At 41.2% G+C, this 71104-nt stretch overlaps 5 protein-coding genes and 1 long non-coding RNA gene across 11 annotated transcripts in view; 4 read left to right on the top strand and 2 right to left on the bottom strand.

Moving 5' to 3' along the window:
* Positions 1-1295: 1295 nt before the first annotated feature.
* Positions 1296-6325, top strand: hpdb (4-hydroxyphenylpyruvate dioxygenase b). Its single transcript, XM_022219931.2, has 14 exons — positions 1296-1363; positions 1469-1495; positions 1689-1751; positions 1971-2075; positions 2192-2234; positions 2766-2848; positions 2933-3022; positions 3138-3241; positions 3355-3432; positions 4396-4558; positions 4666-4737; positions 4822-4944; positions 5808-5924; positions 6056-6325. Exons 1-14 carry the CDS (start codon positions 1361-1363, stop codon positions 6164-6166), a joined length of 1182 nt encoding a protein of 393 aa, XP_022075623.1. The 5' UTR covers positions 1296-1360; the 3' UTR covers positions 6167-6325.
* A 638-nt stretch (positions 6326-6963) lies between these two features.
* On the bottom strand, positions 6964-10025 carry LOC110969772 (histone-lysine N-methyltransferase SETD1B-A-like). Its single transcript, XM_051950995.1, has 6 exons — positions 9619-10025; positions 9120-9286; positions 8210-8335; positions 7713-7832; positions 7372-7509; positions 6964-7236 (listed from the first exon to the last, which is right to left on the bottom strand). The coding sequence occupies exons 1-6, from the start codon at positions 9920-9922 to the stop codon at positions 7063-7065; spliced, it is 1029 nt and encodes a 342-aa protein (XP_051806955.1). The 5' UTR covers positions 9923-10025; the 3' UTR covers positions 6964-7062.
* A 16326-nt stretch (positions 10026-26351) lies between these two features.
* LOC110947302 (rho-related GTP-binding protein RhoF-like) lies at positions 26352-45901 on the top strand. 5 transcript variants are annotated; one of them, XR_007943242.1, is made up of 10 exons: positions 26362-26831; positions 26949-27086; positions 27263-27350; positions 27653-27762; positions 28694-28828; positions 30692-30831; positions 31069-31156; positions 31441-31550; positions 31685-31819; positions 31931-32265. XR_007943242.1 is itself a non-coding variant. In XM_051950936.1 (6 exons), exons 2-6 carry the CDS (start codon positions 44360-44362, stop codon positions 45719-45721), a joined length of 615 nt encoding a protein of 204 aa, XP_051806896.1. In that variant the 5' UTR covers positions 44010-44230; positions 44355-44359; the 3' UTR covers positions 45722-45901. The 5 variants fall into 5 exon arrangements, 1 of the variants encoding a protein (XP_051806896.1); XR_007943243.1 differs by lacking the exon at positions 31931-32265 and adding an exon at positions 45575-45692 and having other exon boundaries at positions 26352-26831; positions 27263-27762; XR_007943244.1 differs by lacking the exon at positions 27263-27350 and having other exon boundaries at positions 26366-26831.
* Positions 45902-54830: 8929 nt separating this feature from the next.
* On the top strand, positions 54831-56281 carry LOC110970533 (uncharacterized). Its single transcript, XR_007943246.1, has 5 exons — positions 54831-55012; positions 55203-55290; positions 55457-55566; positions 55701-55835; positions 55948-56281. It is a non-coding gene; the product is annotated as an uncharacterized LOC110970533 (long non-coding RNA).
* A 9-nt stretch (positions 56282-56290) lies between these two features.
* Positions 56291-63873, bottom strand: LOC110970537 (calcium release-activated calcium channel protein 1-like). Its single transcript, XM_022220825.2, has 2 exons — positions 63431-63873; positions 56291-59864 (listed from the first exon to the last, which is right to left on the bottom strand). Exons 1-2 carry the CDS (start codon positions 63542-63544, stop codon positions 59322-59324), a joined length of 657 nt encoding a protein of 218 aa, XP_022076517.1. The 5' UTR covers positions 63545-63873; the 3' UTR covers positions 56291-59321.
* Positions 63874-66643: 2770 nt separating this feature from the next.
* The window catches only part of kdm2ba (lysine (K)-specific demethylase 2Ba), a 12714-nt gene continuing 8253 nt past the window's right edge, over positions 66644-71104 (top strand). For both annotated transcript variants that reach the window (XM_022220820.2, XM_051950835.1), the window contains exons 1-3: positions 66644-66810; positions 69969-70193; positions 70407-70550. In XM_022220820.2, coding sequence (XP_022076512.1) covers positions 66757-66810; positions 69969-70193; positions 70407-70550 — 423 coding nt within the window. In that variant the 5' untranslated portion in view covers positions 66644-66756. The remainder of the gene's footprint in view (positions 66811-69968; positions 70194-70406; positions 70551-71104) is intronic.

Here is a 71104-nt window from a genome sequence, read left to right as displayed (position 1 = left end):
TGACCCTAATGAGGATTAAGCGGTGTATAAATAATGGATGTATGGATATAATTTGCATTAACTTGTAGACATGTGTTTTTATTTTGACACGAAAGAGTCCTTTTTGTAAATTCTTGTCAACAAAATCCAAATTAAACTGACCCATATTCAAGGCAATTAAAGGAGAAAACATCCAAGAGAAGTGGATGTTTTTTTTAATTCACTGTATGTTCCTGTAGCTTTATATTAGACAGCTTTGTTTTGTTTTGTTGTTTTTAGTGCTTCCTTGGATCACTAAATAAATGTTTAATGCATAACTGGTGACTGATTTCTAGCATGCCTTGTGCTCTGGGACCTTCTGGAAGGTTCTGCCATACCTGCAATGACTTTGCAATTTTTTTCACCGGCGAGGATTTTTCCGGGATATGATCAAATTCTTTGGAATCGTTTCAGAATACTTAGAAAGCAAAGAAGACATAAGGTTTAGCTGTCTGATGTGGAGACTGAAAACACATGTTGTGGTTGGTGCTGCACGGACTCTATGCAAGTAGTTTAATGCCTGCTGAGATCTGCTGAATGTAACACTCAGATTCAGAACCTTTATATTTAACATCTAGTTATGGCTGTGGATTTGTAAAATGCTCTGCATTTTTTCATGAACTTTTGCTTTCTTTTGTTATAAACTGTATAATATATAATGTCCATAGTGCAGTCTGGTTCAGTACAGTCTCATACACAGACACTGATATCTTTAAGACCACTTGCACTTTGCGTGTAACCACTAAATTATGATCATTTTCATTTTTGAGGATTATGGAAAGGCTTCACATTTACTGAATACGGGATGTGGAATGGGGTTGGTGGGATGGCCCCAGAGAGCCAATGAGAGTCCTGCATGAGTGAGCCTCCTCTTGCCACTAAACACTAACACATGGGTTTCCTCTTCTTTGAGGAAAACGCCGCTGTAACTCAAAACCTGTGTGGACAAATATTTTTTCTCTTTCTTTGCAGAATAAAGTTTGGGTTTATTAAAAAATAATTATACATCTTTAATAATTTTCTAATATATATACCGCAAGTATCCAGCTGGATATATTTCTTAAAATGATATTTAGTCTAAACATCATAGAGTTCTGCATCAAACTCACTGACAGTGAATGAAGGAAAGATGAGGTTTAATCAGACCTGTTGTGTGTTGACATGTTTACTAGTAATCCTTGCATAACAGCAAATGTGTAACTAGCATCTATGCTCTCTCTCCTCCTCCAATACCTCCTCCTTATTGGTGGGGGTGGATTCAGAAACTTCCTGCTCTGCTTTAAAATTCAGGCATTCACTGAAAATGTCATTCTGACAGTCGAGTCAGGTCATTAGGAGCAAGATGGTAAGTTTCCATTCAGGTTTTTTTCTCTTATTATATATTGTTACACTGAGACTTTGAGTTTTCATAGAAATAATATTCTACTGATGTGTTTTTTTTTCATGGTAGACAACATACACGGACAAAGGTGAAAAGGTAAATAATTAAATCATGTGTTGTAGTGAAGAGAGGCTTCTGAGCAATGCGGTGGAATCAGTAAAGTTTAAACAATAGTTTTAATAATCCAGGGTTTTTAAGTGTTAAAAAGCTATAGACTGTTTTCATTTTGTGCATTTTAAGCTGATAAAAACAGCTTCCAGCACTGATTCATATTTGTTTTTGTCTTCAGCACGAGCAGGGCAGGTTCCTCTGCTTTGATCACTTAACGTTCTGGGTTGGAAATGCAAAGCAGGTACGATAACAGTTTTCTGGTCATATAGACTTTTGTTTTTGTAACTGGAGAAAGCCATTATACCTGGGAATACTATTGGTCCTGCTGAGGGGTGGAGGAGACACAGCATGTAAAATACCAGACAACTGCAGCCACACTCATCACCAGGAGATGGCACTACCACACAGCTTAAAGCTTAATTTCATTTCAGCAAAAGCTAAAAATCATTGTCTTTAACAGGCTGCGTCTTATTACTGCAACAAGCTGGGATTTGAGCCGCTGGCTTACCGAGGTTTGGAGACAGGCAGTCGTGAAGTGGTGTCCCATGCAGTCAAACAAGGAAAGGTAAAGAAGCCTCAGAGCCTCCATCCTGGTAGTGAAGCACATCTTCATCCTGGTAGCTAGAACAAGAAAACCGAAATGTTTTCATCCTGCTAATGTTTTCACTTTGTGTTTAACAGATCATTTATGTGTTCTCATCTGCCCTCAATCCTGGAAACAAAGGTACAGCACTGATCCACAGCTGGGTGTAGTCACAGAAAATGTAGTTGTAGTCCCATTCAAATGGTGAAACAAGGGATTATGATAGAAAAACAGAATAATTCACTGGGCATTTATTAAAAAATGCATTTCAGATGCCACATCTCATCGTAGCAATAGATTGGTAAAAAAAAAAAAAAACAGCAAATTTTTCATCAACTTCACTCATATGTAATACAGTCACATCAGTATTTTGCTGAACCTTCCTGTTATTCTAAAAATGACTTACCTCTCGTGAGATGTGAATTATCAAACCTAGTTGTGCCCTTACAGTCCTTAAAACAAGTGAGGACAGACGGCATGATTGAAAATATACTTTAGTCAAAACACCAACCCCAAACAAGCCCTTTCACAGTATCCACATGTCCTCCAAAGTACATCACAGAAAGATTAGGAAAAAAATTAAGGAATAAAACATTTCAATTATGTATTTTTTACATGATTAAAATGAGTCTGGGTTCCTAAAGAAAATGTCTTCTCTCATCATTTCTCCAGAGATGGGAGAACATCTGGTGAAACACGGGGACGGAGTGAAGGATATAGCATTTACAGTGGAGGACTGTGACTTTCTGGTTGAGGTAATGCAGCAGATCTTACTTTACAGCTATGTAGTTTTCTTGTGAAGTTACATTTCATAACGCGTGAACATTTTCCACTAACAGACAGCCCGTGAACGAGGTGCAGTTATTGTGAAGGAGCCCCACACTCTGGAGGACAAGTATGGGAAAGTCAGGCTGGCTGTGCTTCAAACGGTAAGAGAAGAGTCTGAGTAAGAATCCTGTGAATTTACACTGAACATTTTCGACATTATTTTGATTTAGAGATTTAGAAAAGCCAGGATTGTGGGTTTGCTTCTGTTTGCTGCAGTATGGTGACACCACACACACGTTTGTGGAGAGGTCAGGATACAGCGGATCGTTCCTCCCTGGTTTCCATCCCCCTCTGTTCAAGGACCCTTTACTAGCCAAACTGTAAGTTATTCTAGTGTTGGTGTAATCAGAAAATCATAATGTGCATGTTTCTGCCTGAATCACAACTGATGAATAATATGTTTTTATGTTTTTGTTTCCTTCTTACATTGCAGGCCAAGTGGAAAACTGAACTTCATCGACCATGTTGTGGGAAACCAACCAGATGATGAGATGGTTCCAGTGGTGGACTGGTAATGGGCTCATAATTAGCTTTTGTAGAGGTTTATAAACTTGCATGTCAGAGAGCAAACCTGCTGTTTGTGCCTCTGTGTCGGGATGTGATCTGCAGAAGGCAGGGGGTGGATGAGAGGAGGAGTTAAAGGGTGTCGGGTTCTTACACAACTCTGCTCTTATGGCACGAGTCTGGGCTCAGCATGACTTTGCATTTTCTTATGTGGGTCTCCACATCTGGATCTTGTTTTTCCCCTATGAAAGGGTGATGAAAGGCAGTTCTCTGAATGAGCGAGCTCATTGGTTAGTCCCTGACAGAGGGGTGTAACACAGGCTGAAGTTTTTAGATGTGAAGAATCACTTTGGACTAGGTCATAAAAACTGATTGTGAACTCATTCATGTTTTTCAGGCCCCATTTCCTGAATTTACAAATTCAGATAATGGGATTCTCCAGTAGGGCTGCACAGTGAAGTAGTGGTTAGCACTTTCGCCGTGCAGCAAGAAGATCCCCGATTCAAATCCCAGGGTGGGCCTGGGATCTTTCTGCATGGAGTTTGCATGTTCTCCCTGTGCATGCGTGGGTTTTCTCCGGGCACTCCGGCTTCCTCCCACAGTCCAAAAATATGCTGAGGTTAATAGAATATTCTAAATTGCCCGTAGGTGTGAATATGAGTGTGATTGTGTGTCTGTATATGTAGCCCTGCGACAGACTGGCGACCTGTCCAGGGTGTCCCCTGCCTTCGCCCGAGTCAGCTGGGATAGGCTCCAGCACCCCCATGACCCTAGTGAGGATAAAGCGGTGTATGGAGAATGGATGGATTCTCTAATATAAAACCCAAACATCAATATCCCACATATATGTTAAATAGAAAAAACTTATTTTCTGCTAGCACTTCATAAAGCACTTTAGGAGTGTTTGATGGACAACACGATGTTTGAAATTTCCCAAGTCTTTCTTAATCTCTGGTTCTTGATTGAACAGGTATCAGAAGAACCTTCTCTTTCACCGCTTCTGGTCAGTGGATGACAAGCAGCTCCAGACAGAATTTAGTGCCCTGCGCTCCATCGTCGTGGCAAACTATGAAGAGACGGTGAAGATGCCCATCAACGAGCCTGCCATGGGCAACAGAAAGTCTCAGATCCAGGCATGGTCTTCAGAGTCTGCTCCTTTAAAACACACAGATGCAATCAAATTGAAGCCAGAGTGACAGTATGTGATACAGGAACTAAAAGCAATTTTGTTGACTTACAGGAGTATGTGGAGTACTATGGAGGTCCAGGAGTGCAGCATATCGCCATGAATACATCTGATATCATCACTGCAGTAAGGCTAATAACACACTGTAGTTATCTTTGTGTTTGTGATTAATTAGAAATGCAACAAAACCGTTCTCATGAATGCCTGCAGATCCGTAACCTAAAAGAGCGTGGGATGGAGTTTATGTCAGTGCCTGACACCTACTACAACCAGCTGAGGGAGAACCTGAAAAACTCAAAGGTTAAAGTCTTAGAGGACGTGGACGTCCTGCAGGTCAGAACTAGACAACATTTTAACAAAGCTGGTAAACTGATGCTGTGTGATGTTTATGTTTTAGAAAGCTAGAATAACCTAAATGTCCAGGTAGTAACCATTTCTTGTAGCCCAAGTCTTTGAAAGATAATTACTTTTATTGGTACTTTTGAAATGCATGTGGTGATTCATTCTCCAGTCACAGTGAGTTTTCACACACAAGTTAATTTTAAAATTTTGGGCTATTTTGTTTCTATGACATACCTTCTTTCAGACTAACACGAAGTCCAAAATAAACATTATAGTGTTTATTTAACAGCACTTTATCTATTTCCATATTTAGAGTTCAACTACAAAACATATTTTTGAAGGCTGATTTCTCAAAATGAGTTTTATTTCTCCAGTACACTGAGCTAAAGGTCTCTACTTGAGTAGCCCAAACATACAGATCTTTCATTGTTGGTCCTATCCAGATTTTGACAGAAGAGTTTATTCATTTATTATTCATAATTCGATTTATAGAACATTTGGCTCCTAAAAGCATTTTTTCTGGTGTAAACAGTGCTATATGATTTATTATATGGAGTGATCGAATGAAACACCCAAATCCCACTGATTTGTCCACAAAGCAGAATAAAAAATTTGAACCAGGCTTCAGTCAATGTTCAGCTTTCTGTTCTGTAAATATATGCAAGTTAGTGATTTTTAATTAGACAATGCCTCTTTTGAACAGTTAAAGATAAATTTCTAGTTACTTGTAATGGAACAAGTAATTTTTGTAATATTAAGAAATCACTCAGCAACAATTCACAGCAATACATCTGTTAAAATGTTATTTACTTGTCATGTCTCACCTTGCATATGAACATCTTACTCATATCCAGGAACTGAAGATCTTGGTGGACTACGATGACAACGGTTATTTGCTTCAAATCTTCACCAAGCCAGTTCAGGATCGTCCCACCGTGTTCTTGGAAGTCATTCAGAGACACAACCACCAGGTGAGGGCGCTACTGGACAGACAAACGCTGAAGACACTATTCAGAACAATCAGTTTAATAATGTAAGGACATCTATTCTAGAATCACGCTGTCATTTACTGCAAATTCATGTTTTTTTCCCCCCACTATAGGGCTTTGGTGCAGGGAACTTCAAGTCTCTTTTTGAAGCTATTGAAGCCGACCAGAATGCCAGAGGAAATCTGACTGTCCTGACACCAAATGGCATTTCAAAAAACATGTGAAGCCAGTGTTAATTCACTTTACAGCTCTGATAGCTCTCAGTAACCATCAATTAATTACGACAAGTACACTGTCTTTTCAGGGTCCTGTTTATTTTGTTTTTATACTCATAATATTCTACAACAATGCTCTGATATTGTGAAATACATAATGAAAATATACCAAGTCTGTGTCATGAAGTTATTTTATATTTGTGTGTTTTGCACATTTTAGTACAATTAATCATAAATATTATGTCTCAGTTTATCCGTCCTGGTGTTTATGAAAGATCTTCTGAGTCTGAAATAATCATCAAGAGTGCATAACAACTTAAAATTCATGATACAGTGTTTTATAAAACATTAACATGAAAACCGTCATGATTGAAACGAGCTTGACTCAGGCAGAACATCATTGAAGCTCTCATTAATTAAAACATTTAACTATACAATTCTGTTATTTGGACAGTCAAGTCAACAGACTGTTTATACTACTATAACTGAGATCTTTAAAATGGCATCTGGAATAAACATTTTCACCTCCTGTTGAAAGAAAACGTTTTCAATGTGTGAACTGATTGTTGGTTGTGAAGAAAATGTAGTTTTGTAATGTTCTACCAAAACAAAAGAATCATTCTGTAGCAGACCTGCACTGCTAAAGGACAAAATTCTTGGTCCTATTTCTGAATGAAGTGCTGTTTATTGTGCCAGTTTATTAAGTCATGATTCACTGAGCAGCAGCACCACATATCTGCAGTCCTTTCATGAGTTCCTCTGTAACCTCCAGACAGTTACAGACTCTACAATTCTGCATAGTATTTTAAGAAGTCACAGTTCTGACACATCTTCAGAGTTTGTGTTTAGACTGTACAGTACCTCAGGCCACTGTGGCTCTTGACATAATTGGGCCACTTAAGAGATCAGTTCAAGGAGCCTCGGCAGCTATCTGCTCCACACAGACAAGGAATCTTTGTGTCCTCAATGGGAAACTTGTAGTCATATGTAATCTCTTCATGGATGTTTATTGGCTGCCGGGAGTAAATCACTATCTTCTTGTGAGACTCCACAGTGATGATCTTTGCATAGCAGTTAGGCTTTAAGACAAAATCAAACCAAACCTTTAATGAAACTGGAAATATATTAAGCACCAAGAATAATAAAAAAAAACCAACATAATTTATTCAGAATTATTTTAGTCTCAAACCACAGCAATACCAGTTCTTACTCACATTGCAGCTGTGGTTGATAAACCTGGCTAAGTTCCCACATTTGGTGGCATCAATGATGGTGTCCTGATCAATCCGGAACAAATAGCTGCTCCCGATGCCCTCCTCCTCATATCTCTGCTCCCTCATGTCAGCGATGACCTGATCAGAATCAAAACACATTCATGAATGTTGTTTATCTCAACCACTGCGCTCCTGGAAACTACCCAGAACAGCAAAAGGCCCCAGTGGAGCAGAGGGGCAGGTTAGAGACACAATCACGGGGAAAGTGGTTCATGGTGACACCGGGGGAGCTGCTTGTATTAGGAATTTGTGTCTGCTCCTTCTCATAAGCTTGAGTTTACCTGTCTGATGATTTGGCCCACGTACTCAATCACCATCTCATCTGCTGCTATGGGCTCCATCGCAAACAGGCCCCACTCATGGATGTGACTCCGGCTGAAGCAAATCCTTTTCTTTCGGAACTGATACAAGATGATACGAAAAGATTTACGACAAAATGTTTTCCATTTGTTAACAAGTAGTTCAACTCTCACTATGACATAACTGTGGTCTTAAGGTAATTATTCAAAGTGATCAGAGCAAAACAGATTCTGTAGATCACTGCTCTGTCTACAAATATTTTGATATTTATGCATGTATTGTTTCAGTTATTATAACCAGGTTACAGACAAATATAGAAGCAAATGATACATTAACCAAGCCAAACACTGGTAAAAGATTGCATTGTTCAACTGATTTTTGTTATCCTGGGATCTAGGCGTTTACTACTTGCTACTTTCAAGTTAAATTCTAAGTTTTTGCAGTTTAGCTTACTTATTTCTACTGAGAGCTCGCTCACCTTCAACTGGTTGAACTTGACCAAGTCGCTGTCACAGCTGAAAGAGGACAGCAGGCGTCGCTGTTCAGACCTGAAGTCAGATCCGGCACGCAGTGATGCAGGCTGCTGGGTCGGGATGCAAACACCCTGCTAAAAAATATGCTGGCACTGAATGGAAGACACTGCACGCTGACATAAGTTCTTATTTAATGGTGAGTTTGTAACATCTGTCCAGAGATGACAAATGAAAAATAGTGTCTTGGTTAACTGTGGCATATTTACAGCAACGTTTATTAACCCTCCTGTTGTCTTCATTTACGCACACCAAAAAATACTGTTTACTTGTCTGAAAAAAATCCAAAAGTTCAGCAAAAGAATTCCCCAAATTTCTGAAAATTTGCAAAAGCTTCAGGAAGAAAATTCCCATAATTCCTTTGAAGTTTCCCTTACAAGTTTTATAAAAAAAATAATAAATCCCCCAAATTTGGCAAGAAAATCTTCGTAAATATTTTCCAAAAATATGAGTAAAAATCTTCAAAAACAATCCTAAAAATATCTAAAGTGATTACATCTATGCCAGTAAAAATTTCTAATATTTTCTTTAAGAATATTCAGAAAAAAATCTACAAAAATCCAGTGAATTTCGCTGGATTTTGGTAGATTTTTTTCTGAATGTTCTTAAAGAAACATTTTGTTTATATTTCTATTTTTTCACCAAAAAATGTTAAAAGATTTCCCAAAAATGTTGAAAATGTGGACATCAGAAGTTTCACTGTGAAATTTTTTTCCCCCCCCACATTTTCAAACTTAAAAACGGGTCAATTTGACCCGCAGGATGACACGAGGGTTAAAGTACAATGTCCCTGTCAAATCAATTAATAAATAAAAAATAATATCTAAATAAATCATAACAGCTTCTCCTCTTCAATACCTGAGCACTTGTAGAGGGAAGCTCAGCAGCCAGCTTTGAGTTGTTGAGGTATTTCATTTTATCCTTCCTGCTGATTTTGTAGAAACCTTCACTGCGAGCAGAGCCGGTCCTGTGGCTTGGCTGCCAGAGTTTGAGTTCCTCAGGCTTCTCTGTGAGGACCTTCGTCAGTGAGCAGCAGTTAAGGATGAAAAAGAAAGAATATGACACATAGTACAGTTCTGCATCAATAAGCTAAGGTTCCTTGTATATCTATATTCATTATTAATGTGAAAATGGATGTTTACATTGTTGAGGCAATTCCCACAATTGACAGCATTTCTTAGGATTTTCACTTTTTAAAAAAATATTAGGCTTTAATGTATTTAGGGCACATATGGAATTATAGAATTAATCTCAGAAATGTTAAAGCATTATAAGATAACCGCACCCGTTCACACTTAATTTACTGTACACTCACTATGTAATTTCAACTTAACACGACACTCTGTTAGAAGGATATGAGGGTGAGGTATCCAGAGGGTGTCACTGAGCCACCCAAAGCCATTGTCCTGCTCCTGCAGCCTTTCATAAGTGCTCTGCAGCAGCCTTGCATCTTCTTCATCCAGGCCCTCCTTCCAAACATTGTGAAGGATCCTCCTCTCCTCACAGAGTGAACGCCACCTGAGAGGACGACGAGCAGAGGAGAGCGAACCAGTGATTCTTTTCCGTGATCTTCTTCGATGACGGGCTCTTCTTCTCCTCTTCAGCCTCCGCCACAGTTTCTGCCTCATTAAGGATTTCTCTTCATCCAAAAGGCCGGGCATGTTCTCTAACCCCTGCAAAGGCTTCGCTCTCACACCTGAGCTGGTCTGCCCATCGCTCCCATCAGAAGAGTTGGATGCAGATTCAGAGAGGCTGGATGGAGAGGACACTGTGACGGGAGAACCTCTGACAAAGCCGTTAGACAACAGAGGCAGTGAGGTGGTCGCCCTCTGTGTTTTCCTCTTGTGGACTATGGCTCTTCGGGGCAGGATAATGTCTCTTCCAGGCGTTTTTGGGGCTGTGATATATGGATTGCTGGACGAGTGCAGAACTGCTGGTGGACTATTTAGAGATGAGCACACTGTGGTACCTTCAGCCATCTCTCTGCCAGGTGTTGCTGGAACTCTTGCAGAGCTGTATTGAGTCCATACACTTCTTCCTTCTCTACCAGGAGTTTTAGGCATCTCCTGGTACAATGGACATGAGGCTGAAAAGACATCAGAAGAAGCTCGGATGAGCTCACTGTTTGCTGGAGAGAGAGAGAAGACCTCCTCTGCTTCATTTGAATGTTCACTTTCCAGTTCAGTCACTATCCCTTTGCCTGGAGTTTGTGGTCGTTCCACCTCCTCCACAGTTGGAGATTTTGGTTTGTTTTTTATCAGAACGTCAGGGTCGCTGTCCACCAGGCAGCCAGTAGGAGTGAGAGGCCTCAGGTTTTCTATGTTGTCTGCAGGCTCTACTATCCACTCAGGGATCTCCATCTCCACATCAAGGCCTGGCTCCTCTGCTACAGAGATCAACAAGGAAATATTAAAGAATCATATTTACAGGGTGGGCCATACATTTACATACATAGGAAAATGTATAATGTATATTTTTTTATGTTACAGATACCGTAGAAAATTGGTTTGACGCTATATTTGGGGACACTTGAAGGCCATGGTTTATCAGGTGGAAGTACGAGACATAAACTATCTCAAGGAACGCAACACCAGCGCCATTACAAGCATAACTTCAGCTGTGATAATGCAAGTTCATCCACAGTGTAAAACATGTTTTGTTGTGTTTTTGAAACAATGGTAATGATATGGAGCACATTATACAAATATAAACGTTGGTCCAAACATAAAATTTTCCTATGTACGTAAACTTATGGCCCACCCTGTATGTTATTTCAAAACTTTTTATGTCAACTATATAATGGACAGCTCTCTGAAATACCTGCAATCTGTAGTGCACTGCAAATGCACGCATAAGATCTGCATCGAACAATACACAGAAATTATGAAATTTGGGAAATCCACAGGAAACTTTTTGATTTTTTTCCTGGTGTATCAAACTGATCTGTTTAATTTGCATAAAACACCTTGGACAAATAACCTGCAAATCCTATGGGCGATGGGGGCTGCAGTTCTGGACGTTCACTGGTTTGGAGCTCCATCATGGCGTCCAAGTTGCAGGCATCTTGTTGATAGGATGCATACTGGTTCTCCACTGTTTCCTCCCTATGAAACAGATCTGACCAGTCCTGCAGGTCTAAATCCAGCTGAGCACCAGGAGTAAGCGGTGCTGAGGGAGTAGGAGGAGGCTCAAGGTCCGTTGAATCTTCATCTGATGATATCACGATACACTCATCACTCCTGCCATCGTCCTCATCATCATCCATGTCTTTATCTTCAGTACTGAAGTCAGAGGACGAGTCCTCAAAGCTCTCTGAGTAGAACGATTCAGAGGAGTCAAAGTCTGAGGAGGATTTCTCTGAGGAGCTGCTCTCTGAAAAATCTTCAATTAAAAAGAAAGAAAATTATTTAGTCATGCGTTTTTCATTCATTAGTGTCGAGTGCTACATTTATATAGTTTTTTATTGTACCGTTATCTGCATGTTGCACTCCATCTGCAGTCTGAAAGATGACAGCAGCTTCTTCTTCCCTCTGTTCTTCTCCCAACTCGTTTTCTTGTTCTGGATTACTACTGTCATCACCGTCATCGTGATCGTCTCTGTCAGACTAATCAGAAAACAGTGCAAAATATGCAGTCTCACAAGGTTAAAATTTACCAGCTTATCATTTTAAAACTGAAAACTGAAAGCAAAAGTAGTGATGCCATGCTGACACTCCAACCCACATGTATTCTTTGTAATGTCATGGTTACTTTTTTAACAGAGTACCCATTTACCATGATTTGAAGTCCAACTGGCACAACAGCCTCCACTTTCTCTAAAATCATTCCTTCATCTTGAAGTGTGCTATCTTCCTCTTTCCTCATGTCATCATTGTCGTCATCACTGTCGAGCTCTAGTGGTCTGGCATGTCTGCGTTTGGCTCTATCAGATGCAGGTTTCTCTACATCCTCCCTGTGTTTCACATCTAATAGAGAGAGAGTAATACAGCTGGTTAGACTACAGTCTGAAATAAACAGGTAAAAAAAACATATTGTAAATGTGGGATATTTGCATCAAAAGCACTGACTTGAACTTTCATGAGTAGAACATGGCTCATTTTCTGTCTCTTCTGATCTTTTCCTTTTTACCTGCATATCAAAAACATATTTTACATTATATGAAATCCAGCATCACTCAGCAGCATAATGGTGGTTTGTTTAATCCCACATTTAGCCCAGAAATTTACCTTGAAGGATGGCAATGGAGGCTTTTTGCCCTGCCCACTGCTGTGACTCAGGGAGCTTAAGAGTTTCTTCCTGTCTTGTACACTTGTGGCTCCACTTTTCAATGGAGAAGCCTGAATCTTGACAGAATAAAGCAGCAATTAAACTGAATGTGTCCTGCACTTCAATGACGCTGAAAAACACAACCATATTCATGTGATGTCACCGATCAGTCTACGAGGTATTAGAGGTTGCAGAGAACTTACCTTTGCTTTCTTCTCCTGACAATTCCACCAGTCCTCGAATGCCTTGAAAGCGACTCCTTCGATCATTCTACGTGTAAGGTCCTTCCTAATGATCGACTTCAGCTCATCCAGGAGGACTTCTAAAACTTTTTCTGCTGTGATCTTGTGGGGGTTCTCCTGTACAGGCTGGTAGTCAGGCGGCGGTACAAAGGGGTTAAATGTGGGGAAAGGCGGAGCGGACCAGGCCGGCCGAGGGAATGATAAACCGCTACCGTGGAAATGCACAGGAGGTGGAACAGGAGGCGGCATCATCACAGGTGGAGGGCATCCGAGAAAGGTTGGTGGGGGAGGCATAGAAGGGGGAGGAGGAGGTGGAATGGGGGGCGGGGGAATGGGGATGCCCAGAGGTGGGATCCAGCCTGGGGGTGGGATTGGGATAACGCCATTCGGCAGGCGAGGAGGGACCGGTGGAACAGATGGAGGAAAGGGAGGAATGGGGAAAGGGAAAGGGGCTACTGATGGATGAGAACATCCAGTCGCAACAGCAGGAGGAGTTTTGGGGGTGTGGTGTTGAGCGGTGCTACTAAGAGAAGAAATGGATGGATGCTCAGGGAGGAAGATGTCTGCTGGTGCCAGAGCTCCAGACTCTCCGTTATTGGAGTGCTCCTTATCTTCATGTGCTCCCTGATGCTCCTGAGTAGAACAGAACAACAAATCTGATTTTACTCCACCACAGAAATACTTTTACACCGGTAATTATTTGATAACTGCACCTTTTACTGACATCATGATGTATATAGAGATGTAGAAGAATTACCTTTTGGCAAGATAACGATGAAGACCTTTCTGAATCACTTTCATTGTCTATGTGTGAGTTCCTTTGAAAATATGTGTAATCAGATGAAACAGGCGACTGGGAGTTTCTTGTGAGAAACGAAACAGCTTGAGTAGTTTCATCCTCTTCATTTTCGACGAGAATTGCTGAGCTGGGATCTACAACATTATTATAGGCGTGCTGGTGGCTGCTTGTGAAGGATTCACAAGCTGTGGGAGTGCAAACGAGCGATTCATCTAAGAAGGGGGCATTAAGAGGTGAGCAAGGTGAAGCTGGGCTGCCCTGAGAGTCTCCGTCAGCCTCTAAAGTCTCTCTGTCTAAGTATGACGGGTCAGAAATCTGGTTGTTTACCAGCAAACTTTCAATGCGGGAATCTAAACTCTCTGCCTCTGGCTGCTGGTCATCAGGTGGAGAGGATGCTTTTGTTTGCTGCTCAGCTGTGAAATTAATGCTCAGGATGCTGAAAGAGTTGCAGTTCAGAGGCAAAGTCGTAGAGCTCGTGTTGACCACATCTCCGGACCCCTCAAAGGGTGAGGCAAGGTTAAAGGAAGCTTCCTTATTATTCTGAGCGGAAGACTGTGCATTGTGACTCCACAGCTGCTGGCTGCTCGTCTGTCTTTGGTTTGAGAAGAGGTGCGCTGGCTGTGACTGGCACTGCTTCAAAATGAAGTTAACCTTTGAGGCTCGGCCTGATCCCCTCCCATACCTCGAAGGTTTACGGAGGCAGAGCTCTTGTCTTAAAGGTTTGTGAACACTATAGGTAGAGGGCTCCCCCTGGAGGATTGGAGTCGCCTGAAGACTCGAGTAGCAAGAGTCCTGTGAGAGAGGAGTGGCAGAGAAGCAAGGAGTGCGGGGGGTTCCCTGAGAGAGTGGTGTCAGTCTGAAGCTGCATGGTGTATCCTGCCAAATACTGGAGTAGGCTGTGTCCAGAGAGAGGGGTGTAGCTATGCTGGTGGGGCTGGAGATGCTCCCCTGGTGCTGTGAGGCTGCACCGTCCTGCAAGAGAAGGATGACAGGAAGAAAAGAAAAAACAATTTAGAGCCATTGTTCATAAAAAAAGACATATAACAGCTGGTTTATAAATATTAATATACAAATGCTTCAATATTCAAAGAATTCTAAGCAGCTTTAGTGTTTTTCCTGCCTCAGATTGGGCCTTTGTTACCTTTATATAAATGTTTTTCCTTAACTGACAGACTTCTAAGGATTTTTCATGATAAATGAAAACATTAGTAAGAATTGTGGAAATGGGCTGTGGTGGTTAGCGCTTTTGCCTCACAGTGAAAAGATCCCCAGTTTGAGTCCTGGCCTTCCCAGGATCTTTCTGCATGGAGTCTGCATGTTCTCCCTGTGCATGCGTGGGTGTCCTCCGGTTTCCTCCCACAGTCCAAAAATATGTTCAGGTTAACTGGTGATTCTAAATTGTCCATAGATGTGAACGTGAGTGTGATTGTTTCTCTCTATAAGTAGCCCTGTGACAGACTGATGACTGTCCAGGATGTCCCCTGACTTCACCCTAAGTCAGCTGGGATAGACTCCAGCCCTCCTGCGACTCGAATGAGGATTAAACAGTGTATAGATGAGGGATGGATGAACTTGAGGAAGTGAAACACCAGTTTACAAAACAGTATGTTGTTGAATTGTCACTTGTAATCATTTTGGCATTTTAATTTTCCTTTAGCACTGACAAAAACTCTTTGGAGGGAGCCAAAATTCCCTCTATATGTGGGAAAAACCCTGAGCTTTAAATGCTTACCAGTAAACTGTCGATCAGACTTTGAAGAGCTCGCTCACTGCTGCCCACTGGAAGTGTCCGTGGAGTATACAAACCACTTAGTAGCAGCTGGATATATCGGGCCCTGTTTTCACCTGAGGAGCAAGAAGTTGCAGTTAATTACCCCATTCATCAACATGTAAGCATCAAGTAATAAAAACTGAAAAGTTACCTTTGGGATCGATTTCCACATGAATAACATTTCCCATCACTGATGTCTGATGGAGGTTCTGGACAGCGTCTTTTGCAGCCCTCACTGTGTCAAAGACCACCTTTGCAATCCCTAAATGCTTCTTGTTCTCAGGATTGCAGAATATTTCCACGTCTTCAATGTTTCCATATTTTTTGCACATATTAGTCAAAAATACCTCCCTCACATTGTCATTCAACCTAGAAAATGTCACTTCTTTGGGAGGAACAGGACCAACATACCACTCATCAACCTGGAAGGACATCCATAAACAACAATTATTGCTTTTCATCACTGGAGTTATTATTGTTATTACAATTATTATAACAATTACCTGAAATTTAGGAACCAAAAGGTCAGTTTTGATAGACTTGCTCCACAGACGGCAGATTCTTGGATCTCTGACTGTTTCCACTGGAAACAAACCTAAATCCTCAACCTGACAAAGACAACCCCTCATTATAAAGACAAATGTGCACTGGATGCTTGCCAGGCGCTACTTTACAGTGTTAAAATACAAAAAGCAGAAAACAAACATGTATTCTAAAGATGCTCACAGGGATGTTGAAACACTGTCCATCGTAGCGGCAGACTTTATACAGTCCTTTTGTCAAAGCGGGGTCAATAATCAGCTTGTAACTTGTCCAGTGCTGAGGCGGTGTCTCTCTCTCAGTAGTTTGTTTTTCGCTTTCCATTACATTCGTCAAAACCTGGGAAAACAACAAAATAGTCGCCGTTTGTTGTCATTTTAAGCGAGGCTAAATATCGCTGTTAGCTAGCTGACGTTGGTCCTGCAGCAGAGGTTAACACACCCCGACAGGTGATGGAGAGCATCACCTGTAGCGTCATCCTCACATAAAAATAACACGCTTTACAAACACACACGGCCAGATATTTCAGGATAATTTAGTGAAAACATTTTTATCTCGTTTACCTGCACCGGGGGCTTAGTCTTTGATGGAGCAACATTGTGATAAAGCTGTTGTGACACTTCAGCAGTTCGTCGCCCAGGTGCAACGATGGATCCATCCGCCAGCAGGCAGAGGCGGAATATAGATCCAGCAGCGAGGCGAAAGAACACCAAAAACTGGTTAACAGGTGAGACAGGTGAGAAATTAGTGCGCCTCTCAGGAGCTTTTGTACTACATTAACGCAAATAAATAAATAAATAAATGAAAAAACATTCAAAAATATTAAGCTTATTTCGTATGGTTTTACGACTTCAGTACATAAATCAAGACATATAAACAATAATAGGTAAATAATGCAGTTCAACTTTGAAAATGTTTTATTTGCTATTACTATGCAATCCTTATAATAAATGTGTAACTCTATATAAAGTTTATATGTACTTAATGTATAATTCTATTTCTGCATTTATAAGTACAGATTTATATGCAGTTATATTAAAATAGTTAATTAATTACAAATTCATTTTAGACACATATATAACATTAAGTTAATCAGAAATGCACTTCAGACATTGTTAATGTGTTAAATGACCATTCTAGCTGGAAATGGCTGATTTTTACTGGAATATCCACATAGGGGTACAGACAGAGGAACATTTCCAGCAACCATCACTCCTGTGTTCTAAGATTATTGTGTTAGCTTATTGTGTTGAAAGGCTAATTGATGATTAGAAAACCCTTGTGCAGTTAGCACATGAATAAAAGTGTGAGTTTTCATGGAAAACATGAAATTGTCTGAGTGACCCCAAACTTTTGAACTGTAGTGTGTGTGTGTGTGTGTGTGTGTGTGTGTGTGTGTGTGTGTGTGTGTGTGTGTGTGCATATAAAATTAGACACACACACACATTTGTATATAAGATCATCTCTATCTAGTATTATCGATAATTAAAAAAAATATTAATAATAAAATGCTATTTTTAAGATTTGATCCACATTATGGCTTTATATAGCTGTAGCATTTAAGTAACAGAACAGAAGTTCTTTAGGAGAAGGTGACACTATTTCTAGGTTTGTTTTAAGGTATGACTGTCTCAGAAATAATTTCCTCCTCAAGCTATTTATGCCTCAGCTATGCTGTACACGTGACTTAAAAGTAATCCAGAATTCCTTCACTTTCTTTTTCAGCAGCCACAGTTTCTGTTTCTGTTTGGATTATCTCTCTACAGTGTATATGCACTGCCAGAACCAGTTGTCACTGGGAGCATTCTTCCCTATTTGTCTTTTCTGAAAACATGACCCAGAAAGGATTAGGAGCCAGCAGAGGAAGAACAAGTGAGCAAAAAAAATTCAAGGTTGTTCTTCTTGGAGACTATCGCTGTGGGAGAACTGCGCTGATCATAACTTACACCACAGGAGAGTATCCAGAGGTAAGACACTTCTTGACTCAGTTACACATGACTTTTGTTGTTTCAGTATTTTGTGTTATTTCATCTTTAATAGATGAATACTGCCTAAAATTCAATTAATGGAAAAACTAAAGAAAATAAAAATATCATTCAAATGAACATTAGAATTAATAATTAAGACAATAAAAATAATATATTTTCAGTATGTGCCACTGGCATTCGACCCTGTTGTTGCCGTTACAGTGTTTGAAGGACAAGAGTTTGAACTGCTCTTGTTGGAACTTGGAAGTAAGATCTCATTCTTTTCATACATTTTGGAAGTCACCTCGTTGAACAGGTAGGTCAAGGCTGTGGAGGGTGTGTCCTGTCAGTCCTAGACAGCATGAGAGAAACTCAATCATGTGACTTCTTGTCTTCATTCCTCTTGAATAGCCAGAATAATCCTAACATTGTGAAGGTTAAAATGACCTGAGATAATTTTTCTTGTTTTCATTTCAACAAATAGTTTTTGATTTTGTTGATTTAGTTTCATTATGATTCATTACAAAACACAAAATGGTAAAATATTGCAGTGTGTAATTTCAACTGCTTATTTTGATTCTGTCAATAGCAGCCGGTGAGATAACGGATTGCTCGCGGCATTTGTCCTACCGTGATGTCGATGTGGTGCTGATCTGCTACGATGTCATGAGTCCTTCGAGCTTTGAAAATGTTTTTGAGAAGGTATTTATATGTTGTCTCTTCAATGTTTGTTGTTTAAGTTCTCAAATTGTGACTGTTCATTATCACCTATGCATTACAATCATTTTGCAGTTAGTGCTTCTCAAAAACACCACAATATCTGCATGTCTTTCAGTGGTACCCTGAGGTGAAGCACTTCTGTGTTGGGGTGCCCATTATTCTTGTTGGGTGCAAAACAGACCTTCGCTCAGACAAAGACCTGGAAGAGAAACTCCGGTCACAGGGCGAGAACCCCATCAAGTATACTGAGGTATTCAGTAAGATCATCTCTTTAACTGGCTGGTGACACGTAACCAAAACCAAACAAAAGTGACACATTTCTGTATTTAACATTTCATTTTTGGGAATAAAACTCTTTTCTAACAGGGTGAAGAGGCTGGAAGAAAAATAAATGCAGCGGCATACTTGGAGTGCTCTGCCAAATGCAATGAAAATGTGGAGAATGTATTCAGAGAAGCAACAAAACAAGCACTAATGGCGACGAGAGTGAAGGACAGAGTCAGAAATCGTGAGAGTGGGTGTGCCTTATTGTGATGCAGCTCATGACTTTGATGTGTGAGCTGCACTCAAACTCCATGTCCATGTATTTCCTGATTGGTTTTCCTTTTGATGTCCTAATTTGAGATACACTTCATGTAAGATTATACTGTGTACTACTGTCTGTATTTCCTGACATAAAAGTTTGCAAAACATCTCACAAATCATGACAATTTTTTTTTATTCTCAAACTGGCAACAAAAAAATTCTTGACTGTTTTTCATGAGTCACTAACAACACACATAAGCAAAACTTACAGTATTTACTGAAAATTCACTTTAAAGCTGTGCATAGACAAAAGCATTACAACCTCTCTATATACAGTAACATTTACTTGGTTAAATAAATAAACCACAACAATAAATCAAAGTAACATGCCTTCACTTGCACTGTGTTTTTTTAAAAAGGCACATGTGGGGCACTCACTCAGGCAGCACATATAATAAAAAGGCACATGTGGTATTTCCCATCAGAGTTGTCTCAGCGTGTGCATAGTTTACCTGAATTAACCTACTTTCATTTAATTGATGCTGCAATAATGACAGAGTAAAACAAAGACATAAGCATTCAGTTAATTCAAAGTCACTTGATAAAAATGTCAAATATTGACCAAAAGTTGATATCAAACATGTATATATTCTCAAAAAAATGCATGTTCATGTTATGAAAGAGCATTTTAGGGACCAAATTCAGGGATGTAATGCATCATGTTGTAATGATACTATTATGTACCAATGTTACAGTAAAGTCAAAGAAAATGACAAAACCCAAGTAAAATTATTCAGCAATGTGCCACAGGACAATGAACACACAACCCATATCCACACTTTAAAAAATCTGTAACCTAATGTGTGAACATGCTCAAGCTTGTAAACTATGAAAAGTACAAAACATATAAACTTACACACATTTCCAACGTGTTCATGCATTGTAACAGTACAGGTAGCACTTTTTTGGTAAATCAGTAACCATTTTACAGGGTTAACAGTATTTTTTAACTTAAAAAGAGAGAAAGAAAAATAAAGTTCAGTCCACATTCAAACATTTTCATTGGATTGATCTAATGTGCATCCTTTTATTGACAATTTTACAAGACATGTTTGATATTACTTTTTACTGTCATTTACTCCTAAACAGCAACTTATTATTCTCTCCTATGGAGTAACTTTATCTCTGAAATCAGTATTTGCCATAAAAAATGGATCATCAAAGTACCCATAAGAGCCCATGTGAAGTAACCTTGAAATTTCAAGCCTACAATACATTAAGTTATGATGAAGGTATGTTCTTATCCAGCCCTGCGACAGACTGGCGACCTGTCCAGGGTGTCCCCTGCCTTCGCCCGAGTCAGCTGAGAAAGGCTCCAGCACCCCCCGCGATCCTAGTGAGGATAACGCGGTGTATAGAGAATGGATGGATGGATGGATGTTCTGATCCAAGTCACAAAAACATTCACAACGTGTAACTGAAGTCAAAACTAACTCACCATAGCAAAGCTGGACAGCAGAGCCCAAGTGCGGCTGGTGGCTTTGAGTTTGGCTCGACTCAAGTAGAGTTTCCTCCAGGACAGAGCCTGCAGGGAATGCTCATTCTGTCACGGCACAGTGGTGAACCCAAGCTGAGAACACAGACACACGGCAAGGATCAGGTGGAAAAATCAGGATTTATTTAAACACAAATTATATCAAACAGGAAGAACCAAATGGGGATGGAGGAACTAAACTGAGGAGCTAAATAACAACGTAACTAAAGCCAGGAATAAACTAACTAAAACTCACTAAAGGGCTGGGCAGGGGGTGGGCAGGCTCATGGAGGCCAGCAGCCCAAAGGTACTCGCCGCTGTGGAAGTCCTGGGGAAGCGGCCTGGTGGGAGCTGATCCTCCTGGAGGGTGTGGCAGGGGAGCCCGAGGCAGGGCAGGGAGAACAGAGCAGAGGAAGGCAGGATCCAAGACACCTTCTCCAGAAGTGAGTACAGGAATTTATGTGCAGGCAAGAATGACCGGGCAGCGCGGTCAGCGGAAACTGCGGACACAGGAGAGTACAGCTTAGGTAAAGCAGGAGAGCTCAAGCAGAACTGTGTGTGAGCCAGACACTAACAGCAGAAGATGAAGCGACTATCTGGCAGGGAGTGGAGTGTGGAGCCATCTTTTATAGTAGGTGATGAGGGACAGGTGTGCTGCACCGCAGCTGCCCGGAGTTCTGCTGATGGAGCTGATGAGACTGACTGAAGATTGCAGACATCTGCTGCAGAGAGAGAAGGCAGGGGGGAACAGAGAGAGAAAAAGAACTAAAAGGAGCGTAGAAAAGGAAGAATGAAGGAAAGAGGGAGGGGAGGTGAGAAACGGGGGATCAGGTGGGAACAGAGGCAGGGACTAGAGAGAGGGCCCTGACACATTCAGATTCATTCCGAAACTTCTCCCCCCGTTATCAAGAACTTCTATTAATTACAGTTTAACAGGCTGCAGCTTCTGTTGTGTAGGACTAGATGTTGAGATCCCTTCTTGCATGCATGAGACACCTTAGGGTGCTTTCACACCTGTTAGTCCGTTAGAGTGGTTCGTTTGGACCCAAAAGTTGTTACAATGTTGCTATTTTCAACTGGTTCGGTTCGCATTCACACCAGTGTTTTCGCAGTTGAACCAACTACGACGAATGTTATATCTCCCCCCAGTTGTTTGGCGGCGCTGTTCAGAAAAATAAGGTGTTTTAGATGACGTAGGCGAACGCTGATTGGCGCAGCATGTGAAGAGGGAAAAATCCCAGAAGAAAACAACAGGCTGTGTTTATTCCATGGATCGAGGTTTATTCATAAACAATGAACTATGCTCTCCTGTTCATTCTTGTTGTCATATAGTCATATCATCGCTTTATGCAGCAAGCACAAATAATGCTGTTGTTCCAGCATGAAGCTCGCATTCGGTACAAGAACATTACACAGTCGTTTTTGGCACGGAGAAGATGCATTGCAAGACGTTATCGTTATCCCAAAATTCCCTGTGCAGGTTGCTACGGAAGCTCCCATAGACCAAAAAGTCTGCTGCGCCATCAAGCCGGTCTGAATGGAGACAGGTTTGTGTTCTCACCAGGAGCGAACCGAACTGGAGTTCACATAGAAGCGGACCGAGACCACCTTCAGGAGGTGGTCTCGGTCCGGTTCTTTAGTCTGAACCAAAAAAATCTGGTCTGCTTTCACACCAGCCCAAACGAACCGTACTTGCAGGTGTTGCGGACTCCAGTCTGCTTTAAGCGGACCAAAAGGCGTAGGTGTGAAAGCACCCTAAGACTCTGTGGGATGGTCCAGTGAGTGAGAGCATCCTGTGGGCTATCAAGCCTCTTTCAAGCGTACTCCTATCTACCGGAGATGCTGACCACTAGGTCTGGTCACAGGTTGGTGGATGCGATCTCAGGTGGGAAGCAGAGCTTTTGGTCCAGGTCTACCAGCATCCTCCAATCACAAGCCCCTCTCAACTGTCTAGGATCTGCGCAACCAAGAGGGTCCGCCCAAGAGGACCCTCACCCTCCCGGACAAATGATGTTTCTTGCCATCGGGTCGACATGGACGGAAAGAGTGTTAACACTCATGTGCTGCGTTTCCAGCGCTACTGTCAAACACTTTAGCACCTGGTTGTGCCACCAGGTGTAACGGCCTTGAGTGAGGCTGGTCTTGCAGCCAACTAAAATGTGTTTGAGTGTAGTTGGAGTTGGGCAGAGTGAGCATGTAGGGTCTTCACGGTACCATTGGTTGAGATTCTTGGGTGATGGTCGGACGTCACAGGCCGCCTTGATGGTGAAGCTTGCTCTAAATGTCTCCTTATCCACAGCTCTTGAAGAAGGCTCAGCAGCGGCTACACTTTCTGAGAGTCCTCAGGAAGAACAACCTGGACAGGACGCTGCTGCTGATATACTGTGTTTCCACCTGGTATGGAAGCTGCGCTGAGGCAGAAGGCTTCAGAGGACAGTCAAAGCAGCACAGAGGATGTTGGCTGTCCTCTCACCTCCCTCATGGACATCTACTCCACCTGGTGCCTCAGCAGACCTCAGAATATCATCAAGGACAGTTCACATCCTGGTTCTCACCTTTTTGATCTGTTGCCCTCTGGAAGGCGCTACAGATGCATTAAAGTGAGGACAAACAGACTTAAAAATGGTTTCTTTCTGAGAGCCATCACCACCCTCAACTCTCACATGTCTCATGTGTCACACCCAGCCAGCAATATAATGTGAAACGTGCAATATACACCACTACCTCATTCAATTGCTATTTATATTCACATATATGTATATTTGTAAATAGACTGCTAAACTATTTCTTAAGATTTCTATGCACTGAAAAGGAGAAACTTTCCAATTTCATTGTACACTGTATAATGACAATAAAGCACATTCTACTTTAGGCTACTCAACTCTGCCCCTCTCCCCTCTCTGCTCCCCCATTCTCACGGTCAATAACCACACCCACCAATTATAAATCTGATCTGGTTTGCATAGTTGCAGAATGTCACTATTCACCACCCCCCTCTCTCGTGATCCTTCTTTCCCAACGGTTATGTCTTTGTTGCACTGGGTGATTTACGGTATTTAGTATTTATTATTGTGAGTACTGGACTATTTATGATATTTATTACTGTGAGGTCTTTTTTTTGCACTTATCAACTCTGTTGTATTGATGCTCCGAGCGTAATTTCGTTGTCCTTGTGACAATGACAATAAATATTCTGATTCTGATTCTGATTCTATTTCTATTCTCTTGCCAAGAGATCTTCTACTTGTTCCCATGCCTGGCAGGAGGAAGCAGACTGCCCTTGCTTCACCAGGGGCTGTTGTACACCTGTTGCACACCTGTCTACTTCCTCCTGCCGTCGTACTTCCTGCAGCAGAGGCTTGTATCTTTGGGATGGAGTGGCCTCTTTCCAGGATGTGGTGCTGGCCCCAAGGCCAACACCACCTCTTCCCTGCTGCACTTGACCTACAATGTCCCTATGTCTGAGTGCTGCCTTTGCCTGCTCTGTTGCCACTGATGGGATCCACTTTGACCCCAGTTGCCAACTTTGTGGCAGCTTGAGTTATGATTGGATTGCTTGAATCATGCAGCATCATCTCCATTCTTACTTTTATGCACTTGTACTCCTCAGATAGGATGGAGATGGGCAGATCTAGAATTCCTTTGCCATAGAGCCCAATACTGCTGAGGCACCTGGGAAGGCCAAGCCATTTCCTTGTGTAGAAGCTAACCAGTCTCTCCAGCTTTTCCACCTCAGACACTGGTACTTCATACAGGGTAAGTGGCCACATGAGGCATGGAAGTCGACCAGACTGCATACACCACAGCTTCAGCCTGCCAGGAAACTGGGTTCCATCAATATTCACTAGGCTGCTGGTTACTTCTTTCCTGAGCTGATCTACTTTCTCTTGGTCTTTGAGGGAGATATCAGACAATTGGCCAATGCGTTTCACAGGCTTCTCCGTGACAGTTGGAATAGTCTCATCCCCAATGTGAAAGGGATGGTCTGATAGTTTCCCCTGGATGAAGGAAATGTTTCTGGACTTGCTTGGCTTGAGCTTCATGTGAGCCAGCTCGATGTTTTCTTGCAGCTTACTCAGCAGTCGAACAGTGCAGGCCTTGATTGTGGTGAGTCTTGTGAGGTCATCCATGTACTGTAGGCTCTGATTGACGGCAGCCTCAGTCCAGGTCTTAATCGCTGTCCTCCGACCACCCAACGAGATGCCTGAACAGGGCCGGACTGGGAAAGAAATTCAGGCCGGGAGATTTCCAATCAGTCAGGCCACTTCCGCCACCGCAAGGGTTGTGTCACTTCAGATAATGTACCAAAATTTTGTTTTTTTTCCCTTCCAAAAATATGCCTTTTACAGTTATGTTATAGCAATTACAACACTACTAAACAGACAGTAAGTCTATTAAACACAACCATAACGACAGCTCCATACAGTCCAGTACTTTTCTGTAATCTCTTCACTACCCTCACCAATTTTTCCAATGTTTTCCTTTTCTTATTATTTATATAACATGTGGAATTAAAAAAAAATATATTATTATGTCAGCAAATCATTTAGATGTCAGCTGGTCATAGCTAATAGTATATGCAAACACCAATGTTCATTTTATAACTGAAAATTGTAAGTCAACTGCCTATCCTACCTGAAGAGGGGGTCTCAAATGTTTTCAGGCTTCCTGCAACCCACCTGACACCTGTGGAGCTTATTTGGGCCAGACTCACCATATTTTGTGTATTAAAATTAGCATTACATTTCCATCACCATGTAAGAACAAAGGTGTAATAATTATTTGATTCAGTTCTCTACAAATATTGTTTAATGGTCATCAGTATTACACTAAGTATTTATCAGTTTTCAAAAACACTGCAATAATGATCAAATGAAGCAGACAAGGTGGATCAAAATCACACAAACTTTAGTGAGATCAGGCCCCCTGCTGTGATCCAAATAAGTAAGTTCAGCAGGTGGCACATTTCAGCTAAACATAGCTAAACTAAAAGAATTGGAAATAATAATATAGAAAAAAAAATAAAGTGATAGTATTTAAAATAAACATGGCTTCAAGAGAAACAATCTTAAGTAGACAACAAGCAATACAGTATACATCCAATATCCTCAATAAAAATACAATTATTTAGTTTTGCACATCCATCCCTGTAACAGAAACAAGTTCTGACATACTGATATATTTTAGCATTTTGTGAATGGCCACCATAGAAATGGGCAAACACAACGAGAATGAAAGACAAATTAAAATTAATTTCAATTTAAACAGAACATATCGACTTACCCTACTCCACAAGAACACTGTTGTTCTTGGTTTAATTGTTTTGATTTCACTTTAACTCTGCCAACATTTGATTTGATGTGTTTCTCTCTGAAACATACTGGAGACCTTTTCTGGCTACTTCTTTCTAAAGTATCTGAAGAATCTGTTCAGATATTTGAATAACACTCATTGATTTCACTCAAAACTCCATATTTCTCATTCTAGAAGGGAAAGCTTGACAGGCGTAGCAACAGTAACCAACGGGGTGTGGCTTAGCAAAGTGTCACTTGCAACTGACAAAATGAAACAAAGTTTTCTAATATAGCCAAGCAAATCATTAATATACCAATCATTTTTTATTATATTTGGCCTTTGAAGTCTGATGATGCATTTGTAAGAAGAACCGACCGTTTGTAAACTTACTTGAAGTAAGGGTGCTCCATAACCTTCGCATGTTCCACTCTCTCGCCTCACTCTCATATCACCGCTCTGCAGTGCATGCTTCCCCGTTCTCGCTATGAAGGGGCGGGCCATAAAGCAACTAACCAATCATGGCACGTTTCTTCTAACAAAAATGTCACTTTGACCAATCCCTATCCTTCTGATTTAGAGCTCAGAGCACTTGCTTTGTGTGAGTGACAGGAGGGTGGGCGTGTACTCTGTAAGGCTTCCAGCGCTGCTGTCTCTGGCCTGTCTGCCAAAAAGCCGATCAACTTTTTTTCATTGGCCTGCCAGTCCGTGGCTGGCCTGTCCAGGCAGGCCAATAAGGAGGCAGGCCACTGGGAAAAGTCCCGCCTCTCCCAATTGCCAGTCCGGGCCTGGCTGAAGGGTGTTTACAGTCTGCCTGCGTCAAATGAAAATGTAGCAACTGTAACTGATCTTACACATTTTACATGCATAGTTTTACCAGCTGTCATCAGAAAACACTAAATCATCATATGTGGGTATGATGGGTTTCTTCTTCTACAGTCACAGTTCCTGTCTGGATTATCTCTCTAGAGCGGATGTATACTGCCACAACCAGCGATCTCTGGAATTATCTTCCCTGTTTGCCTTTTCAGAAAACATGACCCAGGAAGGATTACGAGCCAGGAGGGAAAGAACAAGTGAGCAAAAAGAATTCAAAGTTGCTGTTGTTGGAGATGCTGCCTGTGGGAAAACCTCTGATCAAAACTTACACCACAGGAGTCTATCCAGAGGTAAGTAAAACACTTTGTGACTCAGTTACACATGACTGTTGTTTCAGTATTTTGTTATTTCATCTTAAATAGAAGAATCCTGTCTAAAATTCAATTAATGCAAAACCCAAGAAAATAAAATTATTCAAATATACATTAGAAGTTAATAATTAAGACAATACAAATCATATTTTCAGTTTTGTGTGCCAACTGTATTCGATTTTGCTGCTGCCAATACAGTGTTTGAAGGACAACAGTTTCAACTCAACATTTGGGACTGTTCAGGTAAGGTCTCATTCTTTACATACATTTTGGAAGTCACTTCGTTGAACAGGTAAGTCAAGGCTGTGGAGGGTGTGTCCTGTCAGTCCTTGACAGCATGAGAGAAACCCAATCACATGGCTTCTTGTCTTAATCCTAACTTTGTGATGGTTAAAATGACCTGAGATAGTTTTTCTTGTTTTTATTTTAACAAATTGTTTATGATTTTGTTGATTTAATTTCATTTTGATTCATTACAAAGCACAAAACGGTAAAATATAGCAGTGTATAATTTCAACTGCTTATTTTGATTCTGTCAATATCAGGCAGTGACAGCTGTGATCGCTTGCGGCCCCTGTGCTACAGTGATGTCGATGTGGTGCTGATCTGCTACGATGTCATGAGTCCTACAAGCTTTAATAATGTCTTCCATAAGGTATTTATATATTGTCTCTTCAATGCTTGTTTTAATTTCTCAAAATGTCATTATGCATTACAATCATTTTGTGTCAAGGGGGCTGGGTGTGAACCTAAAGGAGGACACACAGAGCAGGCAGAGTCAAATCAAACTATAGTAACAAACTTATTTCACAGATACTAAATACAATAAATATGGCAGGCATGGAAAAGTCTAAAAATAAGCAACGAATGGAAACTAAAGCTAGTGGAGGACAAATAACTAAAGCCAGGCTTGGAAACTAGGAACAGAACTATACTTAAACTAAGGCTGAACTCACAATAGGGAGGGAACGGCAGAAAGCGGCGGCTGCCAGAAGGGAAAGTCAGAGGAGGTGGGGGGAATTCCAGTGGTCCAGGTAGAGGGAGCAGTTCGGAGTCCCGGGTCCTCCAGGGAGGTGGATCCGGACGGGTCGGCGAGTGGCAGAACAGAGCCAATTGTGGGCAGATTCTCCAGCTTACGGCTGGACCAGGCAGGGCTGCGGCAGGATCGCAACAGTGCGGTCAGTGATCTGTAGGCAGAGTAAACAGGCATAAACAGATGGCAAGACACGAGACACAGAAATGTAGGGAGCCTAGGCAAACTAACAGCTAGAGTTGCGTTTACGATCTGGGAGGGAGTGGAATGAAAAAGACGGTCTTTATTGGAGAGACTGATGAGGCAGGTGGCTGATCTGCAGCTGTCTGGGATACCTGCTGATGTAATCAGTGTATTAACTACAGCTGTGGAGGAGTGGTGCTGAACAGAGAGTGACCAGAGGTGAGCGGGAGAGAGAGGGAGGATAGAAAGATGGAGAACTGAGGGAGGTAAAGGGGATCAGGTGGGGGCAGATGCCGAGACTGGGGAGGGGGCCCTGAGATTTTGCAGTTAGTGCTTCTCAAAAATACCACAATATCTGCATGTCTTTCAGTGGTACCCTGAGGTGAAGCACTTCTGTGATGGAGTGCCCATTATTCTTGTTGGGTGCAAAACAGATCTTCGCTCAGACAAAGACGTGGAAGAGGAACTCTGGTCACAGGGCCAGAACCCCATCAACTATACTCAGGTATTCAGTAGAATCATCTCTTTAACTGGCTGGGGACATGTAGCCAAAACCAAACATAAGGTGACACATTTCTGTATTTAACATTTGATTTTTGGGAATAAAACTCTATTCCTACAGGGTGAAGAGGCCGCAAGACAAATCAGTGCAGCAGCATACTTACAGTGCTCTGCCAAATGCAATGAAAATTTGAATAATGTATTCAGAGAAGCAATAAAACAAGCACTAATGGCAAAGAGAGTGGAGGACAGGTGTGTCGTATCGTGATGCAGCTCATGACTTTGACTGACTGCTAGTGTGAGCTGCACTCAAACTCCATGTCCTTGTGTTTCTTGTGAGGTTTCCCATTCGATGTTCTAATTTGAGATGTACTTCATGTAAAATTATACTGTGTACTACTGTCTGTATTTCCTGGCATTTTACACAAATACAAGTTTACAACACGTATCGTAAATCATGACAATTTTTTTTATTCTTAAACTGGAAACAAAAAATTCTTGTCGATTCTCTTCTGGAGTCACTAACAACACACATAAGCAAAATTTACAGGACAGCAACTTTTATGTGGCTTCATTGCAGCAGTGTTTCCTGCATTTTCATGCCAGGAGTTTTCCATGTGATGAAATTTCTGTCAAAGTGAAAAACACACATGAATCTGTTTGTCATGTCACAAAATGATTCACAGGAGTGGCATCATTTGTTGTAAATCCTAAATTAGTGACTTATAAAGCAGAGCAATGAGCCTGTCATACTGATATTGTATGTTTTATATCACTTACAAGTATAGTGGAGGTATGTTGAATGTATACTACTGTGTTTTGTATGTGGAGATTTCCAGACAAGGTTTACAAAAGCAGGAGGAAATGTATTACATTGTTTTACTGCATTTTATAATGTGTAAATGCATCACTTTGCTCACAATATTAATAAATATCTTTGTAAATGTCACTGTTTATTTGTTATAACAGAAAAATCAAATGCCAGAAATGCATCATGGTATCACTGAAGTTACAAAATGTATTCACAAGGTAGAAATCATAAATGATTTTCATTGCTGTATTATTTTGACTCCTAGTGATATCCTTTTAATCATTTGGTTAATACTACAGTACACTATAGTAAATTGATTTATTTACCAATAATCAAGGTGAATAAAGGCCTAATGTTTGGCAATTGAATTAAAGGTAAAGATTATGTCTATTGTGCTGCCACAGCAAATCCTTTTATTATTTGGTGGTTTTGGTGAGAACACTTTCCAGGCCTCTCTGTGTACGTTCACACTTCTGACCACAAGGTAAAAGAAAATAAACAATATGGTTAGCTCTATTTTGCAGCACTCAGTAGTACAGATATGTGCACACTTTGTTTTCCTTAGAAGCCCAGAGGAAGACAAATCCATCCAACAGGATGACCAAACATGCATGCTGCGTGCTGAAACACTGGGTGGCGTCAAAGTATCATATTTTCAAACCCTACACACAGTTTAGATTCAGTCTTGTACCATCGTAGTTATGCAATAGTCCAATCTGGAGTAAACCACGTGATGTTGTGTTACTGAACTTCCTCGTCTCTGAAGTAAAGCAACAACAATAAAGTCAAAGTGTGGACTCTCACCTTTAGCTGAAGGGTGTTTACAGTCTGCCTGCATCAAATGAAAATGTAGCAACTGTAACTGATCTTATACATTTTACATGCTTAGTTTTACTAGCTGTCATCAGAAAACACTAAATCATCATATGTGGGTATGATGGGTTTCTTTTTCTACAGTCACAGTTCCTGTTTCTGTCTGGATTATCTCTCTACAGCGTATGTACACTGCCTGAACCAGCTGTAACTGGAAGCATTCTTCCCTATTTGTCTTTTCAGAAAACATGACCCAGAAAGGATCAGGAGCCAGCAGGGAAAGCACAAGTGAACAAAAAGAATTCAAAGTTGCTATTGTTGGAGAAGGGCTCTGTGGGAGAAACTCACTGATCAAAACTTACACCACAGGAGTCTTTCCAGAGGTAAGTAAGACACTTTGTGACTCTCTGTTACACATGACTATTGTTGTTTCAGTATTTTCTGTTATTTCATCTTAAAAAGATGAATACTGTCTAAAACTCAATTAATGCAAAACTAACAAATATATATATATATATATATATATATATATATATATATATATATATATATATATATATCATCATTCAAATGAACATTATAAGTTAGTAATTCAGACAATACAAATCATATATTTTCAGTATTGGACACCAACTGTATTTGAGTCTACTGTTGCCAATACAGTGTTTGAAGGACAAGAGTTTCAACTAAACATCTTGGACTGTTCAGGTAAGGTCTCATTCTTTACATACATTTTGGAAGTCACCTCATTGAACAGGTAAGTCAAGGCAGTGGAGGGTGTGTCCTGTCAGTCCTGGACAGCATGAGAGAAACCCAACCACGTGGCTTCTTGTCTTAATCCTAACATTGTGATGGTTAAAATGACCTGAAATTGTTTTTATTGTTTTTATTTTTGTTGGTTTAGTGTCGTTTCAATTTACTACAAAGTACAAAATGGTAAAATATTGCAGTGTGTAATTTCAACTGTTTATTTTTGATTCTGTCAATACCAGCCATAAAGGACTATGATCGCTTGCGGCCCTTGAGCTACAGTGATGTCGATGTGGTGCTGATCTGCTACGATGTCATGAGTCCTTCAAGCTTTCATAATGTCTTCCAGAAGGTATTTGTATATTGTCTCTTCAATGTTTGTTATTTAAGTTTCTCAAAATGTGACTGTTCATTGTCACCTATGCATTACAATCATTTTGCAGTTAGTGCTTCTTAAAAACACCACAATATCTGCATGTCTTTCAGTGGTATCCTGAGGTGAAGCACTTCTGTGTTGGGGTGCCCATTATTCTTGTTGGGTGCAAAACAGACCTTCGCTCAGACAAATTCCTGGAAGAGGAGCTCTGGTCATTGGGCCAGAACTACATCAAGTATACTCAGGTATTCAGTAAAATCATCCCTTTTAACTTGGCTGGGGACATGTAGCCAAAACCAAACAAAAACTTATACATTTCTATTTCCTTTTTTGGCAATAAAACTCTATTCTGACAGGGTGAAGAGGCTGGAAGAAAAATAAATGCAGCGGCGTACTTAGAGTGCTCTGCCAGATGCAATGAAAATGTGGAGAATGTATTCAGAGAAGCAACAAAACAAGCACTAATGGCGAAGAGAGTGAAGGACAGAGTCAGAAATCGTGAGAGTGGGTGTGCCTTATTGTGATGCAGCTCATGACTTTGATGTGTGAGCTGCACTCACACTCCATGTCCATGTATTTCCTGATTGGTTTTCCTTTTGATGTCCTAATTTGAGATACACTTCATGTAAGATTATACTGTGTACTACTATCTGTATTTCCTGACATAAAAGTTTGCAAAACATCTCACAAATCATGACAATTTTTTTTTATTCTCAAACTGGCAACAAAAATTCTTGACTGTTTTTCATGAGTCACTAACAACACACATAAGCAAAACTTACAGTATTTACTGAAAATTCACTTTAAAGCTGTGCATAGACAAAAGCATTACAACCTCTCTATATACAGTAACATTTACTTGGTTAAATAAATAAACCACAACAATAAATCAAAGTAACATGCCTTCACTTGCACTGTGTTTTTAAAAAAGGCACATGTGGGGCACTCACTCAGGCAGCACATATAATAAAAAAGGCACATGTGGTATTTCCCATCAGAGTTGTCTCAGCGTGTGCATAGTTTACCTGAATTAACCTACTTTCATTTAATTGATGCTGCAATAATGACAGAGTAAAACAAAGACATAAGCATTCAGTTAATTCAAAGTCACTTGATAAAAATGTCAAATATTGACCAAAAGTTGATATCAAACATGTATATATTCTCAAAAAATGCATGTTCATGTTATGAAAGAGCATTTTAGGGACCAAATTCAGGGATGTAATGCATCATGTTGTAATGATACTATTATGTACCAATGTTACAGTAAAGTCAAAGAAAATGACAAAACCCAAGTAAAATTATTCAGCAATGTGCCACAGGACAATGAACACACAACCCATATCCACACTTTAAAAAATCTGTAACCTAATGTGTGAACATGCTCAAGCTTGTAAACTATGAAAAGTACAAAACATACAAACTTACACACATTTCCAACGTGTTCATGCATTGTAACAGTACAGGTAGCACTTTTTTGGTAAATCAGTAACCATTTTACAGGGTTAACAGTATTTTTTAACTTAAAAAGAGAGAAAGAAAAATAAAGTTCAGTCCACATTCAAACATTGATCTGATGTGCATTCTTTTATTGACAATTTTACAAGACATGTTTGATGATTGATTTACTTTTTACTGTCATTTACTCCTAAACAGCAACTTATTATTCTCTCCTATGGAGTAACTTTATCTCTGAAATCAGTATTTGCCATAGAAAATGGATCATCAAAGTACCCATAAGAGCCCATGTGAAGTAACCTTGAAATTTCAAGCCTAGAATACATTAAGTTATGATGAAGGTATGTTCTTATCCAGCCCTGCGACAGACTGGCGACCTGTCCAGGGTGTCCCCTGCCTTCGCCCGAGTCAGCTGAGATAGGCTCCAGCACCCCCCGCGACCCTAGTGAGGATAAAGCGGTGTATAGAGAATGGATGGATGTTTTTATCCAAGTCACAAAAACATTCACAACGTGTAACTGAAGTCAAAACTAACTCACCATAGCAAAGCTGGACAGCAGAGCCCAAGTGCGGCTGGTGGCTTTGAGTTTGGCTCGACTCAAGTAGAGTTTCCTCCAGGACAGAGCCTGCAGGGAATGCTCATTCTGTCACGGCACAGTGGTGAACCCAAGCTGAGAACACAGACACACGGCAAGGATCAGGTGGAAAAATCAGGATTTATTTAAACACAAATTATATCAAACAGGAAGAACCAAATGGGGATGGAGGAACTAAACTGAGGAGCTAAATAACAACGTAACTAAAGCCAGGAATAAACTAACTAAAACTCACTAAAGGGCTGGGCAGGGGGCGGGCAGGCTCATGGAGGCCAGCAGCCCAAAGGTACTCGCCGCTGCGGAAGTCCTGGGGAAGCAGCCAGGTTGGATCCGATCCTCCTGGAGGGTGTGGCAGGGGAGCCCGAGGCAGGGCAGGGAGAACAGAGCGGAGGAAGGCAGGATCCAAGACACCTTCTCCAGAAGTGAGTACAGGAATTTATGTGCAGGCAAGAATGACCGGGCAGCGCGGTCAGCGGAAACTGCGGACACAGGAGAGTACAGCTTAGGTAAAGCAGGAGAGCTCAAGTAGAACTGTGTGTGAGTCAGACACTAACAGCAGAAGATGAAGCGACTATCTGGCAGGGAGTGGAGTGTGGAGCCATCTTTTATCGTAGGTGATGAGGGACAGGTGTGCTGCACCGCAGCTGCCCGGAGTTCTGCTGATGGAGCTGATGAGGCTGACTGAAGATTGCAGACATCTGCTGCAGAGAGAGAATTCAGGGGGAACAGAGAGAGAAAAAGAACTAAAAGGAGCATAGAAAAGGAAGAATGAAGGAAAGAGGGAGGGGAGGTGAGAAACGGGGGATCAGGTGGGAACAGAGGCAGGGACTAGAGAGAGGGCCCTGACACATTAGATTCATTCCGAAACTTCTCCCCCCGTTATCAAGAATTTCTATTAATTACAGTTTAACAGGCTGCAGCTTCTGTTGTGTAGGACTAGATGTTGATATCCCTTCTTGCATGCATGAGGGTGCTTTCACACCTGTTAGTCCGTTAGAGTGGTTCGTTTGTACCCAAAGTTGTTACAATGTTGCTAATTTCAACTGGTTCGGTTCGCATTCACACCAGTGTTTTCGCAGTTGAACCAACGACGATGAATGTTATATCTCCCCCCAGTCGTTTGGCGGCGCTGTTCAGAAAAATAAGGTGTTTTAGATGACGTAGGCGAACGCTGATTGGCGCAGCATGTGAAGAGGGAAAAATCCCAGAAGAAAACAAAACTGAGACAACTCAGAAGATGAAGCGACTATCTGGCAGGGAGTGGAGTGTGGAGCCATCTTTTATAGTAGGTGATGAGGGACAGGTGTGCTGTACCGCAGCTGCCCGGAGTTCTGCTGATGGAGCTGATGAGGCTGACTGAAGAAAGATTGCAGACATCTGCTGCAGAGAGAGAAGGCAGGGGGGAACAGAGAGAGAAAAAGAACTAAAAGGAGCGTAGAAAAGGAAGAATGAAGGAAAGAGGGAGGGGAGGTGAGAAACGGGGGATCAGGTGGGAACAGAGGCAGGGACTAGAGAGAGGGCCCTGACACATTCAGATTCATTCCGAAACTTCTCCCCCCGTTATCAAGAACTTCTATTAATTACAGTTTAACAGGCTGCAGCTTCTGTTGTGTAGGACTAGATGTTGAGATCCCTTCTTGCATGCATGAGACACCTTAGGGTGCTTTCACACCTGTTAGTCCGTTAGAGTGGTTCGTTTGGACCCAAAAGTTGTTACAATGTTGCTAATTTCAACTGGTTCGGTTCGCATTCACACCAGTGTTTTCGCAGTTGAACCAACTACGACGAATGTTATATCTCCCCCCAGTCGTTTGGCGGCGCTGTTCAGAAAAATAAGGTGTTTTAGATGACGTAGGCGAACGCTGATTGGCGCAGCATGTGAAGAGGGAAAATCCCAGAAGAAAACAACAGGCTGTGTTTATTCCATGGATCGAGGTTTATTCATAAACAATGAACTATGCTCTCCTGTTCATTCTTGTTGCCATATAGTCGTATCATCGCTTTATGCAGCAAGCACAAATAATGCTGTTGTTCCCAGCATGAAGCTCGCATTCGGTACAAGAACATTACACAGTCGTTTTTGGCACGGAGAAGATGCATTGCAAGACGTTATCGTTATCCCAAATTCCCTGTGCAGGTTGCTACGGAAGCTCCCATAGACCAAAAGTCTGCTGCGCCATCAAGCCGGTCTGAATGGAGACAGGTTTTGTGTTCTCACCAGGAGCGAACCGAACTGGAGTTCACATAGAAGCGGACCGAGACCACCTTCAGGAGGTGGTCTCGGTCCGGTTCTTTAGTCTGAACCAAAAAAATCTGGTCTGCTTTCACACCAGCCCAAACGAACCGTACTTGCAGGTGTTGCGGACTCCAGTCTGCTTTAAGCGGACCAAAAGGCGTAGTGGTGAAAGCACCCTTAAGACTCTGTGGGATGGTCCAGTGAGTGAGAGCATCCTGTGGGCTATCAAGCCTCTTTTCAAGCGTACTCCTATCTACCGGAGATGCTGACCACTAGGTCTGGTCACAGGTTGGTGGATTGCGATCCTCAGGTGGGAAGCAGAGCTTTTGGTCCAGGTCCTACCAGCATCCTCCAATCCACAAGCCCCTCTCATACTGTCTAGGACGCTGCGCAACCAAGAGGGTCCGCCCAAGAGGACCCTCACCCTCCCGGACAAATGATGTTTCTTGCCATCGGGTCGACATGGACGAAAGAGTGTTAACACTCATGTGCTGCGTTTCCAGCGCTACTGTCAAACACTTTAGCACCTGGTTGTGCCACCAGGTGTAACGGCCTTGAGTGAGGCTGGTCTTGCAGCCAACTAAAATGTGTTTGAGTGTAGTTGGAGTTGGGCAGAGTGAGCATGTAGGGTCTTCACGGTACCATTGGTTGAGATTCTTGGGTGATGGTCGGACGTCACAGGCCGCCTTGATGGTGAAGCTTGCTCTAAATGTCTCCTTATCCACAGCTCTTGAAGAAGGGCTCAGCAGCGGCTACACTTTCTGAGAGTCCTCAGGAAGAACAACCTGGACAGGACGCTGCTGCTGATATACTGTGTTTCCACCTGGTATGGAAGCTGCGCTGAGCAGAAGGCTTCAGAGGACAGTCAAAGCAGCACAGAGGATGTTGGCTGTCCTCTCACCTCCCTCATGGACATCTACTCCACCTGGTGCCTCAGCAGACCTCAGAATATCATCAAGGACAGTTCACATCCTGGTTCTCACCTTTTTGATCTGTTGCCCTCTGGAAGGCGCTACAGATGCATTAAAGTGAGGACAAACAGACTTAAAAATGGTTTCTTTCTGAGAGCCATCACCACCCTCAACTCTCACATGTCTCATGTGTCACACCCAGCCAGCAATATAATGTGAAACGTGCAATATACACCACTACCTCATTCAATTGCTATTATATTCACATATATGTATATTTGTAAATAGACTGCTAAATATTTCTTAAGATTTCTATGCACTGAAAAGGAGAAACTTTCCATTTCATTGTACACTGTATAATGACAATAAAGCACATTCTACTTTAGGCTACTCAACTCTGCCCCTCTCCCCTCTCTGCTCCCCATTCTCACGGTCAATAACCACACCCACCAATTATAAATCTGATCTGGTTTGCATAGTTGCAGAATGTCACTATTCACCACCCCCCTCTCTCGTGATCCTTCTTTCCCAACGGTTATGTCTTTGTTGCACTGGGTGATTTACGGTATTTAGTATTTATTATTGTGAGTACTGGACTATTTATGATATTTATTACTGTGAGGTCTTTTTTTTGCACTTATCAACTCTGTTGTATTGATGCTCCGAGCGTAATTTCGTTGTCCTTGTGACAATGACAATAAATATTCTGATTCTGATTCTGATTCTATTTCTATTCTCTTGCAAGAGATCTTCTACTTGTTCCCATGCCTGGCAGGAGGAAGCAGACTGCCCTTGCTTCACCAGGGGCTGTTGTACACCTGTTGCACACCTGTCTACTTCCTCCTGCCGTCGTACTTCCTGCAGCAGAGGCTTGTATCTTTGGGATGGAGTGGCCTCTTTCCAGGATGTGGTGCTGGCCCCAAGGCCAACACCACCTCTTCCCTGCTGCACTTGACCTACAATGTCCCTATGTCTGAGTGCTGCCTTTGCCTGCTCTGTTGCCACTGATGGGATCCACTTTGACCCCAGTTGCCAACTTTGTGGCAGCTTGAGTTATGATTGGATTGCTTGAATCATGCAGCATCATCTCCATTCTTACTTTTATGCACTTGTACTCCTCAGATAGGATGGAGATGGGCAGATCTAGAATTCCTTTGCCATAGAGCCCAATACTGCTGAGGCACCTGGGAAGGCCAAGCCATTTCCTTGTGTAGAAGCTAACCAGTCTCTCCAGCTTTTCCACCTCAGACACTGGTACTTCATACAGGGTAAGTGGCCACATGAGGCATGGAAGTCGACCAGACTGCATACACCACAGCTTCAGCCTGCCAGGAAACTGGGTTCCATCAATATTCACTAGGCTGCTGGTTACTTCTTTCCTGAGCTGATCTACTTTCTCTTGGTCTTTGAGGGAGATATCAGACAATTGGCCAATGCGTTTCACAGGCTTCTCCGTGACAGTTGGAATAGTCTCATCCCCAATGTGAAAGGGATGGTCTGATAGTTTCCCCTGGATGAAGGAAATGTTTCTGGACTTGCTTGGCTTGAGCTTCATGTGAGCCAGCTCGATGTTTCTTGCAGCTTACTCAGCAGTCGAACAGTGCAGGCCTTGATTGTGGTGAGTCTTGTGAGGTCATCCACGTACTGTAGGCTCTGATTGACGGCAGCCTCAGTCCAGGTCTTAATCGCTGTCCTCCGACCACCCAACGAGATGCCTGAACAGGGCCGGACTGGGAAAGAAATTCAGGCCGGGAGATTTCCAATCAGTCAGGCCACTTCCGCCACCGCAAGGGTTGTGTCACTTCAGATAATGTACCAAAATTTTGGTTTTTTTCCCTTCCAAAAATATGCCTTTTACAGTTATGTTATAGGAATTACAACACTACTAAACAGACAGTAAGTCTATTAAACACAACCATAACGACAGCTCCATACAGTCCAGTACTTTTCTGTAATCTCTTCACTACCCTCACCAATTTTCCAATGTTTTCCTTTTCCTATTATTTATATAACATGTGGAATTAAAAATATATATATTATTATGTCAGCAAATCATTTAGATGTCAGCTGGTCATAGCTAATAGTATATGCAAACACCAATGTTCATTTTATAACTGAAAATTGTAAGTCAACTGCCTATTCTACCTGAAGAGGGGGTCTCAAACGTTTCAGGCTTCCTGCAACCCACCTGACACCTGTGGAGCTTATTTGGGCCAGACTCACCATATTTTGTGTATTAAAATTAGCATTACATTTCCATCACCATGTAAGAACAAAGGTGTAATAATTATTTGATTCAGTTCTCTACAAATATTGTTTAATGGTCATCAGTATTACACTAAGTATTTATCAGTTTTCAAAAACACTGCAATAATGATCAAATGAAGCAGACAAGGTGGATCAAAATCACACAAACTTTAGTGAGATCAGGCCCCCTGCTGTGATCCAAATAAGTAAGTTCAGCAGGTGGCACATTTCAGCTAAACATAGCTAAACTAAAAGAATTGGAAATAATAATATAGAAAAAAAAATAAAGTGATAGTATTTAAAATAAACATGGCTTCAAGAGAAACAATCTTAAGTAGACAACAAGCAATACAGTATACATCCAATATCCTCAATAAAAATACAATTATTTAGTTTTGCACATCCATCCCTGTAACAGAAACAAGTTCTGACATACTGATATATTTTAGCATTTTGTGAATGGCCACCATAGAAATGGGCAAACACAACGAGAATGAAAGACAAATTAAAATTAATTTCAATTTAAACAGAACATATCGACTTACCCTACTCCACAAGAACACTGTTGTTCTTGGTTTAATTGTTTTGATTTCACTTTAACTCTGCCAACATTTGATTTGATGTGTTTCTCTCTGAAACATACTGGAGACCTTTTCTGGCTACTTCTTTCTAAAGTATCTGAAGAATCTGTTCAGATATTTGAATAACACTCATTGATTTCACTCAAAACTCCATATTTCTCATTCTAGAAGGGAAAGCTTGACAGGCGTAGCAACAGTAACCAACGGGGTGTGGCTTAGCAAAGTGTCACTTGCAACTGACAAAATGAAACAAAGTTTTCTAATATAGCCAAGCAAATCATTAATATACCAATCATTTTTTATTATATTTTGGCCTTTGAAGTCTGATGATGCATTTGTAAGAAGAACCGACCGTTTGTAAACTTACTTGAAGTAAGGGTGCTCCATAACCTTCGCATGTTCCACTCTCTCGCCTCACTCTCATATCACCGCTCTGCAGTGCATGCTTCCCCGTTCTCGCTATGAAGGAGCGGGCCATAAAGCAACTAACCAATCATGGCACGTTTCTTCTAACAAAAATGTCACTTTGACCAATCCCTATCCTTCTGATTTAGAGCTCAGAGCACTTGCTTTGTGTGAGTGACAGGAGGGTGGGCGTGTACTCTGTAAGGCTTCCAGCGCTGCTGTCTCTGGCCTGTCTGCCAAAAGCCGATCAACTTTTTTCATTGGCCTGCCAGTCCGTGGCTGGCCTGTCCAGGCAGGCCAATAAGGAGGCAGGCCACTGGGAAAAGTCCCGCCTCTCCCAATTGCCAGTCCGGGCCTGGCTGAAGGGTGTTTACAGTCTGCCTGCGTCAAATGAAATGTAGCAACTGTAACTGATCTTACACATTTTACATGCATAGTTTTACCAGCTGTCATCAGAAAACACTAAATCATCATATGTGGGTATGATGGGTTTCTTCTTCTACAGTCACAGTTCCTGTCTGGATTATCTCTCTAGAGCGGATGTATACTGCCACAACCAGCGATCTCTGGAATTATCTTCCCTGTTTGCCTTTTCAGAAAACATGACCCAGGAAGGATTAGGAGCCAAGAGGGAAAGAACAAGTGAGCAAAAAGAATTCAAAGTTGCTGTTGTTGGAGATGCTGCCTGTGGGAAAACCTCTTTGATCAAAACTTACACCACAGGAGTCTATCCAGAGGTAAGTAAAACACTTTGTGACTCAGTGACACATGACTGTTGTTGTTTTAGTATTTTGTTATTTCATCTTAAATAGAAGAATCCTGTCTAAAATTCAATTAATGCAAAACCCAAGAAAATAAAATTATTCAAATATACATTAGAAGTTAATAATTAAGACAATACAAATCATATTTTCAGTTTTGTGTGCCAACTGTATTCGATTTTGCTGCTGCCAATACAGTGTTTGAAGGACAACAGTTTCAACTCAACATTTGGGACTGTTCAGGTAAGGTCTCATTCTTTACATACATTTTGGAAGTCACTTCGTTGAACAGGTAAGTCAAGGCTGTGGAGGGTGTGTCCTGTCAGTCCTTGACAGCATGAGAGAAACCCAATCACATGGCTTCTTGTCTTAATCCTAACTTTGTGATGGTTAAAATGACCTGAGATAGTTTTTCTTGTTTTTATTTTAACAAATTGTTTATGATTTTGTTGATTTAATTTCATTTTGATTCATTACAAAGCACAAAACGGTAAAATATAGCAGTGTATAATTTCAACTGCTTATTTTGATTCTGTCAATATCAGGCAGTGACAGCTGTGATCGCTTGCGGCCCCTGTGCTACAGTGATGTCGATGTGGTGCTGATCTGCTACGATGTCATGAGTCCTACAAGCTTTAATAATGTCTTCCATAAGGTATTTATATATTGTCTCTTCAATGCTTGTTTTAATTTCTCAAAATATCATTATGCATTACAATCATTTTGTGTCAAGGGGGCTGGGTGTGAACCTAAAGGAGGACACACAGAGCAGGCAGAGTCAAATCAAACTATAGTAACAAATTTATTTCACAGATACTAAATACAATAAATATGGCAGGCATGGAAAAGTCTAAAAATAAGCAACGAATGGAAACTAAAGCTAGTGGAGGACAAATAACTAAAGCCAGGCTAGGAAACTAGGAACAGAACTATACTTAAACTAAGGCTGAACTCACAATAGGGAGGGAACGGCAGAAAGCGGCCGCTGCCAGAAGGGAAAGTCAGAGGAGGTGGGGGGAATCCCAGTGGTCCAGGTAGAGGGAGCAGTTCGGAGTCCCGGGTCCTCCAGGGAGGTGGATCCGGACGGGTCGGCGAGTGGCAGAACAGAGCCAATTGTGGGCAGATTCTCCAGCTTACGGCTGGACCAGGCAGGGCTGCGGCAGGATCGCAACAGTGCGGTCAGTGATCTGTAGGCAGAGTAAACAGGCATAAACAGATGGCAAGACACGAGACACAGAAATGTAGGGAGCCTAGGCAAACTAACAGCTAGAGTTGCGTTTACGATCTGGGAGGGAGTGGAATGAAAAAGACGGTCTTTATTGGAGAGACTGATGAGGCAGGTGGCTGATCTGCAGCTGTCTGGGATACCTGCTGATGTAATCAGTGTATTAACTACAGCTGTGGAGGAGTGGTGCTGAACAGAGAGTGACCAGAGGTGAGCGGGAGAGAGAGGGAGGATAGAAAGATGGAGAACCGAGGGAGGTAAAGGGGATCAGGTCGGGGCAGATGCCGAGACTGGGGAGGGGGCCCTGAGATTTTGCAGTTAGTGCTTCTCAAAAATACCACAATATCTGCATGTCTTTCAGTGGTACCCTGAGGTGAAGCACTTCTGTGATGGAGTGCCCATTATTCTTGTTGGGTGCAAAACAGATCTTCGCTCAGACAAAGACGTGGAAGAGGAACTCTGGTCACAGGGCCAGAACCCCATCAACTATACTCAGGTATTCAGTAGAATCATCTCTTTAACTGGCTGGGGACATGTAGCCAAAACCAAACATAAGGTGACACATTTCTGTATTTAACATTTGATTTTTGGGAATAAAACTCTATTCCTACAGGGTGAAGAGGCCGCAAGACAAATCAGTGCAGCAGCATACTTACAGTGCTCTGCCAAATGCAATGAAAATTTGAATAATGTATTCAGAGAAGCAATAAAACAAGCACTAATGGCAAAGAGAGTGGAGGACAGGTGTGTCGTATCGTGATGCAGCTCATGACTTTGACTGACTGCTAGTGTGAGCTGCACTCAAACTCCATGTCCTTGTGTTTCTTGTGAGGTTTCCCATTCGATGTTCTAATTTGAGATGTACTTCATGTAAAATTATACTGTGTACTACTGTCTGTATTTCCTGGCATTTTACACAAATACAAGTTTACAACACGTATCGTAAATCATGACAATTTTTTTTTATTCTTAAACTGGAAACAAAAAATTCTTGTCGATTCTCTTCTGGAGTCACTAACAACACACATAAGCAAAATTTACAGGACAGCAACTTTTATGTGGCTTCATTGCAGCAGTGTTTCCTGCATTTTCATGCCAGGAGTTTTCCATGTGATGAAATTTCTGTCAAAGTGAAAAACACACATGAATCTGTTTGTCATATCACAAAATGATTCACAGGAGTGGCATCATCTGTTGTAAATCCTAAATAAGTGACTGATAAAGCAGAGCAATGAGCCTGTCATACTGATATTGTATGTTTTACATCACTTACAAGTATAGTGGAGGTATGTTGAATGTATACTACTGTGTTTTGTATGTGGAGATTTCCAGACAAGGTTTACAAAAGCAGGAGGAAATGTATTACGTTGTTTTACTGCATTTTATAATGTGTAAATGCATCACTTTGCTCACAATATTAATAAATATCTTTGTAAATGTCACTGTTTATTTGTTATAACAGAAAAATCAAATGCCAGAAATGCATCATGGTATCACTGAAGTTACAAAATGTATTCACACAGTAGAAATCATAAATGATTTTCATTGCTGTATTATTTTGACTCCTAGTGATATCCTTTTAATCATTTGGTTAATACTACAGTACACTATAGTAAATTGATTTATTTACCAATAATCAAGGTGAATAAAGGCCTAATGTTTGGCAATTGAATTAAAGGTAAAGATTATGTCTATTGTGCTGCCACAGCAAATCCTTTTATTATTTGGTGGTTTTGGTGAGAACACTTTCCAGGCCTCTCTGTGTACGTTCACACTTCTGACCACAAGGTAAAAGAAAATAAACAATATGGTTAGCTCTATTTTGCAGCACTCAGTAGTACAGATATGTGCACACTTTGTTTTCCTTAGAAGCCCAGAGGAAGACAAATCCATCCAACAGGATGACCAAACATGCATGCTGCGTGCTGAAACACTGGGTGGCGTCAAAGTATCATATTTTCAAACCCGACACACAGTTTAGATTCAGTCTTGTACCATCGCAGTTATGCAATAGTCCAATCTGGAGTAAACCACGTGATGTTGTGTTACTGAACTTCCTCGTCTCTGAAGTAAAGCAACAACAATAAAGTCAAAGTGTGGACTCTCACCTTTAGCTGAAGGGTGTTTACAGTCTGCCTGCATCAAATGAAAATGTAGCAACTGTAACTGATCTTATACATTTTACATGCATAGTTTTACCAGCTGTCATCAGAAAACACTAAATCATCATATGTGGGTATGATGGGTTTCTTTTTCTACAGTCACAGTTCCTGTTTCTGTCTGGATTATCTCTCTACAGCGTATGTACACTGCCTGAACCAGCTGTAACTGGAAGCATTCTTTCCTATTTGTCTTTTCAGAAAACATGACCCAGAAAGGATTAGGAGCCAGCAGGGAAAGCACAAGTGAACAAAAAGAATTCAAAGTTGCTATTGTTGGAGAAGGGCTCTGTGGGAGAAGCTCACTGATCAAAACTTACACCACAGGAGTCTTTCCAGAGGTAAGTAAGACACTTTGTGACTCTCAGTTACACATGACTATTGTTGTTTCAGTATTTTCTGTTATTTCATCTTAAAAAGATGAATACTGTCTAAAACTCAATTAATGCAAAAACTAACATATATATATATATATATATATATATATATATATATATATCATCATTCAAATGAACATTATAAGTTAGTAATTCAGACAATACAAATCATATATTTTCAGTCTTGGACACCAACTGTATTTGAGTCTACTGTTGCCAATACAGTGTTTGAAGGACAAGAGTTTCAACTAAACATCTGGGACTGTTCAGGTAAGATCTTATTCTTTACATACATTTTGGAAGTCACCTCATTGAACAGGTAAGTCAAGGCAGTGGAGGGTGTGTCCTGTCAGTCCTGGACAGCATGAGAGAAACCCAACCACGTGGCTTCTTGTCTTAATCCTAACATTGTGATGGTTAAAATGACCTGAAATTGTTTTTATTGTTTTTATTTTTGTTGGTTTAGTGTCGTTTCAATTTACTACAAAGTACAAAATGGTAAAATATTGCAGTGTGTAATTTCAACTGTTTATTTTTGATTCTGTCAATCCCAGCCATAAAGGACTATGATTACTTGCGGTCCTTGAGCTACAGTGATGTCGATGTGGTGCTGATCTGCTACGATGTCATGAGTCCTTCAAGCTTTCATAATGTCTTCCAGAAGGTATTTGTATATTGTCTCTTCAATGTTTGTTATTTAAGTTTCTCAAAATGTGACTGTTCATTGTCACCTATGCATTACAATCATTTTGCAGTTAGTGCTTCTTAAAAACACCACAATATCTGCATGTCTTTCAGTGGTACCCTGAGGTGAAGCACTTCTGTGTTGGAGTGCCCATTATTCTTGTTGGGTGCAAAACAGACCTTCGCTCAGACAAATTCCTGGAAGAGGAGCTCTGGTCATTGGGCCAGAACTACATCAAGTATACTCAGGTATTCAGTAAAATCATCCCTTTTAACTTGGCTGGGGACATGTAGCCAAAACCAAACAAAAACTTACACATTTCTATTTCCTTTTTTGGCAATAAAACTCTATTCTGACAGGGTGAAGAGGCTGGAAGAAAAATAAATGCAGCGGCGTACTTAGAGTGCTCTGCCAGATGCAATGAAAATGTGGAGAATGTATTCAGAGAAGCAATAAAACAAGCACTAATGGCAAAGAGAGTGAAGGACAGGTGTGTCTTATCGTGATGCAGCTCATGACTTTGACTGACTGCTAGTGTGAGCTGCACTCAAAATCCATGTCCATGTGTTTCCTGATTGGTTTCCTTTTCAATGTCCTAATTTGAAATGCACTTCATGTAACATTATACTATGTACTACTGTCTGTATTTCTTGGCATTTTATACAAATACAGGTCTACAACACGGATTGTAAATCGTGACCTTTTTTTTTCAAATTCGCAACAAAAAAAAATCTTGTTGACAGTTTTTCTTGAGTCACTAACAACACACATAAGCCAAACTTACAGTGTAGTACTTACTGAAAATTCACTTTAAAGCTGTGCATAGATATTGGCCACATTGAGGCATGGAATTAGCCCAGACTGCATACACCACAGCTTCAGCCTGCCAGGAAACTGGGTTCTATCAATATTCACTAGGCCGCTGGTTACTTCCCTCCTTAGCTGGTCAACTTGCTCTTTGTCTTTATGGGAGGTATCAGATCATCGACCAAGGCTTTTCACAGGCTTCTCTGTGACAGTTGGAATAGTCTCATCCCCAATGTGAAAGTGATGGTCTGATAGTTTCCCCTGGATGATGGAAATGCTTCTGGACTTGCTTGACTTGAGCCTCATGCAAGCCAGCTCAATGTTTTCTTGCAGTCAAACCAGGGGCGGAGATAGACCATTTTCAGGGGTGCTTGAGCACCCCTTAATTTTTTTTAAGCACCCCTAGAATTATTGGGCGTTATTTATTTATGTTTATAATAAATGCTGAAATAATTATTAACAGTGTTATTTATTTTACCGTTTCAAACCAAATGTAAAATCTGGCAAAGTTCTCCCTAATTTGACCCCCCCCCCCCCCCTTTTGGATAATGGTTGGATCCACTAAGAGAGCGCAAGTTCCCCTCTACTCTGCCGCTGCGCTGAATGCTGCTCCCACCCCTGTGTGCGTGTGATGGATCGGGCAGAGAGATTGACAGGCTAGCCAACAGAGCCAGCAACTGCAGGTGACTGCAACATTTACTTGGTATTTATACCCTGAAGTGAACTCACAAGTTTGTCCATGAAATCTGCATTTATAAGCCTGAGTTGTCTAAACAAAAAATCCAGCTAGCTAGCTTGCCTTCTAGCTAGCGAATTTTACTCATTTAGCCTCACAAATCACAAAATGAAGCAAGCAATGCTTATGGCATGTCAAACATGAAGGTGAAAAAAGGCTATTGTAATTTCACACTGATGCCATATCATTGTTTTATCAATGTGTTGTTTGTAGGCTGACCGTCACAATGGATATTAGGGCATTTTTTTCCAAGAAAACTCCGGCAAAAGCTTCAGGTAAGGTTTGGGGGGCAAAGCACAGAACACGAGCGACGTTACTGCATGTGTTCAAATGTTTATTTTGTGGCGTTAACTCAATTGCTAGCAGACATATTTTAAAAAATCAAACTTCAAACGGTCAGCATTTTGAGAAGGACTATTTTGACTGTTTCTTGAACCAACAAATAGTATCTAAGAGAATGACTGAGCTCTGTTATGAATGCAGAAGAGCTGGGTGAGCCGTCGCTTAACATTGGTCAGATGTGTGCCCCCCGCGCCCAACCAGGTGCTAAGCACCCCTAGAGCTGAAAGTCTAAAACTGCCCCTGAGTCAAACAGTGCAGTATGGAGTTAGAACAGTCTCATAATTCACAAATGCACACAGAAGAATTCACAAATGTAAACTGCAATCCACAAATGCACACAGAAGAATTCACACATGTGAACTGGGGTTCACAAATGTAAACTGCAATCCACAAATAAATTAAGAAAGTTCACAAATGTATTTCTGCATTCACAAACTGCTTTTGTGTGTGAATCTTTTTTGAGACTGCTCTGCCGTCAGCTCGATCCACAAATGCATTTTTTTCAACACGGAAGTTTCTGTAGCCAATCAGATGTCTCCCTCCTTTCAGCCAATCACAAAAACTCACCCCACGTGGGGGTGGGTGTACTGTTCAGCCAATCATATGAACGCGTCCGCACAGCGTTATACTTCACCGTGTCATTGGGCTGAAGAGTGAAGCTGCCCGTCGGAGAGACCATGGCGTCTGATGGGGACAATAGACCCTTTATTTGTTTACAAACATTGTGACGTTTTTTGTGGCCGGGGCTTATGCTGGAGGCAAAAGCTGAGCGAGAAGTCAAGCGGGACTGGGAGTATATAGTTTGCGCTGGGAGTTTGCAGCGCAAACTCGAGCATTTTTAACCCGTTAAACTTCAGTGTACCGCCGGCGGTACACTTACTAATTTGCATAGGAATTTGAAGAATGTCCGAAGGCTGCAAACGTGATTATATAAACATTATACGCCGATGGAAAGCTTAGATTCTCATGAATCCGCCGGTATAAACCACTTTCAGATGTGATTACCACAGCGGATAATATAAACACATCTGTCCGACAAACAACAAATATTCATCCATCCGTTCTCTGTACACGGCTTTAACGTACACAGCGCGACTCACATTTCCGGGTTCATTATTACACACAGATGAAAATATTCCACAAAAAACGGCCATAATCTAACCTTGGACATCCAGACGACACAAGCCAGTAAACTATTTTGTCCAGAACATGTCTTGAAGTCGGTATATAATCCACGAATCGGTCGTTTTAAAGGAAATACACCTCGCGATGCGCGTCCAATATTCCCTGTATTTCTCGTCATATTTTTTTATTTACAAATAGAATATTAGCGATTTTTTGTACTGAAAATGGCTGGAATTGACTGCAGCTGATCGTCTCTGGAGAGACAGCAGGTCCGATTTGTGGCACTGGCAGCGAGAAGTGACACTTTTTGTGGCACCGCTGCGGTGCCACGGTTAATGCCACTGTTTGGGCGAGATGCCACGGTTAATACCAGTACTTTTACCGCTGTTTAGGCGAGATGCCACGGTTAATGTCAGTATCAATGTCACATTGAGCCTAGTCTCAATGTGATAGAGACTAGGCTCTATCAACTTTTCTAAAATGTCGTCCTGCTGTGTTTTTGGATGCCAGAATAGGAGGAATGACATTGGCGAACGCAAATTAAAGTTTTATAGGATTCCACCGAACACTCGTGCTCAGAGGGAACGAATACAGTTGTGGTTAAATGCACTGAGGCGAAAAGACTGGACAGAGACGATCAGCTGCAGTCAATTCCAGCCATTTTCAGTACAAAAAATCGCTAATATTCTATTTGTAAATAAAAAATATTAAATTCAATTCAGTTCAGCTTTATTCCAGACACTGGGTCCAAATACACACACCATAAGGACACAACAAGACACACAAAAAAAAATACAATCAAAAACAATAACCCGTTAAATATGACGGGAAATACAGGGAATATTGGACGCGCATCGCGAGGTGCATTTCCTTGAAAACGACCGATTCGTGGATTATATACCGACTTCAAGACATGTTTTGGACAAAATAGTTTACTGGCTTGTGTCGTCTGGATGTCCAAGGTTAGATTATGGCCGTTTTTTGTGGAATATTTTCATCTGTGTGTAGTAATGAACCCGGAAATGTGAGTCGCGCTGTGTACGTTGAAGCCGTGTACAGAGAACGGATGGATGAATATTTGTTGTTTGTCGGACAAATGTGTTTATATTATCCGCTGTGGTAATCACATCTGAAAGTGGTTTATACCGGCGGATTCATGAGAATCTAAGCTTTCCATCGGCGTATAATGTTTATATAATCACGTTTGCAGCCTTCGGACATTCTTTAAATTCCTATGCAAATTAGTAGGTGTACCGCCGGTGGTACACTGAAGTTTAACGGGTTAAAAATGCTCGAGTTTGCGCTGCAAACTCCCAGCGCAAACTATATACTCCCAGTCCCGCTTGACTTCTCGCTCAGCTTTTGCCTCCAGCATAAGCCCCGGCCACAAAAAACGTCACAATGTTTGTAAACAAATAAAGGGTCTATTGTCCCCATCAGACGCCATGGTCTCTCCGACGGGCAGCTTCACTCTTCAGCCCAATGACACGGTGAAGTATAACGCTGTGCGGACGCGTTCATATGATTGGCTGAACAGTACACCCACCCCCACGTGGGGTGAGTTTTTGTGATTGGCTGAAAGGAGGGAGACATCTGATTGGCTACAGAAACTTCCGTGTTGAAAAAAATGCATTTGTGGATCGAGCTGACGGCAGAGCAGTCTCAAAAAAGATTCACACACAAAAGCAGTTTGTGAATGCAGAAATACATTTGTGAACTTTCTTAATTTATTTGTGGATTGCAGTTTACATTTGTGAACCCCAGTTCACATGTGTGAATTCTTCTGTGTGCATTTGTGGATTGCAGTTTACATTTGTGAATTCTTCTGTGTGCATTTGTGAATTATGAGACTGTTCTAACTCCATAGTGCAGGCCTTGGTTGTGGTGAGTGTTGTGAGGTCATCCATGTAGGCTGTGACTGGTGGCAGCCTCAGTCCAGGTCTTATTTGCTGTCCTCCGACCACCCAACGAGATGCCTGAATGATCACCTCCATGGCCATGGTGAAGGAAAGCAAGGAGATGGTGCAGCTGGATATCATTCCCACCTCCAGGTGTTGTTAGGCTGTGGTGTACTGTGCTGTTGTAAAACAGAGTTGAATGTCCTGACAGTAAGCCTTGATAAGATTTGTAAGAGCTGCTGGAACCCTGAAAAAGTTGAAGGATGACCACAAGAAGTTGTGAGGGACTAAACCAAAGGCATTTGCAAGATCCAGGAAGACCACAGGAAGGTCTGATCCCTCCTTCTTGGCAGCCTGGATCTGCTGTCAGATGATGCTGGCATCTTCCACACAACCGGAGAAGCCTGGGATGACCGCTTTCTGGATCAACATGCCAATCAACTCGTTCCTTTACAAGTATCCTGCTAGCCTGTGAGCCACCATGCTGAAGAAGATTTTTTCTTCGACGTTAAGAAGATTGATCTGGTTGAACTGGCTAATCTCCGATGAATCCTTTCCCTTGGAAATAAGGATCCCTTCGGCTCTCCGCCAGGCCGTTTGCATCTCCTTTTTATCCCCACGCAAGTCTCATCAGCTTCCAGAGGAATCGCAGGACGTCTGATGCATTTTTGCGGAGCCTGTATGATACCCCATTGGGACCTGATGCTGATGCAGCCCTTGCTTTATGCACAGTTTTCTCGACCTACCTGCGTGGGTAGATGTCCAGTTGGTGCACTGGTGGATTGAGTGGTGGCATGTCGAGTGAAAGCATCACCTCTTCTTTTTCAGGTATTCTTCCAGAGTGGCCTTCAACACTGAGAGACTTACACTCTTCTCCTTTGTGAACAGGCTCTTTACAAATTTGAATGGGTCCTTGTAGAAGCGTGATTTAGTTTGCTCCTTCCTCCTGCGCTTCCTCAGAAGGTTTTCCGCTCTCCTCAGTGTGACAAGTCTTCCCTGGATCTCTCCCTGCAGCAGGTTTATGTCCTCCTTCTCCTGCTCTGTGGTCTTCCTCCATTGTTTCTTCAGCTAACTCCTCTCCTTGACAAAGCGATCTATGTCTGTCTGCTGTCTGGATTTGGTGGGAATTAACAGAGCAGGTCACTTATCTTTGACCACTCCAAACCTTCCCGCTCTATCGGCATATAACAGATCCCCCATTCTTTCTAACTTCCTCATGATGGAGTCTTTGATGCCTTCTAAGATTTTGCAGAGATCAGTGTTGACCTCCTTCCACAGTGTCTTGTCGCAGGATTTAGGCCACTTGACTAATGGCCTTCACCCCTGGATCTTCTTTTCCACTGCAGGTCGGGAAGGATTAGGTTTAGGTTGAACTCCTGTGCCTGTATCCTGCTCCTCAGGAACAGGGATGTTGATGTCCTGCAGACTGTAGTGTGTGTCCTGCTGCTGAACTTCTTTCGACCGACTCGACCGACTTCTAAGAAAGTAACTGTTGATGCAAATTCCCTGTTGGCCCGTCTTTAGGCACCCTCTCTTGCCTTGGTGTATTTTAAGGCCTTTAGTTGAGGTAACCTTTGTCCAGTCACATATGCAGCTCTGGAGCACGTGTCCTGCCGTCGGTGCTGGAGTGTCATGTGTGCTTGTCTTTATTCTCGTTGTCTGTTCTGTTCCTGTGTTTGTTACCGGGTTGTCTGCTGAGGAGACATCTTCCATAATGCTCTCCCTGACTCAGGGGGTATTTTCTTTGTATGATTCTTCATAACCAGGTGTGAGTGGGACCCACACACTGCTTGTACTGGGTCCTGCCACCATGAATAGCCAGCTCATGACGGCCTCGTTGGGGTCTATTCCCTCCTGCCAGCTGTCGTTCCGTGTTGTCACAAGGTCTTTCCCTTGCTGTGAGCTGTCCTGCCACAGCAGTCACAGGTTCACCAGGTGATTAGATCTGGTGTGTAGGACTAGATGTTGATATTTCTTCTTGCATACATAAGACACCTGAGACTCTGTGGGATGGTCAAGTGAGTGAGGGCATCCTCTGGGTTATCAAGTGGATGCCCTCCTTTCGATGAACCTAGATGATGCCTTCACTCGCCTGCAAAACAGGCAACCTCTCTTACAGATGAAATGCAGGAAACTTAGCTCCCGTTTCGGAGAGTGTTAGAGAACGTGTAAAAACACTCGACAGAAAGCTTCTCATACTTGTTCAAAACTTTACCACAACAGCTGACTAACTGTCACAATCTATCAGGAAACACCAGATACCCACAATCCAACGCTCTGCCCTCACTTCCACTCACAGTGTCATTAATAGACCAGTCGTCAGGATGGACTTTTCCTCTGCAAAAAACATTACAGAATCTGCTCAGCACGCACACAGACTGCAATTGACTTTTTGTGCAACTTTTGCTTTATTGCAGCAGTGTTTCCTGCATTTACATGCCAGGAGTTTTCAATATGATGAAATTTCTGTCAAAGCTAAAACACACATGAATCTGTTTGTAATGTTACAAAATGATTCACAGGAGTGGCATCATCTGTTGTAAATCCTAAATTAGTGACTGATAAAGCAGAGCAATGAGCTTGTAATTCTGGTATTGTATGTTTCATATCACTTACAAGTATAGTGGAGGTATGTTGAATGTATACTACTGTGTTTTGTATGTGGAGATTTTCAGACAAGGTTTACAAAAGCATGAGAAAATGTATTAAGTTGTTACTGCTGCATTTTATAATGTGTAAATGCATCACTTTGCTCACAACATTAATAAATATCTTTGGAAATGTCACTGTTTATTTGTTATAACAGAAATCTGAAATGCCAGAAATGCATCATGGTATCACTGAAGTTACAAAATGTATTCACACAGTAGAAATTATAAATGATTTTCATTGCTGTATTATTTTGATTTTTAGTGATATCCTATTAATCATTTGGTTAATACAACACTACACTACAGCAGGGTTCTCACCAGTATTTATTTTTCAGCGTAACGGCAGGCCCTCCTGCACGCGCGCGCGCGCGCAATAGACGGGAACGCACATGCGCAATAGACGGGAACGGGTCAATCGACAGGAAAGTACGGCTGAGGTGGGGAGACCTAAATTAACCTAGATAGGCACCTAGTTGATAAAAACAAATGCACATGGCGTTATCTGTTAAAATAACAGCGCAGCGGCCCTAATCACAGTGTTAACCCTTCCTGTTCGGCCCGTGGTCAGGAAGCCCGGGGTTAACCCCCTTCACTTCCTCAGCAGCCGTAGAGGCAAAGACACAGGAGCCCAGCCATATCGAAGAACACTGCAGCCTTTATTGTCTATCAACAATGGCTGAACCGCACAGTACCACCAACCCAGAAACTACACACCTTCTCTCCTCCTCTGACTGCACCGAGTCCGACTGTCCGTCTGTCTCACTCGCTCTCCCCCTTCCTCCCACACACACACACACACACACACACACACACACACACACACACACACACACACACACACACACACACACACACACACACACGCTGCTCTCTCTCCCTCTCTTGTGACGGAGCCACACACTCTCATAACAACAGCATAATCTTTGAAATGCGCTGGCGTAGCGGCCCTAATCACAGCGTAATCTTTTAAACTGAGCGTAACGGGCCGTTAAGACTGCGTAACGGCCCGTTAGACAGTGTAACGGGCCGTTATGACAGCGTAATGGGCCGTTACGCTGAAATGCGCTGGCGAGAACCCTGTACAGTAAATTGTTTTATTTACCAATAATCAAGGTGAACACAGGTCTAATCTTTGGTAATTGAATTAAAGTTAAAGATTATGTCTATTGTGCTGCTACAGCAAATTCTTTTGGTGGTTTTGGTGAAAACATTTTCCAGGCCTCTCTGTGTATGTTCACACTTCTGACCACATGGTGCAAGTTAGTGAAAAATATGGTTAGCTCTGTTTTGCAGCACTCAGTAGTACAGATACATGCACACTTTGTTTTGCTTCTTTTGTTTTAAATGAGATGAATTAGGCTTGACTTATTCTTGTGAAATCTATTTTTGTTGTTCTTTTATGGTAGTGTAACAGTTAGTTTAAGTCATTCACAGCTAGTCAGGGATAAAATTCATTTTTGTTTTTCTTGTAGCGACTGCTCCCAGACATTTGTCAAATTCACATGTTGTGTACTTATGAATCTGTTCCTGCACAATCTTCTTTCAAAGACTTGTAAGCACCAAAAATGATTCAAGAATCTGTAGAAGCCCAAGTGAAGACAAATCCAGCCAACAGGATGACCAAACATACATGCTGCGTGCTGAAACACTGGGTGGCGTCAAAGTATCATATTTTCAAACCTTCCACATAGTTAAGATTGAGTGTTGTACCATCATAGTCATGTAATAGTCAAATATGGAGTAAACCACGTGATGTTGTGTTGACTCTGTACTGAACTTCCTCGTCTCTGAAGTAAAGCAACAACAATAAAGTCAAAGTGTGGGCTCTCACCTTTAGCTGAAGGGTGTTTACAGTCTGCCTGCATCAAATGAAAATGTAGCAACTGTAACTGATCTTATACGTTTTACATGCATAGTTTTACCAGCTGTCATCAGAAAACACTAAATCATCATATGTGGGTATAATGGGTTTCTTTTTCTACAGTCACAGTTCCTGTTTCTGTCTGGATTATCTCTCTACAGCGTATGTACACTGCCAGAACCAGCTGTCACTGGAAGCATTCTTCCCTGTTTGTCTTTTCAGAAAACATGACCCAGAAAGGGTTAGGAGCCAGCAGAGGAAGAACAAGTGAGCAAGAATACTTCAACCTTGAATTCTTCAAGGTTGTTGTTGTTGGAGACCGTGACTCTGGGAGAACCTCGCTGATCATAACTTACACCACAGGAGAGTATCCAGAGGTAAGTGAAACACTTTGTGACTCGGTTACACATGACTTTTGTTGTTCCAGTATTTTCTGCTATTTCATTTTGAATAGATAAATACTGCCTGACATTCAATTAATGCAAAATCTAAAGAAAACAAAAATATTATTATTCAAATGAACATTAGAAATTAATAATTAAGACAATAAAAATCATGTATTTTCAGTCTTTTCTACCAAAGACAGTAGACTCTACGTTTGCCAATGCAGTGTTTGAAGGACAAGCATTTCAACTGTCGATTTTGGACACTTCAGGTAAGATCTCATTTTGGAAGTCACCTCGTTGAACAGGTAGTTTTTTTTTAAGAAACCGTTTTTGATTTTGTTGATTTAGTTTCATCATGATTTATTACAAAGCACAAAGTGATAAAATATTGCATTCTGTAATTTCAACTGCTTATTTTGAATTTGTCAATATCAGGCACTGAGGACTATCCTCGCTTGCGGCCCTTAAGCTACGCTTATGCCGATGTGGTGCTGATCTGCTACGATGTCATGAGTCCTTCAAGCTTTGATAATGTCTTCCAGAGGGTATTTGTATATTGTCTCTTCAATGTTTATTGTTTAAGTTTCTCAAAATATGACTATGCATTATCACCTATGCATTACAATCATTTTGCAATTAGTGCTTCTCAAAAATACCACAATATTTGCATGTCTTTCAGTGGTACCCTGAGGTGAAGCAAATCTGTGTTGGGGTGCCCATTATTCTTGTTGGGTGCAAAACAGACCTTCGTTCAGACAAATTCCTGGAAGAGGAACTCTGGTCATTGGGCCAGAACTACATCAAGTATACTCAGGTATTCAGTAAAATCATCTCTTTAACTGGCTGGGGACATGTAGCCAAAACCAAACAAAAAGTGACACATTTCTGTATTTAACATTTTTAGGAATAAAACTCTATTCTGACAGGGTGAAGAGGCCAGAAGAAAAATAAATGCAGCGGCATACTTGGAGTGCTCTGCCAAATGCAACGAAAATGTGCAGAATGTATTCAGAGAAGCAACAAAACAAGCACTAATGGCGACGAGAGTGAAGGACAGAGTCAGAAAGAGTGAGAGTCGGTGTGTCTTATTGTGATGCAGCTCATGACTTTGACTGACTGGTAGTGTGAGCTGCACTCAAACTCCATGTCCATGTGTTTCCTGATTGGTTTCCCTTTCAGTGTCCTAATTTGAGATGCACTTCAGTAAGATTATACTGTGTACTACTGTCTGTATTTCCTAGCATAAAAGTTTGCAACACATCTCACAAATCATGACATTTTTTTTTTATTCTCAAACTGGCAACAAAAAATTCTTGACTGTTTTTCGTGAGTCACTAACAACACACATAAGCAAAACTTACAGTATTTACTGAAAATTCACGTAAAGCTGTGCATAGACAAAAGCATTACAACCTCTCTGTATACAGTAACATTTACTTGGTTAAATAAATAAACCACAACAATAAATCAAAGTAACATGCCTTCACTGGCACTGTTTTGTAAAAAAGCCACGTGGTATTTCCCATCAGAGTCGTCTCAGCGCGTGCATAGTTTACCTCAATTAACCTACTTTCATTTAATTGACGCTGCAATAATGACAGAGTAACACTTTGAAACTAGAAAAGCACTCGGAGAGCGCATACCTCCACCATGCCGTGTGTCTGTTTGATTGTGTGTGTGTGTGTGTGTGTGTGTACTTGTTTCTGCTATTCCGGTGGGGACTTTGACCTGACTATTTGCTATAAAGGTGGGGACTTGTCTTACGGTGGGGACCTAAAATGAGGTCCCCACGGGTGGCAACACCGTTTTCTTGGCCATATTGTTATTAATAAAAAATGTAAAAGTGCAAAAACGTTTGTTTAGGGTTAGGCATTGATTTGGTGATGGTTAAGGTTAGGGTTAGGGTAAGGGTTAGGAGTTAGATATGAATGGGAGTCAATGGTAAGTCCCCACCGGTATAGAAAAACAAACATGTGTGGGTGTGTGTGTGTGTCTGTTTGTCTGTTAACAGCATAACTCAAAATCAGCCTGGCAGCCATCTCTCAATTGTCCTTCAAAAAATTCCTGGATCCAGACGGTGATCCGGATCACCTCCAAAATCTAATCGATTCTTATTCTTGCTCTTCCAGACATCCTGTAATAATTTGGTGAAAATCCGTCCTTGACTTTTTGAGTTATGCTGTTAACAGACAAACAGACACACACACACACACAGACGGACAGACAAACAAACTCCGGTGATTACATAACCTCCTGGCGGAGGTAATAAGCATTCAGTTAATTCAAAGTCACTTGATAAAAATGTCAAATATTGACCAAAAGTTGATATCAAACATGTATATATTCTCAAAAAAAATGCATGTTCATGTTATGAAAGAGCATTTTAGGGACCAAATTCAGGGATGTAATGCATCCTGTTGTAATGATACTATTATGTACCAATGTTACAGTAAAGTCAAAGAAAATGACAAAACCCAAGTAAAATTATTCAGCAATGTGCCGCAGGACAATGAACACACAACCCATATCCACACTTTAAAAATCTGTAACCTAATGTGTGAACATGCTTGAGCTTGTAAACTATGAAAAGTACAAAACACACAAACTTACACACATTTCCAATGTGTTCATGCATTGTAACAGTACAGTCAGCACTTTTTTTGGAAATTAGTAACCATTTTAGAGGGTTTACAGTATTTTTTAACTTCAAACATGAGGTGAAATTGAAAACACATTTTCAAATTAACTATGTGGGATTCATGTAAGACTCCTTTCAAGGAGGAAAAATGAGTCTTGAAGACAGACACAGACTCAACATGCCACCTTAACTACTCACATTTGGATTCCCAGCAAACCTTCCCTATTGAAACGTGTACTACATTAACACACTTTGATTTAAAGCACTCCTGTCCAGCATTTAATTTAAAGTGCTGTTGCCTCAGATTGCACACAAATACTGATTTAAGATTTCAAAATTTTTCCTATGCATACTAATTCTTGGCGTTCAAAAGATCTTTGGCATATATGGCACAACTTAAACCAATCAGTAACTATGTTTAAACAAAAAATACACATGAGCAAGCACTAAGGCCTGGTGACCTTCAAACCAAGCCTAATTTAGCACCAGGCAAATGAGAAAAATTCAAATAAAATATTAAAAAGCTAAGGTGAATGCTACTGTAGGGCCATACAATAAAATATTCCTCTACCAGCAGCACAGAAGAAAGTGTAAACAGTTTACTATACATGGAACACTGCAGAAAGACAGAACAAGTGGTAAGCTTTACCACAGAAAAAAATGAAGTTCTGTCCACATCCTCCTCTTATGGACAATTTTACAAGACATGCTTCGTATTACTTTTTGCTGTCATTTACAGCTGAACAGCAACTTATTATTCTCTCCTATGTAGTAGATTTGTCTCTAAAACCAGTATTTGCCTTCCAAAATGGATAATCAAAGTATCCACAAGAGCCCATGTGAAGTAACCTTGAAATTTCAACCCTAGAATACATTAAGTTATGATGAAGATATGTTCTTTTCCAGGTCACAAAAAAATGGAGCCGGCAGCACATCTTTTTGCCTGAAGGAAAAACTAATATATAATCAGGGTTACGCTGTCATAACGGCCCGTTACACTGTCTAATGGGCCGTTACGCAGTCTTAACGGCCCGTTACGCTCAGTTTAAAAGATTACGCTGTGATTAGGGCCGCTACGCCAGCGCATTTCAAAGATTACGCTGTTGTTATGAGTGTGTGGCTCCGTCATAAGAGTGGGAGAGAGAGCAGCGTGTGTGTGTGGGAGGGAGGGGGAGAGCGAGTGAGAGAGAAGTGAAGGGGGTTAACCCCGGGCTTCCTGACCACGGTCGAGGGCTGAACAGGAAGGGTTAACACTGTGATTAGGGCCGCTGCGCTGTTATTTTGACAGATAATGTGCGTTTGTTTTTTTCAACTGGGTGCCTATCTAGGTTAATTTATGTCTCCCCACCTCAGCCGTACTTTCCTGTCGATTGACCCGTTCCCATCTATTGCGCGCACGCGTTCTCATCTATTGCGCGCGTGCGCGCAGGAGGACCTGCCGTTATGCTGAAAAAAAATCCTGGCGAGAACCCTGATAATGTGTAGAAGTTTGACAACGTGTATTATCTAAAAGTGGACTCGGTAACGTGCAACACTCGACACACAAAGCTTGCAATTCCAAAAGTAAAGCATCTAAGCACATTTCATAGACATAAAAAATAAAGCTTTTATATAAGATTTCCTATTGAAAGCAGTGCTGAATGTCTCTGCTGCTGGATATAATCAGGGAAAGTGGACGGCGGCCTTTAGGTCGTCATTCTCTGCCCGGTGGTCTAGCTGGTTCTGGAGCCGAATGACCTGCTCCAGCTCTCTGATCTGCCGGTCCGTTTTATGACTGACGAGCGTGCGGTAAAAGTGGACGGCAAACACGATAAAGACTATTCCAAATGGCACCATGATGCACGTGGATGCTATGGCTGCAGCCTCGCCAGGACTTATACTGCCATCTTCCGTGGTGCTTTTGAGGGGTAAGAACTTCACCCAACACAAGAGCATCACCTCAGTCAGAAAGAGGAGGGTGCCAATGACGGTGGAGAAAGCCCAGGCCAGTTCTATGTGGCGGTGCATGCGCTCATGGGGAGACTCGTTGACAGAGTTGAGGTTGTGAACGTTGCTGACGGCCTCCAGATTAGGGAGGATGCAGGTGCTGATCATGAGAGCAAAGAGGTGCACTGCAACCAGGACTGTGGTACAAGCACTGAAGGCTATCAGCAGCCCCGGAGGATACTTGTGATCCCGCTCCAGCTGCACCTCCACCATGGCAACCTGGGAAGTCAGACAGGAAAACAGTTAATATTTGCAACCCTGTTTATCTGTATGTTTAAGCTGTTATTACTGGATGCACCAGTCTGATATGATGGACCAGTTTCAGTACTGATAGAGAAGTGGGCAGCTGCAAGCTTTTTCATCTATGTGCGCTTCAGCAAGTTGTGATGCTCATCTGCCAAATCAGTTTTTAGCAGCATCCAAGTGCTGTAAGCAGAATCTGCTACAGCTCCACAATGAGTTCCTCACAGTTAGCTTAAGTGAAAAGCAGAGCAGTGGCATCTGATTGGTAATGAACTTAAGTATTAGGATCTAAATCATGAGACAAATTCATATGTTTCATTGGGTTTATGAGGTTTTGGAATTAAAAATGGGAGTTAGGTATGGCTGTCACAATCAGGACATGTTAGTCTGAGATTAACTGTCCTACAAGTAATTGCAATTACAGTGATCCCTCACCATATCGAGTCACTTTTCGATGTCTCACTGTGCCACGGATTCTTAAATTGCATTTGTTATCGCAGATTTTCCACTATCGCTGATTTTGTTGCAGATAGGTATTTTTTTAAATACTTACTATTATAACAAGCTGTTGAAAAATGACACTGGACAAAAGATATCCACCTTTCATGCACTATGCAATTGGGAGATGCTTTTATTTTGACACACAATGCAGCAGAACTGAGACTGTGGCAGGAAGTCATCCCACTACACGGTCCTGACAACAAAACATGCAACCAAACTAACTAGGCTGACAAAAACACAAACACTAACTAGAAAAGCACTCAGAGAGTGCAGACCTCCGCCAAGGATAGAGAGGAAAACAGGAAACCCATGCAGTAAAGGATCATGAGCTGGAATCAAACCTGCGTCTCTGACACACTTCTGTTTACGAATCACCTTCTTAACCAGTTGAGCTATCTGGACACCTCCAATTTGTTGGACGACATACTAACCTATGATGTGTTTGTCATATTTTGGACCACATACTAAAACATACTGTAGCACTGAGCGGCGACTTAAGGCAGGAATGACGAAAAATCTTACAGTTAGCACACCAGGCTTTATTGTCTCTACCACAATAAGCACTCCAGAACTCACAACGTACCGGCTTGCAGGCCGAGGTCACTCCTCCCGTAACCCCACTGAGCTATGGTAGACATGAAAACAACAAACACAAAAACGAACTCAGAACTGAACTAACTAAATGCAACCAGTAATTAAAGAACGTCTGGAACAAACAAACAACCCCGTAAAACAATTCCCAAAGAACACATAATTGCCCCCATGATGCCTAGCGGCCCCCTACCTGGAACACAGTCACAGCGGCCCCCACGGCTGCGACAATACTAATAAAATTCAAAGTGATCCAGAATCCAGGATCCTTTCCGGATTGCCAACAAAATTAAATCAGCTCTTCCTCTTATCATAGTCTACATCCCCTCAAAATTTCATGTGAATCTGCCAATGCATTTTTGAGTTATCTTGCTAACAGACAGACAGACAGACAGACAGACGCCGGGTGTCACATAACCTCCTTGGCGGAGGTAATAACACTGTAACACTAACACAAACCACAATAATGACATTTAAACTCTCCACACCCTGAACTCCCATGGTGCATTGCAGCACATCAGTTCAGGTATAGCAACCAGCTCTGAGATCGCTACATTATTTTAATTATTTTTTATGGTAAAATAAGCATGTTTTGGCCTAAAAAAAATAAAAACAATATTAAAAATATATCTAAAATAATAATTAAAACATATTAAAAGAATATTTAATGAAATAAATGCGTAGCGTACAGTGCTGGGCTCTGATTGGCTCAGCAACAGTAGCATCAGTCTCCTTTGTCTCCATGTACAACAGCATTCAGCATCTCCTCTTGTCCATTTCACACGACGTCTGATTGCTGTGCATTGTGTTGCTCTGCTGTGTGTGGGGTGGGTTTATAAAGCCTTAAAATATATAGAAATAGTAAAATAAATATGGTCGCTACTTTGTGGATTTGTGTCTATCGCAGGGGTCTGGAACATAAGCTTGTTTACTTTATTTCACAGGTAGTGAATATAATAAGTAAACTAAAAACAAAAACGGAACAGAAAAGTTATAAATAATATGAAATGTAAATATTAAACAGTGCTAAAACTGACAGCGAACATATGTTGGAGGAATTGACACGGATAATAACATTGGTTAGTGTCCGATGTTTCAGAGAGTTACACAAACACGTCATATTTTATATCTGGAATGGCCAGTGGGTGATCATGATAAGAGTAGGAAAGATAATATAATTTCAGTATAGGAAACACTTGATGCAGTCTGCAATTAGGTGCAGCCCAAAGGAACTCTTCGCATATCTATTACATGAGGCAGGGACGAGCAAATCCAACAAGCACAAAAACAGACTCCTGCACACTGTCTAACTTGAAATGATAAATTTATTAGTGCGATTAGTACAATGTTTTGATGCTAGACCTTCATCCAAAGAGGAACTATTTATAACAAACAGTCCAAATATTGACTATTTACAACAAATAGTTCAAATACTATTTATAACAAATAGTCCAAATAATGATTATTTGCCTGATGAAGGTCTAGATAGATAGATACTTTATTAATCCAGGGGGAAATTCGAGTGTTCAGCAGCTTACATACAACAACATAATTAACATAACACAGCACAGGCAGGCTAGTACTAAAAGGTTTGTATATACTCTGGAAAAATTGCTTTACAATACTATAAAAAAAACACTTCTAAATTGCATAGAAATATTAAATGTAGTTAAAATTCAGTATACAATATTAACATATTTCAAGGCGCCATGATTTAAAGTGATTTTGACAGGTAGTAGGAAAAGTTGTATTAAGCTACCTAAGGAGCATAGACATTTTACAATCACTTTGGTTCTGCTGTGATCACAACCAAAACGTTGCACTAATAGCATAAATAAATGTGTCACTGCAAGCTAGACAGTGTGCCTCAGTCTGTTTTAGCGCAATTTAATTGGAAATTATCAGCATATCGAATATGGCAAAAATGCAGTAGCATGCAAGTAATTGCAGGTAATATTTACATTTCAGTAACAGATCAAACATTTGCATCCACTATCGGCTATAATTTATAGCAGACTTCCAAGATATTGGTGCTGGCTGTCCTGCGGTCTACTTTTTATGGCGGAGGATAACGCCTGGATTTGAGGGTGAACAGGCCAAGCCCTCTAAAGTTTGTTTCTTTTCACTTCGGACATTGCAAACTCCCTACAGCTCCGTCAGACTAAGTGGAAAAGTTGTCCAAAGTCACACATAACTTAAAAAGAGTTAAGGAAAGTTTGTTTCTCGTATTATGACCTTTCTGTTTATTACGTATTTGGTTAATTAAACCGTGTTTACGGACAGAAAATGTCTCTTAACGGTAAATATTAGCGCTCAGCCGCCGTCTCTGGGACCGTGCGGTGACAGTTTGGACTAGGCCTGTGGACACAATAATGTGCGTCACATACTGCGGTTCACGGCCTAAGTTCGCCTCCATTCACACCATGTAACTAAAGTCAAAACTAACTCACCATAGCGAAGCCGGACAGCAAAGCAGAAGTGCGGCTGGTGGCTTTGAGTTTGGCTCGACTCAAGTAGAGTTTTCTCCAGGACAGAGCCTGCAGGGAATGCTCGTTCAGACTCATTCCGAAACTTGTCCCCCCGTTAGCAAGAACTTCTGTTAATTACAGTTTTACGGGCTGCAGCTCGGTGATAGACGGCACGTAAGAAATTTAGTTCCAGTTTCGGAATATGTCAGAGAAGGTGTAAAAAAACACTCGACAGAAAGCTCCCCACACTTGTTCAAAACTTTACCACAACAGCTGACTAACTGTCAGAATCTATCAGGAAACACCAGATACCCACAATCCAACGCTCTGCCCTCACTTCCACTCACTGCGCCACTAATAGACCAGTCGTTGGGATCTGCACTTTTCCTCTGCAAATACACCGACACAGACAGTGTAATCGACTTTTTGTGCAACGTTTAAGTGGCTTCATTGCGGCAATGTGTCCTGCATTTATATGCCAGGAGTTTTCGATATGATGAAATTTCTGGCACAGCAAAAAACACGCTTGAATCTGTTTGAAATGTCACAAAATCATTCACATTAGTAACATCATTCTAAATAAGTGACTGATAAAGCAGAGTAATGAGCCTCCCATAGTGGTAGTGTTGTTTTTTTGTTTTGTTTTTTACATCACTGTCTTTGTGAAGAGTTGACTATGGGAGAGGAGTTGTATTTATACACAGTATGATATATAAATATAGCGGAGGTATGTTAAGTGTATACTACTGTGTTTTGTGCATAGAGATTTTCAGATGATGTTTACAAAAGCAGGAGAAAATGTAATAAAAAAAATTGAAATGACTCACTTTACAGGAAAAACATACAAAAAGTTTTTTTAAATGCATAAAGAAAGAGGCAATTAGAGAGAATAAATAGTCTTGAAGAGATGAGTTTTGAGTGGATTTGAAAAGAGGCAGACAGTCAAAATGTTATTGCTGCATTTTATAATGTGCAAATGCATCATTTTGCTCACAACATTAATAAATAGCTTTGTAAATGTCACTGTTCCACTATGCCAGAAATGCATCTATCACTGAAGTTACAAAATGTATTCACACACTAGATATCATAAATGATTTTCATTGCTGTATTATTTTTTATTTTTAGTGATATCCTATTAATTATTTGGTTAATACTACAGTACACTACAGTAAATTGATTTATTTACCAATAATCAAGGTGAACACAGGCCTAATCTTTGGCAATTGAATTAAAGTTAAAGATTATGTCTATTGTGCTGCCACTGTAAATCCTTTTGGTGGTTTTGGTGAGAAAATCTTGCAGACCTCTCTGTGTACTTTCCTACTTCTGACCACAAGAGGCAAGATAGTGAACAATATGGTTAGCTCTGTTTTGCAGCACTCAGTGGTACAGATACATGCACACTTTGTTCTGCTTCTTTTGTTTTAAATGAGAGGAATTAGGCTTGATCTAGTCTTGCAAAATCTGTTTTATTGTACTATTATGGTAGTGTAACATAGTTAAAGTTTAAGTCAATCAAGGTTAGTCAGGGATAAAATTCATTTTGAATGCAGTCTTGTAGCTACTGCTCCCAGACATTTGTCACATTCACATGCTGTGTACTTATGAATCTGTTCCTGCACAATCTTCTTTTAAAGACTTGTATGCACCGAAAGTGATTCAGGAACCTGTAGAAGCCAAAGAGAAGACAAATCCATCCAACAGGATGACCAAACATGCATGCTGCGCGCTAAAACACTGGGTGGCGTCAAAGTAACATATTTTCAAACCCTCCACAAAGTTAGAGTTTAGTGTGTGTAATCATAGTTATGTAATTGTCAAATCTGGAGTAACCATGTGATGTTGTGTTGACTCTGTACTCAAGTTCATCGTCTCTGAAGTAAAGCAATAACAATAAAGTCAAAGGGTGGACTCTCACCTTTAGCTGAAGGGTGTTTACAGCCTGCCTGCATCAAATTAATTCTATAAATTTAGCAACTGTAAGTGGTCTCTCATATGTACTTTTTTTTTAACCCATTTTGACATCTCCAGAGGCAATAGACATCTTTTTTTCCTTTGCCTTTCAGTCTATAAGTGAATAGCTGTGATGATTATTGTCATAAATGTCACTACCTATTCATTTTAACAGCAGCTGTAATAAATAAGGAAGCATGGAAAATATTGGTGTCATCAGCCATGAAGGGCAAAAAGACATTTCAAATTAAACATCATAATCACCCTTCCAAATCAAAAGTTTTCGGGCTGATTGTATCTGTCAGGGTAAAAGTTTGCAATTTTGTTTAAAAAATGTCACATAAAAACAAATATGGCATATTTTACATGTAAGTTGAAGTAGTCTTGTCGTTTATAAATGTCACCTTATATAGAATGCTGGATCTGAAATAAAGCAAGAACTATGAAGTTGACTTATCTTTACTTTACTTTGTTTACATCTGGCTTGGATGAATCTGTAAAAATAGTAATTTTAACTGGATTATACACATTGCATATACATATTAGTGACATGTAATAGGAAAATATATATATATATATATATTATAATCTGATAATGATATTCAGGCTTCTTTATCTTCAACAAACAAACAAATAAATAAATAAGCAAACAAGTAAAAGCTCGACCTTCTGCAATCTTTATTTCTGGCTTCTTTGTGGGGATTTTAGCTTTCAACACCAGCCCAAAACAGGTATGATTAAGCATTACTGACATCAAACATGTTGCTCAAAATGTCAAGTGAATTAAGTAAATGGCATGTCTTCATATTTAAGTAGCAAACTAAGCCCTCGAGGATTAAATGTTAAATGAATCAAATAAACATGTGAAGCAGTTAATCTGTCACTGACTCATACAGCCTACAGAAACCAGCAAAGACGGACGTGTGTAGGAGGGAGACCTCTTGTCTTACCTGCTTATCTTCACTTCCTGTTACAGCTGTGCTGCATTCATGTCTCACGTAAACAACCGTTTCCGACATTTGCGGTATGGCAAGACCCTGTTTTGAGACGCACGGAAATGTGTATATCCACGTTCTTTCCTTAGCTCACCTTTTTGTTTTAGAATTTACAACAAGTTTGTCTTTACAGTTTACGTTTTGGATTTTCCTGGTTCCTGGTTAACTGAATAAGCTAACTGCCGTTGGATTAAGTAAGAAGGGAGCTGGCGTTTCCCGTAGTTCATGAATGCGGCGCAGCGAACAGTGCTGGCAGCTGCGCGTGTCGGTGTGAAGTGAAGGAGGGGGATGATGAGCCGAGGCTTTTCAGCCATGTTAGTTTTCTGTGCCGTTCGCAAACGATGAGAGAGACGAGTCATGGCCTTGTCATTGAGCGGAGACGATGAGGAATATGATTCAGAGTCCGAGCAGGTAAGAGCCCCTACGTTTCTTTACTTCACCGCTGAGCTTTGTGTGTGTTTTAAAGGTAAAACAAAAAGCTTTTGTGAGCGTTTTCCTTCGGTTGCTTAACGTGAGATTTTCACCCGCTTCTTCTCTGTGTCTATGTTAGTCGGCTTGAAGGGAGAAATGTGTCTTTTAAACCTTTTTCCTCAGTCTGCCTGGTTATACAGACGAATACGTCGCTAAATGTTCCGTACACGGATAAAAAAAAAAACTCAAGTTGCTTATCAGATTTGATGCCGTGACCGTCAAAACACACCGTGTCCTCCCCCTGGACACCATCTATCATGTTAGCCACCACTGACCCATTTTATGCTGACCACCTCTTAATACTCAGCAGTTTCATCCAGTCATGTTACACATTATAGTAGCTGTGACCAGGTCCGCCAGCTAGCTGTGAGACCATCCAACTTCACCCTGGCTAAATCTGTGGTCTGCTCATGTACCTGCCACATTGGAGCAGCTTTTCCTGTGATGAAGCTCCCCACACTTCCCAAACTTGCCCCTCCACTCTGCGCCTTTAAGACGGCTTTCGGGCGAAATGTTGTTGAGGCTGGGACCGGGGAGGGGGATGGGGAGAGGGAACAATGAAGTGGCTCTACTTCTGTTCTTTAGTAATCCAGTGGTTCCAAATCTGGAGGAGTACAGTGACCCCCTCAAAAAGCCTGACAGCAGCTCAGTGCCAGGAGGATAATATAGTGCTGGTAATTAGAATCAGGCGCTAAACTAAACATAATGTCCTCTGTGGTTCCTCAAGGAAAAAAAGTTTTCATGTGTGGAATGAAGTGCTTGTTCAGTGGTGCAAGCAGCATGAGTACTTTCTAACAGGCCTTATGGGATGTTGCTCAATCCTCTGTTGTAGACTTTCCCTGTACAATTCAGAGGAAATATGAGAAGTGCTGATGTAAGATCCTTGTGCTCACATAATGTTTATTTCCACAACACACATTAGCAGCACATCATCAGATATGATATTTTGGCATCTTGTGCAGTGACACATTGTTGGATAATGTTATTTTCACTGAGGACCACTGTACATGAACAGCAGATGACAGATCTTGTGACTTCCTCCCACTGAAATCCACGCTGAGGCTGAGTCAAAAGACCGCGCTGAGAATATAGGCCATGTTTTTGTTCACAGGCCTCAGCGACCAATCCCCGAATTCCTGACATCTTACTGCACAGAGTTACAGTCAAGACGAGTCAGCTGATAGTTGCTTTTAGAAGCATGTTTTGTACAGAAGCAGCTCTGACTTTTTTTAATCCACAATTTACTGCTACTTCCTTGTTGTAAAGTAGTGAGATGTTCAGGGAGTGAAGGAAATGTCAGTTATTTGTTGTCCAAACTTTCTAGATTGACTATGATATTAGAAAAGCACAGTTGTGTCAAATGAGGTCAGGAAAAAATAATAAGGCAGCTGTTCTAAAATATATATATATATATATATAGTGTGATGTTGACGGTCAACCCTGCAGCAGCAGCCGGCCTTTCTTTGAAGTTTCCACCTCATATTTCCACAGGAGTCGGAATAATTAATGGGAAGCTGCTACATTCATTGAACCCCGTTTCGCCGAAATGCTCTGTCAGCAGCAACTTATTTTGCAGGAAGAACACAATTTAAAAGAAACCGTGATCTGAAATCCTTCCAAGGAAAGGCACAAAGAAGAACAGGTTGCGTCAAACATGAGGGAACATGTTGTCGGGGTTGTTATTATTGATTTACTGACAAGGTTCTTTGTCGTAGTCAACACATTCACGACCGGTTTCTCTCCCCTGTCTAGATGATATCACCCAGAAACCTTCAGTCGAGATTGTCTTTAGCCTGGAATGTCTTGTTCTTGTCTTGTTTTACCTGTTTGACCCGTCCACGGCATAGATTTCCAGAAAAGAAATCAACATGTGCTTGAATGCTATTCAACAAAACTGCGTTATTTTTAGAGTGAATAATGCTCAAAGAGCTGCATTCATGTGCAGTGTGTGGGCTGTGTGTAGTTATCAGTAATAGAATGAGAGTGAATGACCTCAGAAAAGTGCTCAGAGCCACTCTGCAAAGCATAGCCTCCTCTAAGCTTATTTTTATCCATCTCTTACAGTCCCCTATTCAAACAGTTGCCACCAGCAAGGCAAATGTGTTGCCAAGGTAACCTCTCCTGCTAGAACAAGAATCACAGTAATGGTCTATGATTTGTCTTATTTTTATAGTGCTTTGTAGCCCTGCCATGGCAACAGAGAGGAGACTGAAAAATCAAAGGGTTTAGAATTTAATCAGTTAATTAAGGGTTATTCAGGTCATTGATTTGATTTATTCTTGAAGCACAGCACCAAGCTGCTCAAATGTGGAAGTTTATTTTTGCACATTTACAGTATATAGTTGTAAAATTTACATTTCTTTATTTTTTTTCATAATTTTCTTACATTATACAGTCTATAAAACAAATCTATGAATTGTAAAGGAAATAATCAGATTAATCAATGAAAAAATAAATATTTGTCACAGCTCTGTTTGGTTTCCACCTGTTATAGCTGCAAAGATGAGTTTATTAATCTACCAGCTGACTGACAGGAAATAAATCAGCAGCGATTGTGATAATCAAGCTATAGTTGTAGAAATTATTTAAGCAAAAGGCCAAACATTTTTCTGTTTCTAGCTTTTAAAATGTGGCATTTTTTTGACATACATGACGGTGAACTGATTACTGCGACATTTGGAGACATCATGGCCTGGACAAGTTGCTTTATCAAAGACTTTGTAAACACTTGATTGAAAAAATTATCAGGAGACTAATCGATAATGAAATTAATCTATAATGGCAGTCAGAATGCTTGAAACGGATTTTTAAACACAGTCTTTCATTACTACATGTTTCCATGTGTCTCCATTATCTTAAGTAGTTGAAGGAAACATGCTTGGTTTTGAAGTTTTCTAACAGAATTGTGAAGTGTCAGGAATAAGTAGGATTACAGAAGAGCATGCAGTAATTTTTAGTGTAATTTTTAGTGTAATTCTTGTGTGTGTGTGTTGCCATATTTGACAGAAATCTGTGTGTTTCCCTGTTATTTCCAGTGATTTAATTTGATTGAGCTGGTTAAAATATTTATCTAATCATTCTAACCGTTTAATTTGCAGCAGCGGGCAGCCAACCGGCCGAAGCCCAAGATGGGGACGTCGTCGGCCGTCAAGCTGCCGTCCAACCGCAGCTCGTCTGGAGCCAGACGCAGGAGGACACGCTGTCGAAAATGCGAGGCGTGCCTCCGGACCGAATGTGGAGAGTGTCACTTTTGTAAAGACATGAAGAAGTTTGGCGGGCCGGGGCGCATGAAGCAGTCCTGCATTATGAGACAGTGCATCGCGGTGAGTCAATAATAGGAGGATTTTAGAGAACATTCACAAGAAGGCATCACACAGAATTTGTATTTGTAGAAAGTGTTTGCCACACAGGTCTGAAGGAAAGTTTGCATCAGCTGTTGTGTAACCTGACCTCGCCTGAAAGACTAAACAAAACTATTATCGTCATTGGTGCATGTATTTATTCCTGCTTTGTTTGTTTGTTCTTGCCTCACGCAGCCCGTCTTGCCCCACACAGCAGTGTGTGTGGTGTGTAAAGAAGCAGGGAAGGAGGACACTCTGGAGGACGACGAGGACAAGTTCAACTTCATGCTAATGGAGTGTTCCATCTGCAATGAGATCGTCCATCCCAACTGCCTCAAGGTACAGAGAGCCAGAACAGCTAAACTACTCCGCCTCCGTCAAGTCATTCACACGGTGACTCATTGTGTTATGTCGTGTGCCAGGAATCCCAGGTCATTGTAACTTTATGTGAGTGACTCAGATCATCGCACTTTAGTCACTGAAGGTAATGGGATGTAGAAATGGTGTTGTTTATATAACTCTGAATGCACTCGTCATTCTTAAGTGGTTCCAAAGTTTTTATGACTCAACTTTGACACAATTATGTCTGAGGATTTGATGTTCAGCACACACTCAAGAAGTAAAGTGGTCAGTGATTACAAACTTGTACAAAATGAACAACAATGTGTTGCCTTAAAAGTCTGCCAGGAAGTAGACTGAACCAGCTGAGGTGCTAAGACTTTTCTGAGATGAAAACAAAAAGTGTGAAGCCGCACACACCCTGTTCGAAACCATTATGTCAAAAACACAGCAAGGTGTAGCCTCAGTCAAACCTGTTTTTGAAACATGCACAGTGTGATTGTTTAGCACATAATAGCTGAGGTAAAACTTTTTTTGATGAATCAGTTGCCTTC

The sequence above is a fragment of the Acanthochromis polyacanthus genome, chromosome 7 (assembly GCF_021347895.1).
Source record: "Acanthochromis polyacanthus isolate Apoly-LR-REF ecotype Palm Island chromosome 7, KAUST_Apoly_ChrSc, whole genome shotgun sequence".
Classification (NCBI taxonomy): Eukaryota; Metazoa; Chordata; class Actinopteri; family Pomacentridae; genus Acanthochromis; species Acanthochromis polyacanthus.
This window is presented reverse-complemented; position numbering and strand designations above follow the sequence as displayed.

Bases quoted from the DNA above. Each gene is read 5' to 3' on its own strand.
- hpdb (XM_022219931.2), top strand. The intron at 1,752-1,970 runs GTACGATAACAG...TGTCTTTAACAG, and splicing joins GGGTTGGAAATGCAAAGCAG to GCTGCGTCTTATTACTGCAA. The intron at 4,559-4,665 runs GCATGGTCTTCA...GTTGACTTACAG, and splicing joins ACAGAAAGTCTCAGATCCAG to GAGTATGTGGAGTACTATGG.
- LOC110969772 (XM_051950995.1), bottom strand. From the start codon at position 9,922: ATGCCCGGCCTTTTGGATGAAGAGAAATCCTTAATGAGGCAGAAACTG. The intron at 7,510-7,712 runs GTAAACTCAAGC...GATTCTGATCAG, and splicing joins TGGGCCAAATCATCAGACAG to GTCATCGCTGACATGAGGGA. The intron at 7,237-7,371 runs GTGAGTAAGAAC...TTTGTCTTAAAG, and splicing joins TTATCAACCACAGCTGCAAT to CCTAACTGCTATGCAAAGAT.
- LOC110947302 (XM_051950936.1), top strand. From the start codon at position 44,360: ATGACCCAGAAAGGATTAGGAGCCAGCAGGGAAAGCACAAGTGAACAA. The intron at 44,495-44,712 runs GTAAGTAAGACA...ATATATTTTCAG, and splicing joins CCACAGGAGTCTTTCCAGAG to TCTTGGACACCAACTGTATT. The intron at 45,195-45,328 runs GTATTTGTATAT...CATGTCTTTCAG, and splicing joins TTCATAATGTCTTCCAGAAG to TGGTACCCTGAGGTGAAGCA.
- LOC110970537 (XM_022220825.2), bottom strand. From the start codon at position 63,544: ATGAGTCTGAACGAGCATTCCCTGCAGGCTCTGTCCTGGAGAAAACTC. The intron at 59,865-63,430 runs GTGAGTTAGTTT...CTGACTTCCCAG, and splicing joins TGCTGTCCGGCTTCGCTATG to GTTGCCATGGTGGAGGTGCA.